Here is a 72,089-nt window from a genome sequence, read left to right as displayed (position 1 = left end):
TTAGCTCTTTACACTATATGATTTATGTAAGTTATACTTAAAAATAACTTATAAACTGTTTTCAATTTTTTGAGTGTTTGGCTAGCCAACTTAAAGTCATTTTATGCTTAAAATAAGCCCCAAAAAATAATTGATCATGTTTGGTTTAGTTTATCTAAAACAGCTTATAAGTGGCGATTGAATAATTTTTGATAGAGTTAGAAGAGTTTAGGAAACCAGCCTATGACTTTTGAGTATTTTTAATTATTTAGATAAGTGGCAATTGAATAATTTTTATTAGTGTTTTTAATCTACTTGAAATTTTATGTAGGCTAAATTTATAAATTAAGATACAGCTAGCTTTTCAATTAATAGATATAATTCACACGGTGCCAAGCGTGGTTACATTCACTAGTTATATATATACTAGAGTACTCGAAAATTTCGTTAACTTCCCACATATTTTACATTTCTTATTGCATTAACTTTTATAATTTATATGTGACACATTCACATTTTAGTTCACGCTAGTTCAATAAACAAATACTTAATATGCATTTTTACATGCTTTATTTCGATTTTATCACCAAGCACAATAAACTATATATAGTTCAATATAAATATCGGATGTAATTATGTTTTTTCAGCTTTACCACTATTGCGTTTAGAATTTGATGGTATCATCGAACTTTTATTTGTTTTGCCAAAAATAACCCACCAATTAAATGAAGGTATTGAAAGTTAAAAACAGAATTCTTATAAATATGTGCAACAAATGGAAAATGTGCGAGAAATTAATTTCATTAATAATTTCATGGTGTTTAAATTTATGCCAGACTAAGTAGTTGAAGTAATTATGTTTCAATTCATGTGATATTTTTTGAATTTTGAGATTCAAATAATTTTTTTATTGTAATTTTTTCATATGTTGTTCAAATATTTTAAATTGTAAATTATTGTGATGTACTTTTTGCGTAATTTTTAAATATGTAAATTTTATTTTTAAAAAATTTAAAGATTTCATATTCAAATTTACGGTAAATTAAATATATTTAACTCTTAAAATGTGAACCGTTCCACGTAAATTGAAATATAAGGAGTAATTATTATTTTGTAACATATGAAGAGAAGTACGATAATACCGATGTAATTCTTAATGGGAGGACCAACATTAATGTTTAGTATTCAAAGAACCAACATATGCCTGAGAGATACACGTGTATGGTATGGTGAAAAGATAATTAGACAAACAAAGATTGACCGAATAAGAGGGAAAGAAAATGGGAAGACGAAATAACAATAATACATTGAGTAAAATTTCATAAGTGAGGTTCGAAAAAAATAAAATATACGCAGATCGATCTTATCAAAAAAATGAAAAGATGACGAACAAGATTTAAAACCATTGTTATTAACTCAAACAATATTGATGCATGCAAATTAACTCGAAAATGAAAAAACAAATCTTTCTTTCACGATTAAGATGCATGAAAATTAACTCAAACACCAAAATTATTATTTTGAAAAAGAAAAGAGACGCCTAACTCAAATGGATGGACACAAATTGTATACACACACATTATATGTGTGTTGAGTATGATAAAAGAAGTATATCTTCCTCTTACTTTTTTAAAGTCGAGGGTATAATGTTTGGTGCACACATTCTCATATAACTATGCCTCAAATCAGTTATATGAATTTTCACGCTCCATGCATGTTTATTCAATTAAATTCATTTTAGGTTAATATTATGCAAAGCAAAATAAAAAGAGCTATAAAAAGTACTAGATTTTCTCGATATTTAAAATGGACATTAGTGAACTCGTCATCAAAATTAACTTAATCCGTAACTCATAGTTGGGTGAAATTTGTGTAAAATTGCATGCTTTAACAGTTTAACCCAACTTTTTCCAACAAAAAAAAATGGATTTTTTTAATGAAATGTTTGGTATATATATTGAGACCATGGTAAATCATGACTCGTACCATACCAAGTCCATTAATGAAAAAAAGTGCTTTCATTTCCTTCAAAACTAGTATGATTGTATCACTCGACAAGTTTAAATGTGTGAAGTTGTTATAATTCAACCCATGCAACAAGAAATCACAGATCAATTGATTGTATTCACAATTAGTTTTTTAAATTCTTTTCAGTATATTTTCTAGATCTGTTTTACATTCGAGTAGAGTACATTTTCAGTTATCATTTCATAGTGTTTGCCTCAAAGAAGGATTATTAATTATATAAAAATGCAAGATGCTCAAATCTTTCAATTGAAATTACATACAAGATTAATATTATATATATATATATAATTGATGTATTTTTTCATTTTATAAACCCACAGTAAAATCCTTAATCCATCACTAATTGCGATGCATGATTAATGCTGAAAAACTTTTACTTAGTAAACTAGTACATCAATAAATGTGCACGCCAGTCTCAAATCATCATGAATCTTGCAATTTTGACCAAAAAATTCAATGATCCATAATGCAAGTTAGTTGTCATCTAATTTAATATTCTTTTAAGTAATCTTTTTCTTACTTAAGACTAAGAGATGATGCATTCATTCTTTTGTTAAATAATTGAAAGAAGGGAAATATAGTTCTATTTTAGACTGGTTATGAGTTCAAACGCAGAGGTAAGTTAATTATGAGTTCATCAAACTTCATAATTTAAATTCAAATTATGTATATACTTAAGAAATTCATCAAACAAATATAAATAATTGATTTCAAACTCATTAAATCAAGTGAATCAGGATTAAAATCAAGCTCAACTAAAAAAAATTTCAAATTATGAATTCATCTTTAAATTTACTTTTCTCTCATCAAAATAAAATAGTAGTACATTAATTACTTGCTTTGTTCTGATTTATGTAACGAGTTTTGGGAGTATAAAAAACAAAAATGAATTATTTAGAGAGAAATTATGAAAATTAATTGTGAACAAGCTTAAATTGATTTTAAATTTCTTAACCATGAATTAATTTATTACGATTATTGGATCAAAATTGTCTTTCTATTACGAGACAATTATTATTGCAGTCTATCCGCATTAACCAAACTTCTAAAAGATGTTGTGCATTTTGAGTGTATTCGATAGGAAGAAAATTATATATTGATTCAATCCGATTTTTTGAAATTGGAATAAATTTGATAGTTGATTGTGAATTTTTGGTGATTTCTCTATTTAATGAATGGAGAGTCCGTTGTAAAATAGTCCGTCTTGCACCCACCTTTGAGTATATACTTTAACATGAATTACACAAATGATAGATTATAAACCTCTAGTGTAATGTCCATTCATAACCCAACAAATAAAGTACATTACATAGTTCAAGAATTGACGACTTATCCATTCAATGACTTTGACAGCGAACGTTCCCAAAATGAGGACTATCAGATAAATTCAAATATAATAGACACATGTTGACATTTCAACCTTCCTACTCTTTTCAAGGCCTATCTATGAGAGAATCCAATTATACTTCTTGGTCATAAATATCTGATCAACTGGTTGTTTGATGTTCAAGAATTCTTGTTTAGCTAGTTCAAATCATCCATACATAGTGTTTTGATCTAAGATTTCAATTCTTCTATATTTCAGCAGTAACATATTTTTCTGTGGAGCTAAGACTCAAAATATGAAAATTATTTTTCAGAAAAATAAGTAGGCTTCTTACTCTTTTTTTTTGCGCCCTATAAGTAAGCAATGACTATAAAGATGGGATAAAAATAAGGTGTGTTGGAGGGTAGAAATAATTCTTGTGAAACTTTTATCATTATGAACACACCCTCTATCGTGCAGAATTTTAGTGAAGCCACACTCATGCATAAGTAGTAGTAGCTATGTGACGTATTAAGAACTTGAGGGAAGGTATTCGTCACAAACTAAAAGCTCTCAAAAATAATAAAAAAAAACATTTTACAAAAAAAAAAAATACTCTATAAATAAATAAATAAAATTCTTAAACCCTCAAAACCTCGAAGCCAAACACTGAACAACCGAAAAGCTATCCATCCACTCGAAGCAGAAAGTGCAGTTAACAATGGCTTCAAACGCCTCAATTCTCACCCGCAATTCTCTGTTATCATTACGGTTCGTGGGGTTTCCCCGATTACCCATTTCACAAATCCATACCCGGACCCGAATTCACCCAAACCCATCTCATACAACCCGACCCGGACTGTCTTCTTCTTCTTCTTCTTCTACTACTACTACTACTACTATCAGTTCTTCAACTCATGGATTGAAAAGTTTGTATCTTTCTGATATTGGGCCTAAACGGTTAGTTTCTAGCAGTAATTTTCAGTTGTCAGCGGTTTCAGGCGACGGAAGTGGTGGTTATGGAGGTTCTGGTGATGGAAATTCAAGTGGTGGTGACAATGGCAGTACCAGTGGTGGTGGTGGTGAGGGTGGGAAGAACTGGTCATTGCTTGCCTGGTAATTTTGTTTTAGATGAAATATTTGGAACCAATTAAGTTTTTTTTCCTGCTAGTTTCTAGTTTTAATAATCTTGGCATGTTGAGTCTTTTTGCCCTTATAAAATCTTTTCTTTCCGGTGTTTGGTTGGCTAGGAAATAAATTTGTTCAGTTAAGACAAATGCTTTTAACAGTAGTAAGTACTACTTGCATTTTTGATGCACTGGATTGTTTGAAGGGTATTTATTTTACTGAAAACTAAAAAATTGATAAAACCGTTTATAGTTTGAAGGAAAGTATTAATATTGCATATGAAGCTATCAGTACCGGGACATATTGTACATGATTCCATTCTATTCATCCAACTGGTTGCTCGGAAACATTATCTAGCATAAACTTTGTGATGGAACTCATTTCATTAACAAAATAGGGACTAAATTTGTAATGGAACTCAATTCACGCAGCGAGAGTGTGTGTGCTAATGTTGGTTTTGGCATTTCAAAATGCCATGGAAGATATCTTCTTCAGTGTTGGCACTTCAGGACGTCATTTTGCTACAGAGATTAAATCATTTCTCATAGAGATTGTTTGTTCTGGAATTTTATCATGCCAAAGCAATTGAAAATAATAAAATAAGTTCCTTTTTACATCAAAGCAAAATTGTGTTATGTCAAAGAAGTTGTGATGTCGAAAGATTTGAAGAAGAGAATCCTCTGTGCTGCATCAAATATCAAAGAGTATCTTTTACTGTTATGGTTTTCATAATGTGTATTCTCTTTTTCTCAGATTGGTATAATTTTCAGTTTCGTAGGACTCTACTCTAAAATTGACATCCCACGGGAGCCCCACATAAATGAGTCAATGTCTTATGCTTTAAATGTCTTATGTTTTCCCAACGGATGGAGTTACAAAATTCAATATATATTGGAGGTGATAGAGGTCCTTCCCTGTAGTTGAATCTTTCCACCCCCACCTCATAATACTTTCATGTGGTCGGCTTACAAAAGGAAACAGGTCCTAAGAAATCACCCATTGGCAAATGGTTCCATGGAATAATGAATAAATATATCTTCTCTCTAACAAGTTAAGATTAAGATGTGGTGATATTCGGCAATCCAACAGATGTTGTTAGTAAATTTTAGCTTTCCAGCATACTATGGAGTCCATGGATTGATATCAGTAAAACATGAACATGTTCACCAAAGAAGTGCATCTCCTCATGAATTGAAGCAACTTATGTTTGCGTCTGCTTAATTTCTAAAACAAGATCATCCTTTCAGCAAAATATGTATAGACCCTAACTTAGAGTTGTCAAGTATTGGCTGTATTTATTCACTCTTTTCTCCTTGTTCCTGTTGGAATGCATGTACCCATTATCCGCCTTTCGTGCGGTCACATGGAATGCATGCATGCCATGTGACCAAGAGGTCACGGGTTCAAGCCTTGGAAACAGCCTCTGGCAGAAATGTAAGGTAAGGCTGCGTACAATAGATCCTTCCTCGGACCCTGCGCATAGCGGGAGCTTAAGTGCACCGGGCTGCCCTTTTTTATCTGCTTGACTTCTTTAGTCGGTGGCTATTCTCTCTTTCCTTTTTCTTTTTCTTAAAAGGCTTGCTATGTCTCTCTCACCATTTCTATTCCTTTAAGAATAGTAGATACTCTACAATAACAACAATTACACCTCAGTTCCAAATAAGTCGGTGTCGGCTATATGAATCTCCGCATGTGCGAACTTGCTCATATTGCTGGTCCAAACCTGGATAAAGGAGGGGAATTGCGGTACATTGCCAGCCAACATAAAACCAACCAATTTATGCTGAATCCTCACAGTAAAGAATAATATATACTCTTTAGCTTATTGAAAAAGAAGGATTAATATATTCATATGATAAAAATAGGAATAATATATACAGTACTATAAAGCTTCATTTTTTTTGTAAGTCATATCTTGACAACGTTGGTAATTGTATCAACGTGGCTCAAGAATAATTGTTACTTTTGCTGTAGGTACTTATCTCTTCTGGAGAAATATCCAGTATGGACAAAAGCAGTTACATCTGCATTGTTGACACTTTTTGGAGATCTAATCTGTCAGGTAAACAAAGTAAAATGAAATTCAAGCTTCTAGAACCGATAGAGACTGTCGAAGATGCACTCTTTCTTTATACTGTAGTTTTCATTTGTCAATGCTAGTGCATGTGTTCTCTGTTGATGCTACGGGTACAACGTTCTGTAAATCAGAGATTCTTGTTTGTTTAACTTGGTAATAGTTGTTAATTCTTACACCTGTTGAAGTAAATCTTATAATGAACTCTATTTCCTTTACTCATCAAACTATATCCATTGGTATATGGGTTTGGATTAACGATGTAAATGTTTATTCTGCTTTATGGTTAACATTGTCATAACTTGTACATGTAGTTATGGTATTTCTATTATGATAAGGATTTTGGTAGTGGAGATGGTAATTCCTAAATTGATGCTAATCAGATATTTTTTGGATTGAAAGAAAAGGAGAGAGAAGCAAGTTACCAGTTTGCAAAAAAAGAAAAAGAAAAGGAGAGAGAAGCAAGTTACCAGTTTCAGGAAATAAAGGAGAGAGAAGCAGAGGACGTGGGCAAGCATAATTTTTTTTCCCGAAACGATTTTAGGGAGAGAAAGGGAAGGAAAGGAAAAGGAGATAAAAGAATGGATAGGATTATAAAGAAAACATAAAGTTTCTTTTCTGTCCAAATGTGTAAGATCTTTTGGATGGAAAGAAAGGGTGGAAAGGAGAGGAGCAGGATGACTGCATTTTTAAAAATTGATTATAGGGAGAGAAAGGGAAAAGGAGATAAAAGAATGGATTGTGTCACGAACAAGACATCAAGTTCCTTTTCTGTACAAATGTGCTGTGAAGGGAAAACCTTATTCGATGAAAATTTGTAATGTTATAAAAGACAGTAGGCATTATGAACCATATAATATTTATATTAATTTTATTCAGTGTCTAATCACACTCCTTCCTTTCCTTTCTCTCTCCATCAATTCGGAAAACAAATTCCTTCTTTTCACTTCCCTTCTGAATGTGCAATGTGTCAGCAACTCAGTATCCCTGCTTGCAAACTTGATCACTGCTTTAAAGTAGTTTCTTAATCTTGTCCCTTATTGAAATATATTCTCTTCGCGATGAATTCAAGCTATTTTTCTATGTCTTTCACCTTCTCATTGCTGACTATGTGTCACAGCTATGGATTGACCAAGTAGCATCTGTGGATGTAAAGAGGACGTTTCTATTCACATTCTTGGGGTTTGTTTTGGTTGGTCCAACTTTGCACTTTTGGTAATATCTTCACAGCCCTTCACTATTCCCTCTCTATACGACTCTGAAGATGTGTGTACTACTTGTGCCTTTTCCATTTGAAAGCCTGTCACGTACACATGTTATTCTGGTCTGTGTATCCCAACTTTCTTCCGAAGCTGGTGTTATTATGTTATTTACTGCATACCAAATTGCCTAATCTGCTGGACTCGTCTTTCTAACCCAGCACTTAAGCTGGGAATATAAAAGTAGAAGATGCTCCTTCTTTGCATGTCACCTGTTGATCTTCTATTTTTACTTTTGAGGGAGTGAAGACACAAATTCATGAGTGCAGTAGTATTTTTATATAATTATTTTCATGTGCTTGCTTTATCTATTTACTTGACAATATATAAAGTTATTTCATCTGACTTTCATATGTAGGTTTGAATGATACTGCAGTCCTATCTATTTTATAAGTGCAATTACAATCTGGTTTCTATTGGTCATTAATGAGCTACTTCAAAACTTCTGTAGGATTATTTACTAATGTTTTAATATCATTTAGCTCCTTGCCTTGCTAAAAATATATGTATCTACCAAATATGGGTGCATATCTTGTTTGCTTGGTGAATGTGTAGGGATAATTTGGTCCTAATGGCATTGTCTAATAGCTCCTTGTTTTCTGACTCTGATATATTTAGGTACCTCTACCTGAGTAGATTGGTCACAACTCCAGGGGTCGCTGGTACTCTCATGCGTCTTGTACTAGATCAGGTTTTCCTATTTTTTTTGTCTTCTTTTTTCCATTATGTGATAATATCTTATTTGCTGGTGTATTACTGCCTTTGTGATATCGCCATTGAATTTGAGCTGCTTTGGTACAGTTCCTTTTTGCTCCAATTTTTGTTGGAGTTTTCTTATCCTCTTTGGTAACACTTGAGGGAAGGTCATCACAATTGATTCCAAAGCTTCAACAGGTATTCTAAATGGCCTCTGTTCATACTTCTTACTATAATGGACCATCGAATAGATGCATACTGATAATTACTCTTCCTGAGTTTTGATTCACATTTACATTTTTTAAATAAAGGAGTGGGTCTCATCTGTCCTTGCAAATTGGCAACTCTGGATACCTTTTCAGTTTTTCAACTTCCGGTTTGTGCCTCAGCAATTTCAGGTTCGTGAAAGTCAATTTCATCATTTTGTTTGGTCATGAGCATGGCTTTCAAAAAGTTGATCGGTTAATATGAATTGGCAAAAAGGTCCAATCATTCATTTAAAAAGTTTAGCCAAATTAATTAACATAAAGCCGGAGTAGCAGTTTCAACCTATACTAGAAGTGTTTTGGGGTGTGCAGACTCCACTAACCCACAGATTCAGAGATTCCGGATTCGGTTGGTTGTTTTAGCGATATGCAAAGAACTTGACTCCTGAACTTCTTCGATCAGTCTGATTATTGTGAATGCATTCACATGCTAAGGTTACATATAAGTTGTAGTCATGTACTCATGTGTTGACATCCGTTGATATTCTAATTGTAACAAGATGTCTGTTTAGAATTAGTATTTGTAGTTTATTTGCTGCGTTCAGATTCTTTCACATGATAATACTACAGTAACCAACTTGATTGTTCTCAATTCTTTCTCCTTTGATTGCAGGTCCTTGCGGCTAATTTCATTGCTTTAGTGTGGAATGTCATACTGTCATATAAAGCCCACAAAGAAGTTATTGTAAAATAGTTATATCAATGTTTCTTTTAAACTAGTGTCATTTTTGACTTCCATTACATGGGATAAATGATTTACTTACTGAAGAAAAAGTAAAATGAAATTGTTTCTTATCAGAAGAAGTAAGTTATCTCTTGGACGTACTTCATTGTAGGAGTGTACAATTGATCAATGGCTTCAAGTGTCAGAGAAGTATGAGTTTTTCCATAACAAGAAAGAATGCTATTGCTTTCCATAAGCATCCAGGAAGTGCAAATATTATGAGGAGAGTTAAAAATCTGAGTGTTATCGGTGAAATATTTGACAGATAAGCATGCATTAAAGAATAGGCAACATAATGTAACATTTTGTGGCTTAACTAGATTGGAATATTATACCTGGTGCTAGCAGAAACTGCTATGGGGATTATGCCACAGTATCCTGGAGAATCTAGTATTTCTGCTAGTTCTAGTGGTAGGGTGACTTGGTCATTCAAAGTTGGTGCACTGAATTGTAGAACAAGGGTTTTATGGCATTTTTTCAGTTTTCTTTTCTCAATGTCTTGGCGGTCATGAGAAATGTTTCTTGAGATATGTGACATTACTTTAGTTTTGTCTTCTCACTAAACACCTTTTAGGTAAAGCATCACATATCCATGATCACATCTCTTGATATACAATAACATATCCAGTGTGATTCCATAAGTAGGGTCTTGAGAGGGTAGGGTGTATGGAGACCCTTTCTGTTCCCTCAAACTGGAGAAATTGGGGGGTTGATGGTGGTGAGGATCCTAACTGGATACAGAATCAGTATACTATTATTTTTTCCCACTCCCTCGAATTTAGAGTACAAAATTTATATGTGCTCTGATGCTATAACACCATAAATTTTTTGAATCCTTTGTAGTGCAGACTTCAGGTTCTTGCTCCGCTGCCTACTGATGCCGAGAATTCGAAATAGGCATGTGATTTATGCTGCGCAAGTATTTTCTTTTTGTATATTGGTATTGATCTAGGTTGAGAATGTTTTTGGTTGTTTACTGATCCAGGCCAATATAAAATATTGTTTAGTGGTAATATTTTGCTTATGTAAAGTCGAATTTCTCATTTACGTTCTCTCTCTTTGACTCCTGAATTTGCTTTTCCTCAAGCACTTTGCTTCCTTTCCTTATTTCATGTACAACTTTACAGAAAATTTTCTTATGCAGACACTATCAGAACAAACGATGCATGTTAAACATAAACATACAAAACTTTTCCTACCTTTCACAAAATAATTAGTATTTAGTGTGTATCGGAAATAGGGTCTATTAGAAACCACTTTTTTACCCTCATCTTGTGAGATAAGGTTGTATGCGCCTCTTCCCTTCTAGACTTTACTTGTGGAATTATATTGGCTATATTGATACTCTATGAGAACTCAAGTTTTAAATTTTACGATGTGAACTTCACGACTAGGAAAATAGGTGCGTTAGATTTTTTTATACGAGTATTTAAAGATAAAAATGCCCTTAAAAGTTGGTAGTCATTACATATTCTTATAGTATTGTTATATTCATAGTGTAACAGTCCGTGTATTCATTCATTGTATAATGCCTGCTTAATATATAGAAGATGATTAAAGAATTTAGTGTTACGGATAAGAAATAAACGTATCAAATTACAAATTAAAAAAAAAAAAGAAGGTACTTAAAATTCTAAAATTTGTTAATTATTTGTAATTTAAACTAGAAGGGAAAAATTAAATATCACCGAATAAAAAGAAATATAAAATTGTTCTGAGAAGAAATAATAAAAAAGCTATTATATAAAACTCAACCGGTTGCGACTTTTCGTTATTAATAAAAATAGTGGAATATCAGAATAACTGCTGTAACCGACTTTTGGATTTTAAAGGTTTCAATGTGCAATGGGAGAAAAGAAGAAAAAGAAACCAGACGAAGTAAACTCAAAAATATAATTCCTCTTCTTTATTTTTTGTTATATTAACTTTTATCTTTTTCTCGATATAGAATTTTGATTGATTTATATATATAGGTTGTGGAAGCAGAATTTAAAATTTCAATGTATTGCCAAGGATGCGAAAAACAAATTGCCAAAATCATATCCAAAATCAAAGGTAACTCTCTCTTCCCTCTTTAACTAATTTGAACTATTTTTGTATCAAACTTTGATTTTCAAGCTATATTTCTCAGATTCTTCAAAAATACTGATGGATATGTGTACTTGTGTAGGATAGTGCATTTTTTAGAATCTGACACAAACGCGACAATATTTTTTCTGTTTGTTCTTTTTAGGGGTTGAAGAATTCATGACGGATATGAATAAACACAGAGTGGTTGTAAAGGGTCGAATCAATGCAGATAAAGTGTTGAAGAAACTTAAGAAGAAGACAGGGAAGAAAGTGGAAATGGTGACTAAAAAAGAAGACAATAAGAAAAAGAGTGAAGAAAAAGAAGGGGATTTACAATTAAAACAGAATCCGAGAGAAATTGCTGATGCTTTAATTATTGGATATTGTGGAGATAGCATGTTATATACAATGTTTAGTGATGAGAATGCAAATGCATGTTCAATTATGTAAATCTTTTTTTTTTTTTTTTTGGACATGAACTATTTTTCCTCAGAGCATTATTTTAATTTTGTGGAGATAGCATTTTATATACTATGTTCAGTCATTTTTTGTGACATCATTCTACAACACAACTCTATGCAACTTTAACAAAATTGTTAAAAATCCCAAAGGGTGGGTTTGTTCTCTAGTTATACTTATGCAAATATTAGTAATGAAGGAGATTAGTTATCCAAGGTTTAATTATTCATGTATTAGTTATTTTATTTTTTGTCTTGCATAAAATAATACATAAACTGATTCGTAGTTGATACAACACCAACAATATCATATTCAGTGAAATCTCACAAAATGAGATTTGGGGAGGGTAGAGTGTACGCTTACCATTACCTCGTGGAAGTAGAGATGCTATTTCCGAAAGACTCTCGGTTCAAGTGTACTATAAAACCCAAGTATAAGAAGAAGAAAATAATGAAGAAAACATATCATTTAAAAAGAAAATCAGTGTACAGTCAACAAGAGAGAAACAATAACAACAAAAAATTGATATGATAATCAAAATACAATAAACAACCATATGGCAAGAACTAGTCCTATGAAAAGCACTAAACCTTCGCAAAGCAAGACAACACTTTACTCCTACTAGCGTTCAAATTGTAAACTAGTAACCAAACACCATACTTGGTGTACTCAATTTTGTTACAACTAAACTGCTACTAAATGTGTAACTAGTTATAATAGTTTTAAATTCATAAATAATTCACTTCCTAACTAAGAATCGAGAAAAGGAAAAGAAAAATAATAGAATATGTTTCAAATCATCATGGATCTTACAATTTTGACCAAAATGTTTCAATGATCCAATAATCCAAGTAGAAATTGTATACTATATATATATATATATATATATATATATATATATATAGTAGTTGAGAAGAACACAAATTAAACACGTGATCAAGAAGAAACTAGAGAGACCGATTTCTTTGGAATTTCTTGGTGAACCTTCAAAGAAAAACGCCTCTTGGAAGATATATATATATATATGTTTTAATAAATGGATCGAATTAGTCTTTTCTAATTTGTAATATTCTTTTAGTCTCTTGCTTACCTAAGAGATGATGCATTCTTTTTTGTTAAATAAATTGAAAGAGGAAAAAAGGAGCTCCATTCTAGACTGGTGCTGACGTAGATGATAAGTTGTAAGTTCATTCAAACTCGATATTTATGGCTTAAAAAAATCCCATAACATAAATATAAATAATTAATCCATTAAATCAAATGAATTATGATAATTTTCAAAGTCGGCCTTAAAAATTCAAATTTGTGATTTTTTTTCTGGTCGACGAAATATAATACTTCCTCCGTTTCAATTTGATCATTTGTTTGAATCGTCAAAACTTAAAAAAGTAAAAAAGACTTTTAAATCTTGTGGTTTTAAACTAAAGTTATATAGAATGTACTAAAATATTATTTAATCTTATAGTTTTAAATATATTATATGAAAAATTAAAATTAAAGAATCGCCAAAAAAGAAAAAATGTATACTTTTTTAAACGAACTAAAAAGAAAGGTAAGACAAATAAACTAAAACGGAGAGAGTATTAATACGTTAAGTACTCGATGTCTTGATTTATGTGTTGGTTATAAGAGTCAAAAACACTTTAATTTTGACTATACTCTTTAAAGATTTTAAAACAGAAGTTACATATTTAATAACGAGTCAAAAAATACTACAAGTCTTTTTTTTTAATTAAATGTTGAGGCCCGTAGACCTCATTTATTAAAACAAAAAAAATACTACAAGTCAACATAGCTAATAATTCAAAATATTTTTAAAAGTTGAAAAAATTATAGTAAAAAGAATCATTTGATTTCTTAATAATAGTAATACTTTCATATAAAATCTCAGTTCAATTTTCTTCTTTGGTAAAGATTTAATAACACTATCAATTAACATTTTACTCATGTTGGATCTCACTTATTTGGCAAAGGATCCGTAAAAATACACTCTTCTATTTAAAATTTTAAGAATAACTATAAAACTTTTCTCAGTCTTTTCGTAATTTTAAATTCTATACCTAACCAGTTAAACTATATCACATAATTGAGACAGCAACTTGTAGGGCACATCCTGGACCATCTTTGCATGGGTCTGGAAAAGACAACGAAGTGTCACACTCTTAAGACTCAACTAATTAGATGGCCAAACACTTCGTATGAAATTACTTGAAGAAGTTTCGAGATTGGTATTCTTGTTGTGCAATCCACCCTCAAACCAAATGAATAACAGCTCGAAGAATAATAAACTAATAATTAGTGAAAACACAAAAGACTTAATTTATATTCTTATTCATATTTTATTAAATGAAAATATGTCGGATCTAACTTAATTTCTCTTGGTAATTTGGAGCTTGTTCAATCTTCAAAAGATTTTCTTGTTTACTAATTAATCAATGAATGGAATGACCAGTATCTCTAATCCAACCATAGGAAAATCTAAAATTTTAAATTATGAATGTTGAGGAGTTGCCAAAGAGGGAAAATAGTGCGATCAGCATGTCGAGCCATACAAGAACAAAAGGAACATATCTAGGGATTTTTAATAGCATATATAATAATGCTAAATTGGAAAAATAGACAAGTCAACTATGTGGTCTTTCTAGAATTTTACTAATGCATTTTTAATTAAGATTTTCTACAATTCTATTATTTTCCAAGGTGGTGGCTTTTCTGCGTTGTATTACAATCAACTATATTTTGTTAATTTCCTTGGATGTGACACATGTATTTTCTGTTATATTGATAGTGTAGTTAGTTCTTTTTTTCTCTCTTTTGTTATATACTATCACTTTGTTTTTTCGTTTGATTATCTTTTCGCCCACCTTTTCTTTGAAAAAATATGATCTTTTTATGTCGGGTGTACATGGATTGGGTTGGTTCAAATTTTTTATAAATCAAACTAAATTATTTGTATCAGGTTATTAAATTTATAAACCAAATCAAATTAATAAAAGTCGAATTTTTCGATATCAATTTTTCTCGGGTTTTTCAGATTTTTTCGGGTTTTTCGGTTTTTTCGGGTTTCTCGGATTTTTCATAGTATCTAATAAAAAGCACAGAGCAGTACTTCTTAAAAAGAGTTCTAGTACAAAATATCAACATATAAGATGGAGGCAGAACACTGTTTGAAGTTTTAACTTTATAATATAACTTTATAAGATGACTTTTTTTGTATATTATTTAGATGGGCTTCTCAAGTCCAAATCTAAATGTAAGAAAGAAAATAAAAATTATGAATTTTTTTTTAAAAATATTTATAAATTACATTTTAATAAATATTTTTATGTATAAAATAATTTAAAAGTAGTATATTTATAATCGGATCGGTTTGAGTTCGGTTTGACTTTTTTTAGTTAAAACCAAACCAACCCTATAATGGTCGGGTTTTTTTCCAAACACCAAACCAAGTCAAACCAAACCACTAGTCGGATTTTTTTTCCGATTTGGTTCGATTTGTCGATTTGGTGCGATTTATCGGTTTGCCCTGTACAACCCTAGTCACTCACATGTAGTACTGTTTATTAATTATAAGTAATTGTATGAAGTATGTATGTGTGTGTGTGTTGTTTTATGTTTTCCCAAAGACGCAATCATTGTTTCATTTCAAGTCTCGTAAGGAATCAGGAGGAAATTGAAAAGAAAAGAAATTAACATCAATGACATACGTGGTCTAGTCGTTAAAAATAATTTGAAAAAAATACTAACAAGTATCTAGTCCAGTGAAACACTCAAAGCGGCGTAAATAAGAGTCCACATCAAGAGATTATTTTTCACCGGTAAATTTAATTTTGAAGTTACGAATTTGAAAGAAAATATATAACTTTGGCCAAATTTTTGTGTTAACAAAGTCTCGGTTAGTATTGTTGGGTTTTAAAGGTGTGAATGGAAAATGAAAGGTCGTGACTTTTTAAAAAGTTGCGACTTTTTTGAAAGGTTGTGACTTTTGTTAAAGAATTTGACTTTTCCAATAAGCCACAATAAACAACTGTTCACACTACCCTTTGTTGTCTATAAATAGAGGATTTTCCTCTTATTTTTAATTCATTGAATTCTCCCTCTTCTGCATATATTTTCTTACAAACAAAGTTGAGTCTTTGTGTGATTTTGTTGCTGACTTTTGAGTTCACTGAAATTATTAAAGTTTGAGGTACCGCTACTTCTTTAATAGTTTATCCGTTTTATCTTGGGAGGAAATAATCCTTAACCTCGGGTACAGTGAGGGGATTAAATTTTTTAAGGACACAGTAAATTCTGTGGACTCGGATACTATTTTTTTATTTTCATATTTATTGTTTCTGATTTGCTAACCTTAATACAGGAGAGATAACAATCTTAAGGAATTTAATATTTCTTTTCGGTATCTAAGATTTTTGGATAGGGGCACAAAAGATCTTAGAAGCCATTGCCATGGTATTTATATGATTCTTCTATGTCTAAGTAAGTATATTGTGAAGGAATCTTAGACTTGATACTACGAAGTAGTATTTTTTTTCTTTACCATAACCTTGGTCAAATTAAAGATGATTAAGTTAAATAATGTATTTGTCTTAATAGTTTTCACAAGCTATTTTCAAAAGTTTATTATCTGTTGTGATAAAATTGAGAAATACTTTAATGTGTATTACATCCAATATTGAAGGCATATTTCAAGGATCTTAATCCAAGAACGTAGATAACAAGACATTTTTTTTTTCAAAAAAGAAGAAAAGAAATGTTTAATATTCGATTTGAAGAATATAAAAACTTCATCAAATATTAAATTTGTTTCAGAAAAGAAACATTATCTGGTCTAACTATGTGGAAGCTCCATAGAATTTATCATTCTTACTTGCTTTAGTCAAATTGTTTATGACATGAACGTTTGAAAAATGTCAATTACAAAACCTTGTGAGAACTAATCAACTTAGAAGTTTTACCTAATTTTGAGTGCAATAAATCAAAATGTCAAGTTTGTGTTGAATCTAAGTATACTAAGCATCCTTGTAAATCTATTGAAAGGAATGATCCCTTAGAATTGATTCACACTAAAATTTGTGATATGAAGTCAACACCATCTCGTGGTGGAAAAAAGTATTTCATAACTTTTATTGACAATTGCACTATTGTTATGTCTATTTGTTGAGTGGTAATGATGAAGCAATAGAAGTATTTAGGTAATACAAAACTGAAGTTAAAAATCAGTTAGGTAAAAAGATAAAAAGGATAAGAAGTGTAAAGGTGGAGAGTATGAATCTCCTTTTGCAGAAATATGTTTGGAAAATGAAATCATCGATCAAACTAAGGACCCTTACTCACCTCAATCAAATGGAATTGAAGAAAGGAAAAATCGAACTTTAAAGGAAATGATAAATGCCTTACTTATAAGTTCGGTTTACCACAAAATTTGTGGGGGGAAGCCATCTTAACAACAATTCGAATACTCAATAGAGTTTTCCATAGCAAAACACAGTTTATTTCATATGTGAAATGAAAATAAAGAAAATCAAACTTGAAATATTTCAAGGTGTGGGGTGTTTAGCCAAAGTCCAAGTTCCTAAACCTAAGAGGGTCACAATATGACTTAAGACTGTGGGCTATGTTTTCATTGGATACGCTACAAATAGTAAAGCATATCGATTTTTGGTTTATAAATCCGAACATTCGAATATTCATGACAATACGATAATAGAATTAGATAATGCTGAATTTTTTGAACATATCTATCCATATAAAACTAGATTTGAAGTATCTAGTGAAGGGTCTAAACGACCTCGAGAAGAAACAAAGGAGAATGTACCTAATAAAGAGAATCCAAGGTGCAGTAAACACCAAAGGACATCTATTTCATTTGGATCTGATTTTATAACATTTCTTCTTGAAAATGAGCCTCAAACATTCAAAGAAGCTATGTCCATTGCGAACTCATCTTTTTGGAAAGAGGCTGTCAATAGTGAGATTGATTCAATATTGAGCATCCATACTTGGAAATTGGTTGATCTTCCTCCAGGAAACAAACCTTTGGGTTCAAAATGGATTTTCAAAAGAAAAATGAAAGCTGATGGAACTATTGACAAATATAAGGCAAGACTTGTCGTCAAAGGATTTAGATAGAAAGAAGGCTTTGATTATTTTGATACATACTCACATGTAACTAGGATTACATTCATTCGGATGTTAATTGCAATAGCTGCAATATATGACCTTGAAATCCATCAAATGGATGTAAAAATAGCTTTTTAAAGGGAAAATTGGAGGAAGAAATTTACATGGAACAACTCAAGGGCTTTGTGGTTCCTAGTAAATAAAATAAACTTTGCAAACTTGTTAAGTCACTTTATGGACTAAAACAAGCACCCAAACAATGGCACATGAAGTTTGACCAAACCATGTTGACAAATGAATTTAAGATTAATAAGTGTGATAAATGTATTTACATTAAACACACTCCAAATAAAGTTGTTATTGTTTGCTTATATGTGGATGATATGCTAATAATGAGTAACGACATTGCAAACATAAATGCTACTAAGCATATGCTTTCTAGTAAATTTGATATGAAAGTTGTAGGAATTGTCGATTTGATATTGGGAATTAAAATTCACAAAACTCCTCAAGGTCTAGCATTGTATCAAACTCATTATATCCAAAAGATACTTGAAAAATACAAGTACTTGAATTTCAAAAGTGCAAAAACACCAATTGATTTGAACCTTGATCTTGCTAAAATTAAAGGTGAAAGTCAAGCTCGGTTGGATTATGCAAGAGTATTGGGAAGTTTGATGTACATTATGAACTGTACACAGCCAGACATAGCTTGTGCTATAAGTAAATTGAATCGATACACGAGTAATCCCAACCAAAATCATTGGATGGCAATGAAACGAGTTTTGGGATATTCAGAACATACTTAAAACTTTGCTTTACATTATAATAAGTATGCAGCAGTTGTTGAAGGATATAGTGATGTAAATTGGATTACTGGGTCAACTGAAACTAAGTCCACAAGTGGATACGTTTTCACCATTGGTGGAGGAGCGGTATCTTGGAAATCTTCCAAACAAACATGTATAGCTCGCTCTACAATGGAGTCTGAGTTTATAGCCTTAGACAAGGCCGGTGAAGAAGCAGAATAGCTCTGGAATTTCTTAGAAGATATTCGATTTTGGCCCAAACCAATGGCTCCTACATGCATACATTGTGATAGTCAAGCTGCAATAGGAAGACTATGTAAAGTCAAAGAATAACGTGTCAGATCCACTTACATAAGGCCTAACTAGAGAGGGAGTTGAGCGATCATCAAAGGGAATGAGACTTTGGCTGAGGACAAATCATCGTGGTGGTAACTTTACCTAGAAGACTGAAGATCCCAAGATCTATGTTCAAAGAGATCAAACAAAGTCATTGATGACGGTTCAACATTGTGAAAATAATTTTTATGATCCATTCTCATGATGCGACAATGTTCATTAACAAGGATAGGGCATTAGGACCTTTTAATGATATCTAAGTTTGATACAGGGAATATCAAATGGTGTTTCTATGGGATAATACATTTAGATATCACCTATGTAAGTGTGAAGTGTAAGTCGCTTCAAGGAGAATCCTGTAAGGCCAGTTCTCTACGCACTTATGAACCAAGAAGTGTTTATGGCTGAAATGAACAAAAACAATGAGAACAAAAAACAATTAAAGGGTTGATTGTGTGACTTATGTTGTCTAGGTATACACCAAAGCTCGATGGTTCAAAGATATCAAATCTACCGATTGACTGAGTATATCCGATATATGTTCACTACGGAAAGTTCAAAGAAAAACCTATTTATCCAGATGCAATTAATTTTTACTTACAAATCACACAGTTTTTTATGCATATATTTTAACAATAATCATTTCTCCATTCATGTGGGGGATTGTTGGATTTTAAAGGTGTGAATGGAAAATGAAGGGTTGTCACCTTTTCGAAAGGTTGTGACTTTTCTAAAAAATTGTGACTTTTTAAAAGAGTTGCGATTTTTGTGAAAGATTGTGACTTTTGTGAAGGATTGTGACTTTTTTGATAAGCCACAATAAACACTTGTTCACACTACCCTTTGTTGTCTATAAATAGAGGATTTTTCTCTTATTTTTAATTCATTGAATTCTCCCTCTTTTGCATATATTTTCTTACAAACAAAGTTGAGTCTTTGTGTGATTTTGTTGCTGACTTTTGAGTTCGCTGAAATTATTGAAGTTTGAGGTACCTCTACTTCTTTAATAGTTTATCCGTTTTATCTTGGGAGGAAATAATCCTTAACCTCGGGTACAGTGAGGGGATTAAATTTTTTAAGGACACACAGTGAATTCTGTGGACTCGAATATTTTTTTTTATTTTCATATTTATTATTTCTGATTTGCTAACCTTAATACAGGAGGGATAACAATTATCAAGGCCTAGAATGCAGTATGAGATATGAAAGAATTAGGGGCAGTGTAATGGACAGTTATAAATTGTAGCATACACTGCAGGCCTGTTTTGGAAAAAAATGCTCTAAAATGGTTGCAAAAGCTAAGGCAATACAAATTGAATTGCAATGGTTCTTTTCTATCATTGGAACTTGCCCAATATTTTGGCAAGTCAAATCTATCATAAGCAAACATTATGCTTTGCAAAGACAAAGGAGATTTTACGAAAATAATACAACAACATTATAAAATAATACGTAATAACCATTCAAATAGTGTGTTAAAATCATAATATACGCCTCAGCTAGTATACTGCTAGTCTAATTTCCAGAAGACTTCGTGTTTTCTGGAAAAAGTATAGAGTAAACAAAAAGAATCTTCCAAAAATTAGAGTTAATTTTAGTCTCCATATAGTATAGTATTATTGTAGTCCAAGTTGAGGTAAAGAGTGGGAGCAGTTTAGAATGTTATCTACTGGAATAGTGTGTTGCTGACTAGTCCTTTAAATATGCTCATTCCTTCCACTTTCCTCATATACTTTCACACGCATAAATACTTGCACGTTATATTCTTTGGATAAACAAATTAAAAATAGTCGATAATATTCAACTCTAACAATGAACAAACATCACAATTTTCAGGAAGATTATCAGCTAAATTCTTCTGGCAGTTCTTTAGCCATGAACTCCTCTTTTGGGACAACACCAGAAAGGCATTCTTCTTTTTCTCAAGATTCTGAATCTGCTGCCAGCGCTCTTCATAGCCCATCTTCTTCAGATTACTCACCAAGAATTACTCCAAGTATGTTCAAATTTCCTACCTCTCGCATTCATGATTTTGAATTTGTTGAATCGAAAAGATAATTGTTAAGCCCGAGATCTATTTCTTTAGTAGAATTCACATTAATTAATTTTAATTTTCTGCTCAGATCCAGTAGCACAAATACAAAATCAAATTCTCTAAACTCTTCTATTTATACATTAATAATTGCAGGTCAGGATGATTCATCTGTAATTATTCAAAAGAGGAAATTGGGGAAGAAGGCAAAAAGTTATGCATATAGAATTCGTGAGCATGGTACGTACATCTAATTCTATCGGTATATAATTTTAGTTTGACATCACAAGAGATTCAAAAGTATTCTTAATTTTTAAACTTGTGTCAAATCAAAGCCAAAAAAATAAATTAAAACAGGGAAGTTTCATTTTCTTAATTTTCCTTCTCTGCTTCTTTACACAAAACAATTCCTTTTTTTGTTGTTGTTGATGTGTTGCAGTGAAGTTGGGTCCGAACTTTTCAGAAACGGTGAAGGGGAAATTGAAGATAGTGAAAGAAGGAGGGAGAAGAAATATATTCAGGCATATGTTTAATGTGAATGAAGGAGAGAAACTGCTCAAGGCATCGCAGTGCTATTTGTACACAACAGCAGGTCCAATTGCTGGGATTTTATTCATATCAACAGACAAAATTGCTTTCTGCAGTGAAAGACCCATCGCTGTTCCTTTTCCCTCTGGGGGAATTCTTAGAACACCTTACAAGGTTAGTTACATTGAATTTTATTCCGTCATATTAAGAGTATTTTTAGACTAAATTATTAATGACAAAAAATATTTTTGAATTAAATTATTAATTTATAATATTTTTATTCAATTTCAGTTCAAAGTTTAAGAACATTTTAATGGAATATTTAATACGAAGATTTGTTCGCACGCGGCTTTCAATTATTCATTCAAAATCACACACTTTTTCAATTCATTATTATTAAACATGTACTATTGTTATTGTCTAGCTGTCATGGGGTGGATGATTTAGTTAGCCAAGGGAATCTTTTTAAATTAAAATTAATAAAAATATTTTTACTTATCATTTTCATCTACACAAAATCAATTGTATAAAGCACAAAAGAAAAGGTTAATTAGTCAATTTTTCTGTTCATGAACATTTCTCATTTTGGAAATTTAATTTATACAGGTGGTTATTCCAGTGAAGAAAATTAAAAGAGCTCATCCGAGTGTGAACGAGAACAAACCATCTCAAAAGTACATTGAGATAGTAACTGAAGATAATTTTGAATTTTGGTTTATGGGTTTTGTACGTTATGAAAAAGCTTTCTTGAATTTACAAAAAGCTATTTCAATGTCGAATTAAATGTTTTAGACATTAGAATCTTTAGTACTCTATAGATTTTTTTTTCTTTTTTAATTTTTGTTGAATTGGTGGCATTTTATTAGGACTGTTTATCCATCGTTTACCTTTCTGTCAACGACTATAGTTTCAAATTTCAACTATTTTAGCTATAGGGATATGAATTTTATGTTCAGGTGTAGTTATCTATGGTCATTTGGAGTACTTTTGGACTCCCTGTTTGACTTGAAAAGTATGAAAGCTCCTAATAATTAAGTTCTACCAATTGATTAAAATATTACTCTATTACTTTACGTGTCCCAAATGTAAGCCTCTACTTCATTTTATACAATATCAAATCAAATAGATCTATTGAACGAGAAAAAGGGCCAATCACCTACTATCTACAATTTCATACACGACAGTGTTTATAAGTGACAAAAATTAAAGCCATGTAGTATGAATTCGTATAAACAATTTTTTTTTCCTCTGAACTAAAATTTAAGTGACCAAGTTGATTGATGAGTCAAAAATAAATTGATCAAGTAACGAAATTGAATAAGCTATAAGAATATTTATAAAATAAAATGAATAAAGATTATGTCAAATAAAAATAAGGTCTCTTTTAGTTTTAACTTTAGACCACCTTTATTTATGTTATTACAATATATAACTTGACAAATCATTAATGGGGGACATAGCAAGTAGAGTATAATAATTAACCTTTTGACATAAGCAGTGGTACAAAGTAAGAACGTCGAACTACAGAGCGATGGTTTATCGAAAATCAAGCGATATATAATTTAACAATGGATTTCGTATATAATTTCTAGCATAGGTTTTATAGTGCTTGTATTATATATTATATAGTGGCGGAGCCAAAATTTCAACTAAGGTGTGTTAAAATATAAAGAAGTTTAAATCGCGAAGAAGTTAAAGAGTGTCAATATGTAATGTATATACTTAAAAGATATTTTTATTTAACTGTGTAATTTTTCGACGAAAGGGTGTGGGTCGATACCCAAGTGTACGTGGCTGGATAAAATCATAACAATCTTTATTATTTCATTACATTATCAACAGTCAACACTACTACCAGAAGACTACTCTTCTTTATTTCTTCACTGATGCATATTATATAAACAGTGAAATCACACACATATATATACTTAGTACCATAGTATAATATTAGTAATCCTAGAGCTTACGAAATGTAACTTTGAGAGGTGGATCGCTACCAACAAACAAAAGCCTTTTACCATTTTCCACAAGTATACCAATTTCTCCACAAAATGGTCTGCAAATGTTGCAAACTCCAGGACAATACACAAGTTTGTACGCATCCTCGTACTTGTCAATATTGAACCAATTGCCCAAAGTTTCACGCCCAGGATTTCCTTCAACTCCGCCAACCGTAACCAAATAACGTTCTGGAATTAATTCGTTGTTAATTTTCCATACTGTGGAAGAATCAGATATTTCCATAGACGTAAATTTTACGTTCATATCAGTTGATAATCTGACGGTGTTTTCTTTAGGGTCCACTGGTGAAAATTGAACGGTAACGCCGATTATAGATTCATCGGCGTTTTGGCTTACGACTAGCGGGTTGGTCCGGTTCCTAATGGATGCAACCTGAAGTCCACCACCGTTGCCCCGACCCGCTGGAAGGATGTAATAATTCACTCCTGTACGAACAGCGTTACCGGAAACGTCGAGCACCGGTTCAGCGACATCTTGAGCCTTTACGAGAAAAAAGGAAAAGGAGGTTGTTGACAATAATGCAACAAGAAGAAAAGGTACCATGAATAGTCTAACGTTAATAACTTTCATTGTTGTGTAATCAATAAATTTTGTGAATGGATAAAATAAAGTTAACGAAGCAGAGGTATTTATAGAACTTAGATGAAGGTTTGAATATTTCCTATATTAGTTTGAAAATTAGAATATGGACTTTTCAATCAACTTCTGCAACGCCGTAGTCATAAATAATGTACGGTTTGACATTTCTCTGTGTAACCTATGTATGCCTTACAATTTACACATTAAACAGTGGGAAAACAATTACAGTATCCACCTATAATATTTGAGCTACTTGTACATATTTGAATAATAATTGTCTTAAGCATTTTCAAACTATATTTATATACTATATATTTACGAATGGACAAAGTACTTGGGACAAGATGATCTCTTATAATACGCAACTTTTATTTGATCTGCGATTAATAGAAATATCAATAACAAGTTAACATAGTAGCATTTTGACGTGTACAATAGTATGTAAAATTAAATAATCGTAATAAATTCTATCTTGAAAAATTCAAAATGAACACGCTAAAAGATATCATAGGAATTAGCTAGGTATAGATATATAAATCCCGATTTAGTCAAGCTTATAATTTGAGTAGTTCATAATAAAGTTAAAATGAACACACTAAAAGATAATGTAAGAGTTAGGTATATATAGATCTCTATTTAGCCAAACTTATGAATTGTGTGATATTTGTGAAATCTATAGTTAGTCAGATGACTATCGGTAAAATTAATCGTAAGATTGAAATTTTTTATTTTGGGTTTCATACTACTAGCAAAAGTTGCGTGAGACCCTTTCCATCATGCATGTGGATTAAGGTTTACATGTAAAAAAAACAAATGTTTACTTAAAAATTCAATTACAACGAAACCAAACTTCACCTGAAAGCCATAGTTTTATGTTGAAGCAAAAGAAATAGGAATAATAAAAGTCCGTTTTTCGTCAAATTAGCACCATCTTTAATTTTTACCGAATTTCCAACCTTCCTTTAGATTGTTTGATCAATCTCTTTTGCTGGTAGAGGCAAGCTTTATGTCCCTCTCTATTTTTTGGTAAGTATTTCTACTTATATGTCATCATATGGTAGCCGGTAGGGGTCTAGCAAACCCCCCACAATCCCCTAGGCTCACAATTTATTGGTGATAGCTTTTGATTTTTTTATTATCAAAATAATTAGAGAGAAGAAAAATCATAAAGTTTGAAATAGGGGTGTTAAATCAAAATAAATAGATAGAAGAACTTTATTACTCTCTCATTAAATCTTGGTGCCTGTTGGGGTTGGTGTATTTTGTTTTTTATTCGTGAAATAATTTTGATCCCTACTTCATATATTGTTTAAGGTTACAAAGAAGAAGGAAACATATATAAACCTGACCCTCCAATGCACAATCGAGACGTCCTCTCCGGTGTTTATAATTATAATCTCAACAGTCTTCTGTTTGAGCTTCCAGTCAACATCACCAACTTGATGCATTGCACTTACATCTCTCATAACTCTTATTTGAAAGAAACAACCACTTGGAATCCAAGTCCAACTAGTTTACTGACTACCAAATCAGTATATCATCTCCTTAATAACAACTCTTCCAATAGTAACACCCTCAATCATGATTATAAATGGATATGACGCCTACAATATCCTAACAAAATCAAATTCTTTCTCTGATTATGTCAACACAATAGGCTACCCACAAGAAACTACTTAAACTCTATAGGAATAGAGATATAAATAACAGCAACCTGAAACCATAAAACATATCTTCATAGAATGCGAAAATGTGAGGTAGATGTGGAAGGACCTGGGAGTGATATATAATATTATACTTTGTTAATAATGGGGTACATACTGGTTGAGGTTCTGAAGGCATTTAAACTAAGCATGTTAAATGGGTTGGGTCGGACTGCCCACTAGTATAAGTGTCCACCAAGCTACCGAACTGGGCTGGGCCGGTCCGGTCTAATCTCAACAGTAAAAAAAACTTGGACGGCCCAGTTCATGACCCATTAGGGGTATAGTGTCGAGCCTATCGGTCCGAGCCAGGTTTTGGCCCATTGGGCTTAATGGGCCGATTTTTAATTTTTTTTTATCGACGTTTATGTATTTAAAAGCTTGAGTCAATCATCAATATAGTGTATCGTTATCTATTTACTTTAGAAGTAATTATAACTATTTATAATAGTAGAATACTTACATTATATTATTTATATAATTAAAATATATAATAATATACATACATTATATTACATATATAGTTACAATGTATACCAAATATACTCACAATATATTATATATTGTAATAATATACTTACATTATATTATATATACCTCACAATATACTATCTACTATATTAATATACTTACATTATATTATATATATACTCACAATATACTGCCGATTATAATAATGTACTTACATTATATTATAAATATTTACAATGTATACCAAATATACTCACAATATACTATCTATAATAATAATAATAATATACTTATATTATACATACTTACAGGTGTCAGAAGGCTAAAAGTGTCCCAATGGTGTATATTAGGGTGATAAAGGGCATGTATGCTGGAGCCAAGACTCGGGTTAGGACGGTGGGAGGTGACTCAGAGCATTTTCCTGTTGAGGTGGGACTACATCAGGGATCGGTGCTGAGCCCTTTTCTTTTTGCCTTGGTGATGGATGATCTGACACTGTCTATTCAGGAGGAGGTTCCATGGTGTATGCTATTTGCGGATGATATAGTTTTGATTGATGAGATTCGGGATGGAGTTAATGATAGGTTGGAGGTTTGGAGACAAATGCTGGAGTCCAAAGGGTTCAGATTAAGCAGGACCAAACCAGAATACTTAGAGTGCAAATTTAGTGTTGCGATGGATGAAGAGGGTAGGGAAGTGAGGCTTGCCACCCAACCTATCCCCAAGACAGAAAACTTTAAATATTTTGAATCCATCTTCTAGAGTAGTGGGGACATCGATGATGATGTCACACACCGCATTGGGAAATCATGGTTGAAATGGAGGCTAGCCTCTGAAGTCCTGTGTGATAAGAAGGTACCGCCTAAACTTAAAGGTAAGTTCAATCCCAACCCATTCAGGCATGAACTTATTTTAAAAAAAGGAAATTTTAAAAACAACAATATTTTAGTATTAATAGGATTCTCTGATAATATATTAATATTTATTGAAAATGACAATATTTTGACTTGCTATTTCGCCCTCCTTTGTATTTCTTTTACTTAATAGAATACAAGTAATAAAAAACACATTGAAGAAAATTATGCGAGAGTTTCTTTCAAATATGGTAATACTCCCTACGTTACGTACTAGGAAATCCAAATAGGTGACTTGAATTATTAGTTTTCTCTCTTCCTCCATTAACGAGCTTCAATCTTCTTCCTCATCCTCTTGTAACCCTCTTTGAATCAGACTTTAAAGTGATTTTTTTTCTTATCAAAATTTCAAACTGAAATAGATGAATTTGGTGCTTTTCCTTAACCATATAAAATAGAAAAATTGATAAATAAATAGAAAATTCGAATATGAACTATAATATAAACTAAGAAATACAAAAAAATTATAAAAAATATAAGTCAATAAAAATCTACCATGATATATGATGAATATTTTGTTAGCTGAATCAATGAGATTCTTTTGGGGTGAATTTTTTGGAATTTTGAAAAACAAATAGAGAAGAAGGAAGATAGATAAGCGGGAGTTGAAAAAAATGTAGAGAGAAAAGAGGGAATGGGGAAAGAAATGTGGGTCACTTACTTTTCGATTAGTTTTATTTTTATTTCTTTAAAAATGTGTGCATAACAAGTTGAGAAAAATTAGAAAGTAAATCGGGATACTTTTAATTTGCTATATTACTAAAATATAACTATTATTGATAAATTTTTTAAATTGTAGTCGTTTTCACTAAATAAATTGAGAATTTAGGGCTCTTTATTTGCATTGGTATAATATATCCTCTCAGATTAATGTATGAATTACTATCTATTTTATATCTTTTAGGATTAATTAATCAATTTATAAATTTTTATTTTTATTTTTCTTGAGTTGAAATTCAATTTGTGGTTATAAAAGAAAAATAATAACATATTAAAATTATTGAGATTAAGTAGGTCAAATTGGGAGGGTCATGACTCAACCCGAATTTTAGCCCAAAGTAAATTTGGACGGATTGGGTTATGATCCAATCCAATTTTTATTTATTCCATTTTAATATTCTCAATTTTAACCCAATCCGCACATTTGAAACCCCTAGCCCAGCCCCACCCCAACCCCGAAAAATAATTTCAAAAAATCTTTAATTTTTTTTTAAAAAAATTATCCACCTTAACTCCACTCACTTAAAAAAAATATGAGTGATACACTTAATTTAATATGGGCTAAATGAACTCATTTCACTTATATAGGCGGAAATTGCCTCCCCTAAAGGCGCCGGTGGAGAAGGGCCGTTCATTGGCGATGTTGGTGGAGGATGCTCATTTTGTGGTGGCGGCGGTGGAAAAACGTCGTTATCTGGCGGCGCGTTATTCATGTGCCTAAAACGTCAAGATTCATTTTAAAATGTCAAGATCTCGTCATCAAACGTCAATCGACTACATTAATTAAACGCATAAACATTTAATCGATTATTTAATTAGAACAATTACAAAAACTCGTACCCTTGTAAAATTACATTAAGGTGTTGCCCTTGTTTTTCCAATTATTGAATTCTATGAGCAACACCACCATTTTGCATAAGTGCCTCCATGATCATGGCATCGAGGGTCGGATCTAGATAGCGGGAGGGGTTGCAAAAATTAACACTATAGATATATAGTATAGATTTTTTGTATTTATGTATATATATTAATTTTGAACCTCTTAAATAATAAATAAAATGTGGCTTAGTGGTAAAACACCCTTTCTATTGCATGCTTGTGTTCAAGGTTCAAATTCCACCAACTACATAACTTTTTACATTAAGAAAATGTTGAAATAGTGAATTAGGTACTTTTAATCCCGAAAATCAAAATCTTTGTACCTATTAAAATATATACTACTACCTCCTTTAAAATTGTGTTTTGTTGGGTTATTCACGTATTTATACTTTCATTTTTCGAACCCGAGAATTTATTTTGGACCCACCACTGACATCAAGCCACTCAGAATTCAAGGGTACAAAGAATTACAAAAAAGCAATTCAAGACAACTAAAAATCTTTCAAATTCAAGACAACTAATTTTTTTCCTGAGAAAACTATGTATAAGAATCATTATGGAACATCAAGCAATTCAGAATCCAAAAAATTATAAAAGGAAAAATTCAAAGGCTATAGAGACTACTAAAATGTGTAGATTCGAGGTATATTCAAACGGGTCTCAATTTTATTTTTAGAAATTCTATGAATTTGGGCATTGAAGTGTTGGGGGAGGTTATGTGGCGGCGCTGGTAGAGGAGGCCCGTTCATTGGAGAGGACGATTGTAAAGGGACGTACTTTTGCGGCGTCGGTAGAGGAGGCCCGTTCATTTGCGGCACCGATGGAGGACCATTCATTTGAGGGGGTAATGGCGGAGGGACGTCTTGTTGGGTCGCCAATGGAAGAGGCCCGTTCATTGGCGGCGTTGGTGGAGGAGACCCATTCATTGGCGGTGTCGGTGGAAGAAGCGGTGGCGGAGGGACGTATTGTTGGGGTGCCAGTGGAGGAGGCTCGTTCATTGGCGGTGCTGGTGGTGGAGGGACGTCCTATTGTAGATCCGATGGAGAAGGACCGTTCTTTTGTGGCAACAGTGGAGGAGCGCCTTTCATTGACGACGTATAGGGGTGACAAATGGTTAGATTGAATTGGATTTGGATAAATTAAATATACATTGAGCTAAAATGGATGGATCACAATTCACTTATATAAAATATGGATAAATATAGATTTGGTCAAATAAGGTTTGGATAAAATGATTGTAACCCACTTTAATCTCCTAAAGCCAAAAAATATTAAATCAAAGCTAAATTGTTAATACTTCAACTCCTACCACTCACCCCTATAGTATTATTATTTTTTAAATAATTTTTAATACTAAAGAAGAGATTTAATTTTTCAATTTTTTTAATCAAAATTTTTTTTTGCCTACCCTACCCCCCAACCCCAACCCTTTACCCATAACCCCCCGCCAAAAAAAAATTCAACATAAAAATAATTTTTTTTTGAAAAAAGAAAAAACAATTTACCTATAATATGGGTGTTAAAATGAGCCCAAAAATAGGTAATCCACCCAACCTGCCTAAACTTTTATGGGTTGGGCTCAAAATAATTTGTATTGGGTCAATCTCAACCCATTCAGGCATGAATCTATTTTAAAAAGAGGAAATTTTGAAAACAATAATATTTTAGTATTAATAGGACTCTCTGGTAAGATATTAATATTTATTGAAAAAGATAATATTTTGACTTGCTATTTCGCCTTCTTTTTGTATTTTTTTTATTTAATAGAATAATAAAAAAAAGGGCAGCCCGGTGCACTTAAGCTCCCGCTATGCGCAGGGTCCGGAGAAGGGCCCGACCACAAGGGTCTATTGTAATAGAATATAAGTAATAAAAACAGATTGGAAAAAATTATAGGAGAATTTCTTTCAAATATGGTAATGCTCCTTACGTTACGTACTAGGAAATCCAAATAGGCGACTTGAATTATAAAAACATGTAGAAGTTTATCAATGGTCAAATATCAGCCTAAAAAGTCGGAAATACAACATAATTAATTATTAAATTTTAAGGTTTATTACAAGAAAAATACTTCAATACCCCCAAGGATACAAGTCTAAACAGGTATAAGAGCTTCTAAAGATACAAAGTATAAATAAAAAGAAAACACAGCTCCCATCATAAGGAATGGAGAGTAGAAATTGTTGGGGACTCATCTTCGTTTTCACCTATGAAACATCATTGATCTTGCAACCAGACTATGCCAAGTGGCTGTCACGACCCAAGCCTAGGGCCTAGACGTGACACGGCGAATGAGATACCCGAAGGTACCTCACCCAAGCTTCTTAGCATTTATTAAGCATTTCATTGATAATGGTAAATAATAATAAGCAGAAATAAAAACATTTCATCCATTTATCTCCAAACATACCTCTACTAATAAACTTGGCGGGGGCTAAGACATGTCCCTAACTCACCCTCAATATAAGTGCCACAAAAAGTTTTAATAAAAGTCTTACTATTCTACATAACAAAAGCTTAGAATAAAAAGGATGTTGTTCCCGAAATATGGGAACTCACCACAAGCAAATCTTCAAACTAATACGAGTTAGCCATGTGGAGGAGATCGAGGAGCGACGTCGGTTCCTACATGGTGATATCATGTAGGCAAAAGTATGCATTAATACTTTGAATGTACTAAGTATGTGAGTATGCTATGAAATGAAGAACATAAGAGGGACATGAGAAATCAATATTCATAAGTGAATGAATGCGTTAGACATCATCATATGAAACCTTAAAATATTTATTTTTGTGGGGAAATGACCATAACCGATATTTAAGACTATGCGAGCTATTACATGAAATCCAACATAACCCCCTACGTTGGCACGGGGAGACTACTTGCCGGGTAGAACTCCATTCAATTTACATTCATTCATTTAACATTTGGTGGCTACAAGGGACTAGCCGACAAGGGCTCCTATGGTGGTACATAGTTAATGCAATATGAGACTTTACTTAAGGACCCCTTAGGTCGAGTCCCCATCTACATGCTACATTCGGTGCTAGGTCAAATCCCACAGAATAATATTTATATATCATAATAACATAAGCATTGTATAACTTTAGACATTAAATCATCATCGGTGGAATAGCTCATTAAAACCTTTGGTTTATAATATCATCGTGACTACCATGCCCTATTTACCGTTCTACTAATGAACCTTGATTTATAAGAAAATTAGGTCTACAATCAGTGATGGCATTCCGGGTACCATGCTAATCGGACCTTCCATTTTGGGAAAATGTTCAAAAGTATTGACGGCCTATAGGGAGGTCAAACATGTCATATCATAACCTTAAACATTTCATTTGATTCAATGTGAGAATTATCCTTTCACATTGAAACCTCACTTTGGCTAAGAAGCCCTTTCATCGATCAAACATTCAATCATTTCACAAGACTCCCTTAAATATAGGCATTTGCTTCATAGACTTTCATTTAGAGTCAAACTTTCAATCCAACTTCATTTCAACATAAGAAGACTAGGTGGGTTCATTTCATATAACTTTCAAATACATTTAAAAGAATACATGTATGCATGAGAGTGATATGAATGCATCAAATCAAACATCTTAAAAATAACCCACCATATGCACTTTAAAACTACTTTCAAGCCTTCATATAAGAGCCCGTTTGGATTGGCTTTAAGTTGGTCAAAACCAACTTAAAGCCCCTTTTCAGCTTTTGGACGTGTTTGCCTAATGCTGACTTTAAGTCAGAAAGTTCTTAAAGTCAATCAAAAATGAAAAGTTAGGATTTCTAACTTTTTTTTTTCTAAGTGCTTAAAGTCATTTTCTTTGACCATGGAAATTACTTTTATATCCCTTATATTTTAACTAAATTCCCAAACTACCCTTTTTATTCTTTTAACCCTAAAATTCACATAATTTTCCTCATTTAAGCACTTTTATCCAAACACTCAACTGCTTATTTATAAAAATAACTTTCAGCACTTTAAAGTTCTAAAAGCACTTCATACATAAAAGTCACTTTTTTTAAGCCCATCCAAACGGGCTCTAAGTACCTTGATAAACCATCCATTTCATGTAAATAAGAATCAACATAAGTCAACATAGGTAATAAACTTCAAATATTCAAGAATCTATACATTTAGAATCATGGTATGAAAATTCCTAAAATTTCTCCTCACTTGAAATTAAGAGTCAATACACATATATATACCAATAGGAGTAAATAAACTTAAATATACCATAATCTATGCATTTGGAACCATTATGTAAAATAACATAAGATTTCATCATTAAATTTGATATACAAAGTTGAGAAAATATTTGGGCTCCATGGGTGAACGAACCCATTGATGAAAACCCACATACCTTAGGGAGGAACTTGAAGAAGATTTGGAGAATTCTTGGTCTTCAATGAGGAGCCTTGAATCCTTGAGTTTGATAGAAAAATTGGAGGGGATTATTTGAGAGAGGAGAGGATGAAGTTTAGGGTTCTTTAGAGAGGTAAAAGGCTGAAAAATGACTCCCAAACATGCCCAAGTTCGTGTATATACATTTAGGGAAAATGCCCAAGTTGCCCTTCATCAAAAAATCTAGAAAATAGGCAAAAAGACTGCTGGCGCTATAGCTGGCGCGACGCGCCAGCACCCAAACTACTGAGGCTAGTTTGCCTGAAATTCTGCAGAGATAATTTGTGGTAAAATGGTCATAACTTTTGACTTCGAACTCCAAAAATTTCAATCTTGGTGGCGTTGGAAAGAAGACTCGAAGAACTTTAATTTGGTAGGTCGTGGGACACCCAGTTCGTTATATTCCAAAAGATATGGTCATTAGAAGTTGACCCTTATACGAACTCATTCGGAAACTTGGTCGAGACTAATTCTTTGGACTCGACTTGGTTTTAGGGATCCCTTATGACCCTAAACCACATATAATACCCTTAAATTTCTTAGAAATTGATCCTAACTCATGAATGCACTTCAAAGTCGTAGAGTACGATCCTATACGTACATGAAAAATGCTATGAGTCTTGGCGTAGAAATTTTTGGGGTGTTACAGTGGCATACCAAGAGTATTATCAGCACAAATAACAAGTACTGGAAGGCATCATCGGTCAACTCGATATCCACCGCATAATATAAAAAATCAAAAAGAAAAATCATGCTCTTAAGGAATTACACTTGATAATCTTTATGCATAAACTATCATCTTTCCCATTAACCTCATTAAAGTCATTTAAGCCTAACTCTTACCCTTCTAGTTGGTCTGTTGCCAACTCTAATACAGATCAATGCATAGCCCTTCTATCACATAGAGGAGTTTCTAAACTAACTAGGGCCACTACTAACTCTGTCTAACCTATCTACTATCTTTAGTTTTCACCCCAACACCTAGCCCTAGAATAATTAGCATCTCACTCTAAAGAGGGAAACATTTAGGTGGGCTAAGGCTCATGTTCTAACTACACTAGCCCGCTGTGGCGGGATTTATCCTGCTCTGGTGGCCTCGCCACAGCAGGATTCCTCCCACCATAGCGGCTAGCCTAGAGGCAGAAACTCCGAATTCTTTTCAAATCCTCCCTTTAACATATGTGCCATTAGGACATCAATAATATCTGACTTTAAGTGACTAATTTCACTTAATAATGCATCGATTGTTCTCCAATAATTTACCCATGACCTCATGCCTACGATGTGGACAAGTTTAGTAACCAAATCATAATCCAAACGGGTATATACATGAACACATTATCAATTTACTATTTTAGAGCAATATACTATTTCACAATGTAAATCTCAGATACTACAGGCAACATGGTAATACTTGAACCTTCGGTCCTTTCATATCAATTATTACACAAGATGGGCAAGCTCAATTATAATCGAGTCAGTTTCTCTATCATCACACATATAGTCAAGAACAATTCACAGATGATAGATACACAATAATTCTCTCTTAAAACCTATACTCAAATTACTAGTGTGTTGGCATGACACCCGATCCAAGAGTTAGTATGTGTCGAAATATGACACTCGATCCAATATATGTGTCGGAACACGACACCCGATTCAATATCAAAATCACAATGCATAATCATAGTCCACAACAAATAGTTCACATAGTTGCAAAATTAAGTAATCAGGCTCATTGCATATAATTATCCACAAATAGTCATTTTATTAGTTTATTTCATCAAGCCTTCTTTATTTAATACATCACTTTTGGGTAGAACAAGTTCAAGATTAAGGATTTCACAATCTTGGGATTGTAGACCCATCACAATAACATATCAATCATCCAACCATAATAATTAAATGCATGGTAAACATGACAACATTACTTAGTCACTATTAAGGGTCTCTTTATGATAAAGGTTAAACTATATCCTACAACCATTTATAGGTAATCAAATAGGTTCATGACATGAGACCTATCAATACTAAGTCATTTACATTCATCCTTCTATTTCATATTCACATTACTCAAGTAATTCTCAAGGAATAATCAACATAAATACACACAATTATCGATATAATCACATCCCTTTATATACATCAATAATTCATAACCCACGGGTTTTAAGATCTATTAACAACCCAGCAATAATCTACATTTAATCCTGCAAGAGTCATTGGCCTTCTAAATAGTTTTCACCAAGGTTAACATTCAAAGATTGGATCTTTATCACTAGTCACATAATTATCATGATTCACAACATACATTCCCACTCTAAACATCAATTGACAATCATTTAATTATTCAGACTCCATATCTGAAGGCCTAGGCATGAAATCTCCTGTCAATTTATATTATATTAAGCGATATGAACAAATTTATAACCACTCAATTGAGAAACCTAACCTACCTGGGTGACAAGCAGTTATAGAAGGATTAAAGAACGATCCTTAGCTTCTGAAGGGAAAAACTATGCAGACGAGCCTGAAATCTGTGGGTTGTAGCCTTCCTTGCACTAAAAATCCCTTCTTCCCTTCTCTCCAACCCTAGAGTAGCCTTTTGTTTTTTTTAGGGCAACCTTCATCTATTTTGGCACTTAAGGGAAGATGAAGATAATAAAAATATGCCCTTATTTAATTGTGGCCAGTCGAATCCCACCCTGGCGGCGTAGATCCTGCTCTAGCAGCTTAGCACAAACAATGCTCAGTAAAATAGGCATAACTTTTTACTCGAATTCTGAATGAGGCAACTTTGAATTGGAAAGAAGACTGATAGACCTTTAATTTGATAGATCATGGGACATATAATTAATTATAGGCTGAGAGATATGGTCATTTAAAATTGACCTTAGTTTAAACTCAAGTCCAAAACTAAATCGGAAAGACACTTTCGATTCAACTTTGAGATAAGAGCATAGTACGACCTTAATTTACAACTAATGTACTTCCATATCAAGGAATTGATCCTAGTTTTATGATAAAAGAGATTTGTATACCTTTAGCGCAAATATTTTTAGTAACGATGGGGTAGGTCATTACATCCCACCAACTACATTACTTTTTACATTAAGAAAGGCTGGAATAGTGAATTAGGGACTTTTAATCCCCTAAATAAAACTTTTTGTTCCAATAAACTATATACTACTGCCTCCCTTAGAATTGTGTTTTGTTGGCTTATTCACATGTTTATACTTAATTTCATTTTTTAAACCTCTTAGAGAAAATTTTGAATCCATCACTGGTTTTAAATAAGCCTTGACTATAAGGAAGCTATAAATTTTACAATCTTAAATCAGCCGCTTACATTAATATTATTACTGATTGCAGGGAGCTATCTACCTTCTAGTGAACCCCTTATACTCTGTAACTTTAGGGAGAAAAATCAAATGGCAGATGTTTTAGCTAAGAAGGGGGCTAAAATGGAGTATTACAATACGTGCAGATACCAGGAACTTTTGCCTTTATTTGTTTCAAATATAGGAGAGGCAGACAAAGTAAACTCTTTTTGTAAGACGTACGAGTCATATGTCTGCTACAAATGGTTGTAATAGTATTAGTACTATATCCCCACCCTCAAACACCGTCCAAGCCGCGCTACCACTACTATATAATTATGCATATTAAGTAGTATTATAATATATTATCCTTGTTTATAAAAAACAAACAAACAAATTACTTAAGGAAATGTTCAATGTAATATAATATACATCGATACTTGTTTTTCCATTTAGGTTGATCTAATCAAACTTGCTTTTGAATTTTGTAAATAATCTAAATTTATCCTTGTAAACTTACACATTAAGAACACAATCCATGAAATTTACACCTTCTTGGAAGAGTATGTGAAGAACTTCATGTAGAGAAGAGAGGGAGAAGATATTATTTCATTGAAAACATGAATACAACTGAGGAGAATCATCTCCTTTTATAGACTATATGGTGTGAACCATGTGATCATTTCTCACTAACTGAATGACAGTTGTAAGTAGTTAGTTACAAATTCTTAACTAACTATAGCTAATCATGTGATCCTGCTGACTGCACTACTAACTATACTACAACTTTCTTCCTTATACTCATACTTAGATACTTCTTAATATTCCCCTCAAGATTTAGGCTGAGTATATGTTGAATACTCCAAGCTTGGCTAATAACATATGATGAGGTGCTGCACCTAGGCCCTTTGTTAGTAGATCATCAGCCTGTTGTTTAGTGTTCACATAAGTAGGCAATATCAGTCCACTTTTGATCCTTTCCCTCACAAAATGACAGTCAATTTCTATATGTTTAGTCCTCTCATGAAATAGAAGATTATTGGCAATTTGTATTACTGCTTTACTGTAACAATGCAGCTTTACAAGTGTTTTGATCAACACATTCAGCTTCTTCAACACTTCGAGTATCCAGATTACCTCAGCAACAACAACCACCATGCTTCTTTATTTAGTTTCTGTAGAGCTTCTAACCACTGTTTGTTGCTTTTTGGATTTCCAAGATACAAGAGAATCTCCAAGTTTGATCAAGTATCCAAATACAGACCTTCTAGTATTAGGACATGATGCCCAATTCGAGTGACACAATGCTTCAATTTCTAGACTTATTGTGCTACTTAACAACAGATCTTGTCCAGGGCAACTTTTGATCTATCTAACTAACCTCAAGGCTGCTTCCTAGTGTGATAATTTGGGTTGTTGAATGAACTGTGAAAGTACTTGGACGTCAAAACTTATATTAGGTCTAGTTATAATTAGATATAGCAATCTTCCAATCAATCTTCGGTAGCTTGTAATGTCTTTAAGTATAGGATCATTAGTAACTCCAGTTAGCTCATCATGTTCTACTGTGGTGAGCTTAATATTTGCTTCTAAAGGTGTGTTCACTGACTTTGCACTACTCAAACCAATGTATGAGATAAACTCCAGAGCATATTTTCTCTGGTTGAGTAGTATACTAGTCTTGGACCTCATGTTCTCAATGCTTAGGAAGTATTTGAGGTCACCAAGATCCTTCATTTTGAACTTACTAAGCAGAGAGTCTTTTAATTCTTGTATCAATTTGTCACTGTTGCCTGTCAGGAGTAAATCATCCACATCGATAAGGATTACAATTATGGCTTCACCATCCTTTTTGTGAATAGGAAATGCTCATATGGACTTTATGAGTAACCAGTAGATAATAACACCTCAGCCAACTTTAGATTTTACACCTTAGAGTCCTGTTTTAGACCATAAATAGATTTTATCAGCTTACATACCTTGTTCCCCCTGCCTCTGAAAAACCTAAGGCATATCCATATAGACTTCTTTAATGAGATCACCTTGTAAGAAAGCATTATGGAAATCCATTTGTTGAAAAGGCCAGTTGTGTGAGGCTGCTACACTGATAAAAGTCTTGACTGTGACCATTTTAGCCACAAGAGAAAAAGTCTCATGATAGTCTAGACCCTCCTGTTGACTATATTTCTTGGAAACTAACCTGACTTTGTGTATTTCAATTGCACCATTAGCTTGAAGTTTAACTTTGTACACCCATTTGGAATCAATAGGCTTCTTACCAGGTGGAAGATCAACTACTGTCCAAGTCTTGTTGAGTTCTAGAGCCTCTATTTCTTCCAGCATAGCTGCCACCCACTCTTTACACTTAGATGCTTCTTTGAAACAAGACTTATTAGAACTACTTGTCTTGGAATAATCAATATAATTTCCTATGGGATAAAGATAGGCATGAGCTTGTTTTGGAGGATAAGGGATAATGTAGTCCTTATGCCAAATAGGAGGTCTACTAGATCTACTTGGCCTTGTAGTAGTGAACTCAGATGTAGGTGGAATAATAGTAGTATCTGCAGCTGTTGTATCAGGAATACCAAGGCCTGCATCATGTTCTAATGATGTACCTGCAACTGTTGTATCAAGAATATCAAGGCCTGCATCATGTTCTAATGATATATCCTCAATTCATTGTGTGGTACCATTCTCTACCACTGTTGGAACTGGCACATATGTAGATATATCTTGTAATGCCTCAGGGTGAAGGTCAACACAAGTTCAGTAACTACTTTAGTAACTGCATCAGGGCAAGTATTGGTGTCACAGTCAACTAATTCTTGTGAGACAAGAGTGAATAGATCATCTGAGATGGTGGAGGCTGAGGAAAATTCATGTTCTAAGAACCTTATATCTATACTAACATGAAAAGAGTGAGATTCCAAATCAAAAATTTTGTATCCCTTTTGAGTTTCAACATATCCTATAAACACTCTCTTCTTTGTTGTAGGAGCAAATTTATTAGACCTGGACAATGTAGAGGTAAAACATAAACAACTAAACACCTTTAAACGATCCAGTAGGGATCCTATGAATGAGATAGACTACTACTTTTACACAATAACCCCAATATATGATTGGAATAAAAGCTTGAAATCTTAAGGCTCTAGTAACATTTAATATATATATCTATGCTTTCTTTCAACCACCCCATTTTGTTGAGGTGTGTATGGAGAAGAAGTCTAATGAACAATGCCAAGAAAGGCAAATAAATCTTTGCATTTTGAATTCATAAACTCTGTTCCATTGTCAGATCTCAACTCTTTCACCTTGATACCAAATTGAGTATTCACCATTAACAAGTAGTCTTTCAATACAGAATAAACTTCAGTTTTGGACTGAATCAAACATGCCCATGAATATCTGTTGTAATCATCTACTAGAGTAACAAAATACTGCTTTATATCATAAGTTGAAGTTCTATAGGAACCCCATACATCTACATGAATGAGCTGAAATATAGCACTAGACTTGTGAGAATTACCAGGAAAACTAAGCCTACTTCATTTTGTCTGAGGACATATATGACAACACATGTGTTTAGACAAACTAAGACTCAAAGATGATATATGCTGTATAGTTGTATATGATGGATGTCCAAGTCTCAAGTGCCAAGAGTAGTTAAACTGTCATATTTTATTGCAGCACGTGTTACTACTTTTATTGAATCCTTCAAAAAGTAAAGACCTTCAGATTCTCTATCAATCCCAATAACCTTGCCACTATAGAGGGCCTGTAGTACACAAAAATTAGGAAAGAAACTAACACTACATAACAGATCTTTAATTAGCTTGGCAACTAGTAACAAGTTAAATTTAAAGCCGGGTACATGCAATACATCTTTGACTGTGTAACTTTCCAGAATAGTAGAATGACCTGTTCCTGTTATTTTGCTTTATTTTCTATTGGAAGATGAACTGTGCTTGAACCTTTACCACCTAGGCAACTCAATTCAGCTAACAAATCCTTGCAGGAGATGTAATATGGTGAGTAGCACCAGAATCAATGATCCAGTCTTGTGCAGAAGTGCTAGGTATTAGTAATGCATTACCTAGTAAATTTGCTCTGCATTCATCAACATTTCCTCCTGTATTGTCCCTGAGATTTTGCATATGATTGTACTCTTTTTTAGTGAGTGTGAGTCCATGGCCTTGTTCCTCATTATTGGTATAATTGGCATGAGGCTTGAAACCTCCAGATTGGCTATTGTTAGTTGATTTGTATCCACTGGTGACACCTTGAGAGACTCCTATACCTTGATTTCTTTACTCATAAAATCTGCAGGATATCCTATCACTTTATAACAATACTTGCTCAAGTGATTCTTATAACCATAGTGCTCACATGCAACATCCAGTAGCTTTTTATCTTTAATGTTCTGCTTTCTAATTGTTAACATGGTAAGTGATTCCTTGTGAATGTCTATAACTCAAGTAACCTCTAACGTTCCTCTTGAATCACTATAGCATATGCCTGATTTACACTAGGCACAACAATTTTAAGTAGTATATCACTTCTAACATGGCTGTAAGACTCATTTAGGCCCATTAAGAACATCAATAATCTTTGTTGACTAAGGTGTTCAATGTAAGGTTTTGCCTCATCACAATTACACAATGGTGCTGGCACTAACACATCTAATTTATTCCATAGATCTCTTAATTTGGAATAGTAAGAAGTCACATAATCAGTACCTTGCCTTAAAGTAGATACATCTGACCAAAGTTGTTAAACTCTAGTAAGATTAGATTTATCGAACCTCTCCTTGAAATCATTCCACACTCATTTTGCATTCGATGTATAGACAATTGTGGTAACTAGTTCTGTAGCCACTGTGCTACTGATCCACGAAAGAACCACAACATTACATCTTTCTCATTGAGCTACTAACTCTACTTTATATGAACTTTTCATACAAGATCCATCAACAAATCCAAGCTTGTTCTTTGCCAATAATGCAAGTCGAAATGATCTACTCCATAGTCCATAATTCTCAGGACATGTAGGTTTTGTCGCAATTAGAGATTCACCTGGTGTATCTGAAGATTGAAGATGAAGTGGATGATTATGTCCTAAAGTTGCTACTATTAATGCTGCTTCTGTTGCGTCTCCTATGGTAGAATTTCAATCAGTGAAATGAACTAAAAACTTTGTACGCAACTAGTGATTCCAGTCTCACCGCTTTGATACCATGTAAACTTACATATTAAGAACTGAATCCATGGAAGTTACACCTCCATGGAAGAGTATGTGACGAACTCCATAAAGAGAAGAGAGGGAGAAGATATTATTTCATTAAAAACTTGAATACAATTGAGGAGATTCATCTCCTTTTATAGACTATGTGGTGTGAACCATATGATCATTTCTCACTAACTGAATGACACCTGTAAATATTTAGTTATATAACAAATTCCTAACTAACGATAGCTAACCATGTGATCCTGCTGGCTGTACTATTAACTGCACTACAACTTCCTTCCTTATACTCATACTTAGCTACTTCTTAATAATCCTATTATTGTTAGTCCATTAGGACTAAATCAGGCTATTTAGATATGGAAAAGAATTGGAACGAGACCTTTTAACGGAAGTACTCTAATACGAACTTTGCCATATAAAATGAAATGAAGAGATCGAAGAAACAAATAAAAAAAATGAGAGAGGGAATATACACATATCCATAAATGTACCAATATATTACAGAGGAAATAAATAGTCTTATACATCCATTATTTAGACAACACAAACAGGTACATTACGTTATTCATATATTTTCGTCCAAACAAATCTATCACACAATCGATTTTATTCCGTAACGATTATCCTTAACGAACACAACTGGGAACCTATAGCCAATATTTAGAGCCAAACGCCTTTGTCCATCGACATAATCGATGGTGATTTCACTGCAGTTCTCTTCATAATTATTAGGACAAAACATCAACATGTACATAGAATTAATAATATGATCATCATCGACATTTAATTTCTTAATCTGAAACCAAGTGGTTACTTTCGAAGGATTTCCTGTCTCTCCACCATTAGTTGACAAGAAAGCTGGGCTCAATGCAGTTCCTGGGAAATTACCTTCCACTTCCCACACTGTGTTGTTACAAATCCCAGTTGGATTGTCAAGATAGAACTTAATGTTAAGATCAGTGGATTCAGTGATTTCTATTTGCTTTCGTGCCTTAGGTGTGAAAAACACTGCCATTCCTTGGTCCAAATTTACCGGGGTCTGCACCACCTGTAATTAACCAAAATGATCAACGTGTTGAAATATTATATAATCAAGTATCTTATTTTTATGCGTAGGTATTTGATTGAATACATAACTGTACAAGCTAAGCATATACAATAAATGACGTCTTATGTCCAAATATATTTGTACTATCAGTTTAGATATTCACTATAAAAATGGATTGACAATTTTTACTTTATGAATTGGTTTTTTATTGGACTAGGATTAATTTCTTATTATGATATCGGAGATTCAGAGTCTAGGTTCATTTCAATTTATTGGTTCACTTGATGTTTGGACTCATGTTATATTATTCACATTTTATACGTTCAATTCAGAACGTACAAAGGTGTTAGATCCCATATATAAATGACAGTCTGGTGCACTAAAGCTCACGCTATGTGCGGGGTCCGGAGAAGATCCTGACTATAATGGTCTATTGTACGCAGCCTTACCTTGCATCTCTGCTAGAGGCCATATATGTTGGCAATTAATTTAAAATCGAATCTTCTTATAAGTTTTTGGAGCTAGCTTTTGGAGTTGAGTTACTTAAATTCGAGATCCTTTCTTATCAAGATGATCCATACAAATCATGTCATTAAAAGTAAATTGAAAACCAGATTTCGACTTACATATAACTAGAGAAAGACATGTACAATACCAATCTTTGGTACCAACTATATATATAAAAAAGGAACGTATATACGTCATATAAAATAAAAATATACATATTTTCTTTGACAGTTTAATCTGTTAAATTAGATGATTTTAACAAACCTGAAATGGACAGACGAAGTTAGCATCAGCAGCTCCATCTTTAGCTTCGAATATCGGTCCTCTCGTAACTCCGCCTCCTCCTCCGACTAATATTGGTGGCATGACCACAAAGTACCTGGAGTCTGATCTGAGAATTTCACCATTAGTGTCACGTACCACCTGCAACACTTGATTAGGAGTTGTTGTAGCACATGAAGAGGAAAATGCAAGAACAAGTGAAATAAGCAAAACAACTCTCTTCATTTTGTTAAAATTAATTAATTAATTGATAGAGGAGCTCTAAATGTAGCTCTAATTTATAGATAACAAGAACCCAAAATGATACGTTCACGCTTATAATTGAAAAAAAAAACATGTTTATTATGAAAATCTACAAAAGATATTATATAAAAGCTTACTGTTAAAAGTTTATTGAAGAAAAAAATTCTTTACAGCTAACATATATAAAATATTTGTTTAGAACAGACACCAAAACAAGGACAATGCTTTTCATTTTTATCGGTATTTGTTATATTTTACTACTCTATATAAGGGAGAATAGAAAATTTTTGTAGTTTTCACAAGGATAATATAATATTTTAAAGAATTTTAGTTTTTTTTTTGTCATTTTGGGTCTAGTTGATCTATGAGAGTATGATTTTTTTGGATCACTTTTATACCTTATCTGATTATATTATAGATTATTTATCCTTATGCATTATGAAAAATCTAAGCAACTTTAGAGTCAATTTTTTCCCCCAAATTGGAGCTTTTATTAGATCTCACCATACCTTCAAAGATTTCCAAATAGCCCAACTTGATTTAAATATTAATGACTTCAAAGTTCCTTTATCCAACTTATTAATCTAGATAAGGTTGTTTGCGTGTCTATAAATTCTTCAATAAAATCAACTTAAATTAAATTATTTAAAAAGAAATTGCCATGTCTTCATTTATACTTCATCTGTCTCAAATTTTCTGAGATTTCTAAATATAATTATCTCAATTATTTGTCACTTTGAAACTTCAAAACAATTAATTTTCCCTCATTTTTTCCTTAGTAGTGATTGTTATCAAAACTACAAACACATTAATAAAGTAAATATTTAGTGAAGAAAAATGATATCTTAAGACATAAATAATGATAAAATAATAAAAAATCAATCTAATTAATAACCTTTTCAAAAGAGCGTGTAAATTGAAACATAATTTGAAAAGGATGGAGTCCATATATATATATATATATATATATATATATAAAATGTAGAAGGGACACAAATGAAATTTTCTGGAATATGTTTGCTTTAAAAGATTTAGTAGTTTATTATAATATTAAGTCACTTGTGTATTTTTTATATTTGCAAATTTTCTGCAAAACTTTCTTCATAAATAACTTCTTTCTTTAAATAGGAAAAGCAATCTTCTAGTGTGGTCTTTTCCGATATGAATACTTATTAATAAAGTATAATTAACATGTCATTATACTAAATTAATTATGGAGTAGAAGAAATAATATGAAACAAATTATTCTTTCTTAATTGCATTTCTTATTTTTATATTTTAAGTTTGGAGGACCTCCTCTAAATATTAGAGATAGTAAAGTTTGTTTGAATTCAAAAATCGGGTATTGCTTTTAACCATAATATTTTTTAAGGGGTTTGTTTTAGTTAATTAGATGTTCATCTTTTAGAGGCGATATTAAAATAAAATCTGAAAAAAATAAGCACCTTATATCTAAATAAGATCATATATTATTAAATATAGAAATATTTTATTTTTATTTACCAAACATCACCAATTTTATAAACTAAAGTAGATTTTTCCATTCTCCAATTCAATTTTTATTTCCATTTTTGTGGCTTAAAATTAGGGGACGCTTAATGCATGAATTGTTCAGTTTTACCAATTTCAGTATTTCACAACGTCTCCTTTATGTCGTTCTTCCCCCGTCCTCCCACATTGTCCATCATCCTCCAACTACGTACACATCAAATAAGAATTTAAATGCTACGTCTAATGAATTTTTAATCTAAAATTTGTAGTTATTTAGATAAAACTTGAGCTAGTTTTGGACTGAAATTCAATCCTAGTTCATTGAAGTTTAAAGTTACTACAGAATTTGAATAAATGTATTAAAGTTGTTTTATAATTGTATGTTGAGATTTTAAGAAAATTGTTTTTAAAATTTAAGTAAGCATGTATGTTAACATAGTTGTATGAATATTGTATAGAAGTTATATAGTTATTATACACGAAATTGTGAATGAAATTCTAATCCTTGAGCGAGACATACATATTTTATACCAATTTTATAAAAAATTACACACGCAAAACATAAGCAAAATTTTAGGTCTTGAGCGAGATATACATATTTGGTAGTGAACCCTGGTTAATAGGTGGATGAAGCACTATAAAGGTGAGAGTAAGGGGTTACTTGTATGTTATTGTGGGCAGGGACATAAACTCTTATTGCTTATGATCTTCTTTTATTTTCCTTTATATTATGCGGTGGGTATTAAATTGACCAATAATGTCTATCAGTTTGTGTTGTTTGTATTGATACTATTCTTGCAATACCACTTGGCATAGTCTGATTGCAGGGTCAGTGAATTTTCTTAAGTGAAGGTGAAGACGATCCTCTGTCAGCTTTTACTTTTTCCCCCATTGTGGTTGGAGTTGTGTCTTTTCATTTTATCTTATACCCTGTTTCTTTAGAGCTCTTGTACCTGTTTTAGACTAGTATCTTTGAGGGTGGGTTTAGACATTATCTTGTATAAAACTTGAGTTCTTGAATTATTACAGGCTTAATGAAACTTCTTGACTTACTATTTAAATTTTTCCGTAATTTTTGCAATATTTACAACAACAACAACAACTCAGTGAAATTCCACAACATGGGGTCTGGAGAGAGTAGAGTGTACGCAGACCTTACTTCTACCAAGGTAGGACGACTATTTTCTAGAGACCTTCGGCTCAATAAAATTATAAAAAGATGTCAGATAAGGTGAAGAAATTAAAAGCGTTATGGGAAAAATAAAAAACAAATAACGAAAGCATCACAGATAAAATAAAGTATTCAAAGTATAGAAAATAATAAATAATAACAGAAATAACAAAAATAACAGAAATACAGAAATCGGAGCACACAAAGTTGTAACTCGCTAATGCGCCTATGAATAGGGAAGAATACGAGACTATGTACTAGCCTTCTACCCTAATGTAGGTCCTTCACACCCTCCTATCTAAGGTCATGTCCTCGGTAAGCTGTAACTGTGCCATGTCCTGTCTAATGACCTCTCCCCAATACTTCTTCGACCTACCCCTACCTCTTCTGTAACCATCCATGGCCAGCCTCTCACACCTCCGCACTGGAGCATCTATTTCTTTCCTCTTTACATGCCCAAACCATCTCAGTCGCATTTTCTGCATCTTGTCTTCCACCGAGGCCACTCCCACCTTGTCCCTAATAGCCTCATTTCTAATCCTTTCATTCTTGGTGAGCCCATACATCCATCTCAACATTCTCATCTCGGCAACTTTCATCTTTTGAACGTGGGAAGTCTTAACTGGCCAACACTCCGCCCCATACAACATAACCGGTCTAACCACCACTTTGTAGAACTTGCCCTTAAGTTTTGGTGGCACCTTCTTGTCACATAGCACTCCGTAAGCGAGCCTCCATTTCATCCACCCTACCCCAATATGATGTGTGACATCATCGTCAATCTCTCCGCTGCCTTGCATGATAGACCCAAGATACTTGCAACTATTTCTCTTTTGGATGGACTGGGCACCAAGCCTACCTTCCACGCCAACCTCCTGAGGTATGTTACTGAACTTGCACTCTAAGTACTCTGTCTTGGTCCTACTCAGCTTAAACCCTTTAGACTCCAAGGTATGTCTCCAATCCTCCAGCTTAGCTTTAACTCCGCTATGAGTCTCACTAATCAGGACTATGTCATCCGCGAAAAGCATACACCATGGCACCTCACCTTGAATTTATCGCGTCAATCCATCCATCACCAAGGCAAATAAAAATGGACTAAGAGCTGATCCTTGATGCAACCCCATCACCACTGGAAAGTGCTCTGAGTCCTCTCTTACTGTCCTTATCCTGGTTTTGGCTCCCTCGTACATGTCCTTGATCACCCTAATGTATGCCACAGGTACACCTTTAGCCTCCAAACATGTCCATAGCATTTCTCTTGGAACTTTATCGTAAGCCTTTTCTAGGTCGATGAATACCATATGCAAGTCCCTCTTCCTCTCCGTATGCTTCTCCACCAGTCTCCTCATAAGATGGATGGCTTCTGTAGTTGAGCATCCCGGCATAAATCCAAACTGGTTCTTTGAAATAGACACGTCTCTCCTCACCCTCATCTCCACCACTCTTTCCCACACTTTCATAGTATGGCTTAGTAGTTTGATACCTCTATAGTTGTTGCAACTTTGGATATCCCCTTTGTTTTTGTATGAAGAGATCATTACGCTCGATCTCCATTCTTCGGGCATCGTTGCCGTTTTAAAAATGACATAATTTCTGCAATATTTATTTCATATAAAAAGTTAAAAATTCTTCTACTTAAGTTTTAAAGTCAACCTATTAGAACTGTGGGCCTCACCCGTCTACTACTCGACCTTAAGGTGCTCGCTCTACCAATAAATTACATCGTGACAATTATAAACAACACCATGGTTATCTAAAAGTAGAATATATTGCAATATCATATGCTCCACTAACATTGTCACGTTTTATTATAACATTATTTGACTTCAACTAGAGTAGTTGATAAGAATGGAAAACTTGTCTGCTGCTGCTTTCGTTTCTTTCTTCTTTAATATCACTATTTTATGTCAATCCATATTCCCTTTAATGCTCGACTAATAAAATTTCTTAATTTTTAAACGGAAAAGAAAGGGCCAAAAATATCTCCATCACTCTTCAATAAAGGAACAAGGGAGAGGAGATTCAAACTTTTGATAAAAGTGTTATAGTCCGTTTGGATTGGCTTATAAATTATTTATATTTGATTTAATTTATTTTTTTGGTTTATAAGCTGAAAACAACTTATAAACTACTTAAAATATGTTAAGCCAAACAAGCACTTCATTTTATTTTGATGGGGTTTGGGTCGGATTAAATGAGGAAAGGGGGTAATTTAATTGAAATCGGTTATTTTTGGTGGATTTGATAGATTCTGTCCAATTAAAAGGTAATTTCGTTAAGTTTCATAATAATAGGAGTATTATCAGCCAAATTGTATAACAAGTGACAAACTTAGCTAATCATAATGAAAGTATGTGAATAAGTTTTTGAGTGATGAATTGTCAAAAACACACCTAATTAATTATTTTTTTTTTTAAAGTTTCATATTTAAACTATTGGAAGTATGATTTTAATACCTAAATTATCATTCATTAGTTTGAGACATATACCTCAACTAATATGTGATGATGTGTAATACACTCTCTTTTATTTTTTAAAATTTTTCTTGCCACATGACATTCTATATGGACAAAAACTTCCACCTTGACGATGTTACCTAACAGCTCTCACGTAAGTGTGTGGATGTTGCCTAACAAATATTCGAACCAGGAAATTAAAATCTTGGATGAGCAAAATTAATAAATCTAACCATGTTCTATTACTATTATTATTTGACAAGAGGGAGTTGCTTGAATGGTAAGCATCCATCACTTTCAATTCAAAGATTCTAAATTTGAATCACCAAGAAAGAAAAAAAGGTAAAAACTCCTACGAAGAAGAGGTAAAAAAATAAAAATAAAAATAAAAATACTACTACAATACTTTTGGTACCAATCGAGAATATTTTTAGTGCTTAAAGAACTCTTAAAACTTGACATCAGGTGGACCAACCAGTCAAGAGATTAGTGCACTAATAAAATTAAGTTGCAAAACCTAATTTTACTTACCATAAGCTTGCACATATTTATTGTTCATCATTAATCATCGAAGAACTTGAAAAAATATTAAGCATCAATTATTTTTTTCTTATCATCAACAATATATATTTTGCTTCTTTCGTTGAGAGAGAAAAAAAGGTTTCTATTTTCATGTAGTATAGGTTAGAAATGAATATTAATGTCCCGGCACTGCATGGGATTATCCCCCAAGTAAAATATGTCGATGACAAATTAGCTGTCATGCAAGCTCATTAATTACTTTGTCTTTTATATGGCTTATTTTCTTTTTTAAAATTTATCTAAAAAAATTATCTTTATATTTAAATATAATTTCACTTAATAATTTTTATTTATTCTTAATAAGATGATTTATAGACTATAGTCACATAAATATCTGAATGAATTTTGGACGATAAATTTTTATAGTATTTATTTTATTAAATTTTTATACACAGTTAGATAATGTTACATAAATTGAGAGTAGGTTTTTTAAATCAACCATCAATGGACCTTATGCATTGGTGTCTAACAACACCACTTATTGAAATTTGGACGTTTACATATTTGTCTATGTAAATAGTACTTCATTTACCCTAATATACTTTTTTTTTTAATCTTCTCTTAAGCTTTCTGCATAGAGCCAATAGAAGAGTTATTGCAGCCAAGTTTTCCACTCTTATCATCAACTTTACTAACAGACCAATACTACTGAATCGTTTCTCTATGATATATAAATCTTATATTTTAAATTTAAGCTTATTTGAATCATATTTATGTATTGAATCGTGTGTTTGGAAATAGAGGTTAATAAATTCTGAACCTAGCTTTTCTATTCATAAGCATTAATATTACATAGAGTGAAATACCAGCGATAGAATGCTGATCCACATTATTTAGAAAGCCGGCTAGGTTAAACATAGGGAATTATTAACAATGCATCATTCTTCTTTAGTTTGTAGAATCCAAACGGATAAGGACTGTTATTGAGAGACAAACAGTTGTATCCACTATTAGTGGTCAAGCCGATATCTGCACAATTAAAGTTGTAGTCTGGACATATATATTTACTAAGACAATACCTTAACTTGTAAGAATTAGGTCTCCCCATCTCATATTTCTCAATCTTGAACCAATTCTTTAAGTTATTAGGTCCTGGAAATCCTAAGGTACCACCAGTTACCACGAATCTAGGTGGTTGATTTGGCGCTATGACGTAATCACCAACTTTCCAAATATTTTCGTTAACACACAGCTTTGAAGTTTTAGTTAAGAATATTATACCAACGTCCAGGTTTTCATGCACCAAATGATCACCTCCAATTTTCATAGTAAAGAATTTCACGGGCGTGCCTGGTAAAGGGATACGCGAACTGTCCTGCACGACACCATTTGGGCATTTGGAGTTTCCAAGATCAGCTAAGTATACTCTTCCCCCACCGAGGGGACTACTGAGAATCTTGTACTCCTCGCCAATCTTGAGTGGTTCGCCGTCTAGGTCAAGCACTGGAGTGGATTCATCATTATTTATAAATTGCAGTATTATCATAGTAGTAATAGTTACTGTAGTGGGACTCTAATTATAGTTAGCTTAGGACTCTACAATTCATTTCTATATAAGGAGCATGTACTCTATAGTTTTAAGTATCAATATAGACTTGATTTCTCTCATTCTTTTGTTGAGAATTCTACAGTTATCAACTTCAGTTCTTGAGTAAGATTCTATGGTTCTTACTCTTATTTTTATTTAAAGTTTGCCAACTTATTACTTATAGAATTATGTTAACAATTCATATATTACGGACTCCCTCATGTAATTTGATTCTTGCAAAAATCAATTTATTTTCATTTAATTTTTAGTTCTATTTATTCTAAATTAACAATTAATCAATTCAATCCACGTGCAAAAAGATAAAAGTCGTTTTTCAACCAGGGAGAATTTTGGATATTGAAGTGGATCATCAAAATATAGTGCAGATTGTTTGTGGATGTATTAATACTATGATACAGATCGCCAGAAGTTTGATCGTAACCTTGAGAAGTTATTGGAATTTGTTACTTCCTTCGTTTAATTTGTCTGATTTCTTTTGACTTGACATGAAATTTAAAAAATAATATTTTTTTGAATCTTGTGATCTAAAAAAATTAACCAATACGTTTTTGTTTCAAAATTGGTCCAAATCAAGTTCATATTACTCCAAATTGATAAACAATCTTTTCATATAAATCACAATAATTTTTCAATTATTAGATTCAGCGTAAACCTTCAAAAATAAATAGATCTCTTTGATCTTCAGTAATGTTTTTATAGCTCAATAAAATCCAACAATGTCGCTCGTCAATTTTTGAACCAAATGAAACCAAATCATTAAGGATAACAATATAAATTCTATGGAACATTACATATATAATTCCAATTATCACAAATTAATAAGCAACGAGAAGGAGGAGAAGAAGATGAAAGAGGAGTTTCCTGTCCAAAAATGGCAGGTGTCCTTCCGAAGGAAACTCAACACAAATTCATGAAGTTTGGGTGGGTTAATGTTTTATTTATTTATTAAGTCTGTCTAGTTAATTCACTTAATTTAGTCTATCTAAAAGTTGGACTAATTTGAGCTAAATATGTAATCTAGATTTACTCACAATAAAGTTTGTGAAGATATTTCTTTTCCCTTTAAAATATGATATATATAGTCATAACAAAGAAAAATAAAATTTTGTTAGTTTTACTTGGTATTTCAATTCATTATAAGAAATAAATAAAAAATACAAAATTTGATAAGAGTTGGATGGGCAGATGATTCATGACTCAATGTTTAGCTATCTGAACCTAGGTTGTTTTAGGCCAAGAAATATTTGGGCGGATCATTGATCTATTCATTTATCATCTCATTAGAATTCGACCCAGTCTTAATTCAATTAAGCAGCTTGCCCATATTTGACACCCTTAGTTATATGCTTAAGCTTGAAATAATCTATTGTCAAGAATTTCCTTTCCTAACTTAATCAATGCATGGATCACTCATACAAACACAATGGGGGTGTGTAAAAATGTTGTACGTACGTAATCCTTTCCTTTTTGTTTGCAAATTAATTAAATCTATGGGATATAATAATAATAATAATAATAATAATAATAATAATAATAATAATAATAATAATAATAATAATAATAATAATAATAATAATAATAATAATAATAATAACAAAGTAGGTATTTGAATATTGTTTGTAAGCGGGGATAATTAATAAATGAAGAACGCAACGTAGCTAGCTTCTTTATTCATGAGTAATATTACATGGAGCGATAGAACGATCCACTTTATTTAGCTAGCAAGTTTAGAGGAAATCAACTATGTCTTCATGAAGACAAACTGCTGAAAGCCGTTATTGCCAGCCACCAGACGAGGATAATTTTCATGAGAGGCCACGGTCACATCTTTACACATAAGTTGAGGGGGACAATACAATAACTTGTATTCATATTTCGATCTTACTGTCCCCTCCGTTTCATATTTCATAATCTTGAAGAAGGTGTTTTCATTTCCTAGGGTACCACCAGTTACCACGAACTCTTTATCATCAACTTTCCAAACAGTTTCGTTACCACATGGTTTTGATGTATCATTTGAGAACTTGATATTAATGGCAACCATTTCACGAATCACATCATCATTTGCCTTAAGAACGAATTTCACGGGCATCCCATCTCCAATGTTATCGATGCTCGAAGTGTGCTGCGACACGACGTTTGGGCATTTATGGTTTCCAATATTTTTCCAGTATACGGCTCCGCCTCCAATGAGAGGATTGTTAATAATGTAGTCCTCGCCAATCTTGAGTGGTACGCCGTCCACATCGAGCACTGCAGGGTCTATAAGATTATGAGTAGTTGTGGGGAGGACAATGGGATTGTCGGAAGTGAAAGATCGAGAAAAGGCAACAAAGGGAACCAAAGAGAGGGTAGTTGAAAGCAAGAGGAAGCACAAAATATTAATGGACTTCATATTTAATTTGAGAGTATTGTATAGTTTGCTTGCTATAATTAAGTCTATCTCCAATTTATAGACCATCACATTGCTACCCTAGACCCTAGTTGCATGGCTTCATGTTTGCACGTTTTAGATGTGAATAATATCTATTTTGTCCTTGAATATGTGATGGATATAAACTCTCTATTTTTCTTAACAAATAAAAGGCAACGTTCGCAGAGTTAATTTCACGCGCGGTCATCAAATTTTATGTTAATTCATTAACCAAAATGATCTCTTAAATGTGTTTTTGAGTAGTTTTAGTTTTTTAAGTTTGTCAAAAAATAAGCATATTCCTTCTCCATCAAACACAACTCTAATTATACTTTAAAATTTTTAAATAAAATAAAAAATAATTAATTTTCATGGCCAAATGTGAAAATTAAATACTTTTCATATTTATTAAAATTTTTGAAGTTGGAGTTAGGCCAATATACCCCACATGGTGGGATTACACTGGGTTTGTTGTTGTTGTTGGAGTTAGGCCAATATATTTAGATTTTAGGGGACATTTGACCAATATTGATTTCCTATTTAGATATTTTGCATTCGAGACGTCAGCAAAACACTGTCGTCTGTTCCAAAACCAAAAACAGTTCGAGGAGTTGGCCAGATACGGGTCGAAGTCCTGCCTCAAAAAAGTCAGGAAGTTTGGAATTAAAAAAAGAAAAGAAAAAGTAAGATATGGTTTATCAAGCCTAATTTCAGATAATTTTATCGAAGTTGTGAATTTGATAAGACCAAACTTCGAATATGTTTACTAAACTTTTATGTGAAGACTAACTTCATACAATTTTTACCAAAGTTGTGAATTTAATAAAATCAGACTTCGAACATTATTTTTACTACCTTACTTGCCAAGAAAAATTTCAAACATTTTTGACTAAGGTTATTAAAACCAAAACGAAATGACTAAAGTGAAAAAATAAAAGGGGTATTATTATACTTTTAGGGGGTCGGATCAAGTGGTTGGTCGTTAAATGATTTATAATGGATATTTAATTAAAAAAAAGGGCAGCCCGGTGCACTTAAGTAAGCATGCATATTCCAAAACAGGTCGAGAGACTTTGTAAGTAAGCATGCATATTCCATAGTTGAGTACCTTTATGAGAAAACATTACACAGTTGAATGAATTTTAAGTTAAAAATCAAAGTTAAGTGACTTTTTGAGAAATTTTTTTTATAATTAAGTGACTTTTGAATTAGAAATCAAAGTTGAGTGACTTTCTAATAAAATAGTCCATAATTAAGTGACAATATGAGATATTATCTCAAAAATGTCTGAAGTTGGTCTTGGTAAGCCATCCCAAACTTCAATAAAAATGTATGATTTTAGCCTTTACAAAGCCACGGTTCTGACAAAAATATTTATTTAATCAAATAAGAAGAATAGTATTACTAATTTATCTTTAACAATTTTTTTTAAAATTTTACAAATTTGTTCATGCTCTCAAAAAAGAATTAATTGTAAGATTAAATAAAAAAACTAATTAATTCTTTCTTAAATTATAAATTGACACATAATTTAGGAGAATATATGAATAACTAATATTAAACTGAAGGAGTAAAATTTAGTTGTAACACCTAATTAATTTTACTTATCATACGTCCGTATATAATTATATATAGTTTATCATTAGTCATCAAAGAATTAACGAAGAATGGAGTAGCTGAATTCTGCATTCTTATCATCAACTCTAGGGGACCGTTTATAGATTATCCATAACTAAAACGTGTCAATGAAATACGATGGTAGTTGAGCATATAATATATAGCAGTAGTTTTTTCTTCTTCTTTTTTTAACTCCAACCACCCAAGATACGAGCTTTCGAAGTCGTAGGGGGTTTGGCATAGACCCTTACTTGTATATTAATAAGTAATGAATATATTCGAGGGGGATATAGCAGTAGGGTTAACACATGATAAAAAAAAAATTATTAGATATTTTCAATCTAAACTTAGAGAAACTCTAATTTTATGCGTGTTTTCAATTAGTGCTCATTAAGTAGATAAGTTAATAACTAAACGTATATCATTTTTTTTTAATTATATGCATTAACTTTAATAAGCTGTAAAACCTCAAATTTGATCCAATTAAAACTAAAAAAAATAACATATTTTATGTGGTTAATTTAAAATAAGTGGACGGAAAGTGCTATATTAATGTGGCACTGGAAACTAATGGAAAGGAAGGATGAAATCAAGAACTCTAATAAGCAAATTTTTCAATTTAATTTGCATGCCGTACGCAAAGTTTCCAAAATACATAAAAATGTTACTATTAATTTAAACACTCTGAAGACTGTTTTTAATTAATTAAATCTAAGTTACACATTCTAGAAAAGTGAAAACTTTATGAATATGAAATAGAGAGTAGGTGGATTCAAAAGAGATAACCTAAACTCCCGATTTAGAACTTGAAATTTAAAATTTTGAAATTTTAAAGTTGTAATTTTTGAAATTTAAAATTATATTGGAACATGCATTTATAAAGTTTAGTGAGTAAGTTCTAAGAACCCAAAACCGATCTGGATTAATTTTTAGAACTTGAAAATTTTGTGAAGATAGATTGTCAAAATTTACGACCAAACTCTAGCTAAATAGTAAATACTTTTTTTATTTATTTTTATTTGTCATATTTGAATTTGGGACACCCATTAAGAAAATAATTATCAACATGACTATTTTACCACACTACCTGGCCTTATTGATTGTGTTTAGAATTATGTCTTGAAAAATGATTTAGTGAATAAATAATTAATTTTAAGAATAAAACATGAAAAAATCAATAGTCTTTTCTCAGTGTATTAAAAAAGATAAATAAAAATAAAAATTATTTTAAGAATAGTAAATAATAAATAAAAATGAACGAAGGAATAAGTGATTAAACGGAAAAGGCAAGTCCCTTTCTTATCATTGATTAATTAACTCCACGTTGCAATAATTATGTATAATTTTTGTTTTATTTTAAGGGGGAAATGATGAAAATTGAATTTTGATCTGAAAATAATTCAAATTAAATCACCTTCAAGTGATCCCAAACCTTAAATAGAAATTGTTTGAAGTGATTTTTGAAAAATCCAAACAATGCTATCTCAAATATAACATCAATTTTCAAATAAAAGAAATTAAAATTTTAGATTTTTCTTATTTCCCGTGACTTATGCTAATGATATTGATTATAGAAGGCAATAATGCTAAGAAAAGTCTTTATCATGTCATCAATCAACCAGGTTCTTTTTTATTTTTTTTATTTTAATATATATATAAACATTTTGTCTTATTTTGCTTCCATGTGTTTATGGTGAGAAATGGAGAGCGTAGGGACCCCCTCGTGTAAAATGATTCTTGCAAAAAAACAATTATTTTCATGTAATTTATGGTTATATTTATTCTACTAATAAAAAAAGGCTAATCAATTCAATCTACCTGCAAAAAGATCAAAGGGAGATGTTTGGATACTGTAGTACTGGAACATCAAAATACAGTGCAAATTATTTTTGTGGATATATGTACTAAAACTATGATACAAATCGTCAAAATTTGATCATAATCCCGATAATTCATAAGAATTTGTTATATAATTTTGATGAATTGTTATAATTTATTATGTAAAAATTTCATCGATTCAATTTTATTTTAAAATTGATCCAGTTATTAGATTCAACATAAACCTTTAAAAATAAATACATTCACTTTATCTTCGATCCTTAAACATTTTCAACCTCAATAAAATTAATCAACGTTGCTCTTCAATTTTTTCAACCAAATGAAACCAAAGTATAACAATAAAAGTTCAATGGAACATTTTATATATATAATTCCAATCACAAATTAATAAGCAACAAGAAGGTGGAGAAGAAGAAGATGGAGAAGGAATTTACTGGCTGGAATCTAAAATTGTTAAGGTTGTTTTAATAAGGTCAAAAATGGAAGATGTCCTTCTGTAGGAAACCCAACGCAACTTCGTGAAGTTTGGGCGGGTTAATGTTGTTCCATTTATTTATTAAGTCAGTCTATCGTATAATTTAGTCCATCTATAAGTTGGATTGATTCCAGATAAATAGGTAATCGATCAAGATTGACTCACGACATGGCTGACTCTTGCTTAAAACAATTAAGGCATATGTGTTACGCCCTCAATTTTGAGGGACCTCATATTTTAATCAAGAACAAATTATATGTAAATTTTTTCATGGTAGAAAAACATTAATTATTCATGATAAAAGTACATTTCTTTTTATAAAAAATAATAGAGTAATATTCTAAAAATATATGAACTGATAGTTGACAAGTGTTGAATAAATTATACTGTATTTTTTTTATTTTCTTCTTAAATTTTCAAGCATTACAACACCAATATTAAAGTAGGTTATAACGTGTTATTGTTAAAAATAAGGGATCAGCTGAAGATATATATATGGAATAGGTTATACAACCTGGTCCAATCAACATACAACTGAAGTTTGAGTCACAATAGGACTAGACTGCTATATCAACTAGGCTACTACTTTCTGTACTAGCTAAAGTCGACTATGATTAGATTATTTATAAATTGCAGTATTATCATATTAGTAATAGTTATTGTAGTCGGACTCTATTTATAGCTAGCTTAGGACTCTACAATTCACTCCTATATAAGGAGCATGTACTCTATAGTTTTAATTATCAATACAATCTTAATTTCTCTCATTCTTTTGTCGAGAATTCTACATGGCATCAGATCATTAAAGTTCTCCCCCTATCTTTGAGTATTGATTAAAAAAATGAAGAAGAAGGAACCAGACGTTCAAACTGCAATGACCACCTCCACTAACACTCTATCAATCTCCTCCACTAACACTCTATCCATCTCCTCACTTCACCAACTCATTGCCTCTTGCTCCATTAAACATAAATCATCAAACTATCTCATATGGATGATGCAGTTGATTCATGTGATGAGACTTATAACTTGTCTCATTACAGAGAATGTGTGACACCCCGGAATTGTTTTTTCCACAAAGACTCGAACATTTCTTCATGTGTGGGTAGACTCGGACCGGAGGAATTGTAATTCTACACATGACTGAGGATTAATTCCTAAGTATTTGAAGTGTGCGAGATGTGTTTAGGGGTCATGAGGGATCTCTAACACAAAGTCGAGTCCAAAGAACTCCAATCGATTAAGTTTTCGGACGAGTTAGTTTAAGGGTAAACTTCAAACAACTATATATCATAGGATATAAAGAACTGGGTGGACCACGACCTACCAAATTAATGGTATTTGAGTCTTCTTTCCAACGCCACCAAGATTGCAATTTTTGGAGTTCGGAGTCAAAAGTTATGACCATGTTACTACAGACTATACTGCAGGAATTTCAAGCCTGGGTGAAATTTAGGCTTGGCGCTCTAGTGGCGCCCCACGCCACTATAGCGCCAGAAAATAGCCTCACTAGTTTGGGGCTTGGCGCGATGCGCCACTAAAAGTTGTGCAGGGTTTTAAGCCTATTTTGGCTTGGCACTGCAGTGGAGCGACACACCACTATAGCGCCAGCAAGGTTTTTGCCCAATTTTTCAGATTTTTGAAAAGGGGCAATTTGGACTTTTTTCTAATTATATATACTCTATCCTTGAATGTTTTGGGATAAGTTTTCAGCCCCCACTCTCTCTCTAAAAGCCCTAGGAGCTTCTCTCTCTCTCTCTTCTTCTTCTTCTCCATTTCCAACAAGAAGGGTCCAAGAGCTTCAAGATTTGAGTTCTCCATTGAAGACCCAACACAAGGCTTTCTTCAAAGTCTTCAAACAAGGTATGTAAGGCTAACCTAAAATATGGATTGGGTTCTTCCATATGTCCATAGATGTGTTGGTTAGGAGTTGTGAAAGAGTTGCACCTTCTAAAAAGGTTTTCTTGAAAGTTTTCCTAAACTATAGAATGTTTTTAAGTACTATTAGTTGATTGATGTTTTTAATGACTTGAGTTACTAAATAGTTATTTTTCATATTATTAACTACTAATGTATCTTTGTATATAGATTTATAGGTATTGACGATATTCTTGAGTTGAGTTTTGTTGAGAGTATGGGTTCATGTTTCATTCACATGAAACCAAGATGAGATTTCTTGTCATAAATGTCTTGAGGTTGAGATGGATAGTTATGTGTATGTATGTATTGATTGGAATTAAAAGAATGAATTGGATAGTTAAGAATGCCCTTTGTCTTCTATAAAATAAACATAGGACTAAAATAAGGATTTCGGAGTGTATGTTTGATGATTGATGTGATGACGATATTTGATGATGATGTGATGATAATGTTTGATGATGATGTGAATGATGATATATGATGATGATGTTTGATGACGATGTGAATGATAATATTTGACGATGATGTAAATGAAGAGGTCTTGTTGATGAGGGTCTTATGTGATGAAGTGGATTGGAGTCTAATGTGATTATGTGATATGCGATCTACCTAATTTGATGTGGTTGGAGTCTTATGAGCATTTTGAAAATAAATTATTTATGAACCTTTTTGCATAAACTATTTATACACTACTTTGAGTCTAAAGAATTATTAGTTTCATCTTTGATTTAGGAAGGAGTTTAAGTATGAATTGAGTATGATGAGCCTTTAAATGAGTTGAGTATTTTTACATTAAAGTATCTATTTTGAGTTTGATTTGAGGAGTTGAAATTATATTTTAATGTACAAAATATTTTCTGCATTCATTGAGTTGAGATTGTATAAATTTTTAAAGAGAAGAGTTTGATGATTTGAGATGAGTCGATTTGAAAGAAGGTCTAATGAGACTTGTCATTATGAGTTAATTGAGTTGAAATGAGAACAGAGTTGATGAAGTGGCAATGTTCCACATGAAACTAGCCGTGAGGGCTTGTTTGAGATGATTGGAGCAGTTTTATGAGCATGGAGTCATGAGAGGAGTATCGAGCACCGAATTGGGCAAGAGTATAGTCCATACTCGAACCCAATACCTATGTTTCCAAATGTAGGGGGGATTGAACCATTAAGTAGGATGCTTCCCCGAGAGATTTGTCCTGACATTATAGGAATTGGTTGGATTGGATCTATGAGTGTTTGATTCGTTCATACCCCGGCAAAGTATGAATGGGCGCAGCAACAACGTCGTTTTTTTGTACTATCACTGGCTTATAAGTGATGGTTGTCGGATAAGAGAAACCCCCATTTAGGTCTTGATAGTGCTCTGAGTCAATTGAGTTGAGTGAGTTGCTATATGCTTATGAGTTAGTCCTGTCTAAACTATTTCTTGTTAGACTTAGGACACTTGAGTGAGTTGTTACATATTTATTGAGTTGAGTCCTTTGAGTTAAATTATAAAACGTTGCATAATTTAATTTGTATATTTGCTCAGTTGAGTCCTTTGAGCTGATTGTTGAGTTGAATGTTGAATAGATTGTATATGGTCGGATTAGAATAGATGAATTATGATTGCATTGAATAGAATGGTATGTGATTAGATTGGATTTGATTATTGAGTTGATTATTGAGTTGAGTGTATATGATCGGATTGTACATGATTGAAAGGGATCGAATTGTAAATGATTTGGTTGAACTGTATTATACATTATTGGATTGGATTGTATGGTATATGATTGGTCTCTGTCTAAACTGTATCCTTACTTTAGATTTACGACGTTTTATTTGAGTCCCTCTTATCTTACTGAGTTGAGATATTTGAACCAGCATTACTCTTCCTTGAGGTATGTTTCATTCTGCCATTTTACATACCAGTACATTCCACATACTGACGCCATTTGGCCTGCATCATTTCATGATGCAGAGATAGGTTTATGAGATCATCAATAGGAGTATCATTGGGGATCTATTTGCACTCAGCGTATTGGTGAGTCCTCCCCTACATTCGGAGGACACCGTTTGTGTATTCTTACATCGAGTTAGCCCTTTTTATTTTTATTTGAGGTAGCCATGAATATGTCATTGGCACCAATTAGATAGTAGTGATAGAGGCTTCATAGACTAGACAGTGATGCGTCGATTGGGTATTTCTTTCCTTAAATTATTCTTATCAAACTATTTATAATAACAAATATTAGAGTTGATTTGTTGGCCCATGGCCTTTATTCTTTGAGTTAGACTGATGTTTGAGTTGCCCACCGAATATTTTCTTTATTCTTTTGTTTTCCGCTGATTGAATGCATGAACGGATGTGTGATCAGGCTATGTGGTTCGCTTGGGAGCCAGAAATGGTTTCTGAGTGCCGGTTACGTCTAGGGTACCCTCCCGGGGCGTGACAGAATGAACTAACTAAAAGTAGTTGTTCCACTGAAAAAGCTGTTGAGAAAGTTGTCTTAGGAGGAGAAAAATGTCTTGCTAAGCCGTAGGATCTCAGGCACCTTAACAGAAGAAAGCATGTACCTGATTATGGGAAGCTTAACTGCCAAGGAGATGTGGAAATTGTTGGAAGATATTTATCTTCAAGCAATAAAAGATAAAGAGTTTTAGTTCAAACACCATCATCAAAGTGTTAAGCAACGAACCAAAAAAATTGATGAATATATTAAGAAATTCAAAAGCATATGTGATGTCCTTGCAGCCATACACAAACCATTAGATAAAGATAATAAAGTAATCAATTTTACTCGAGGTTTAGGTCTCAAATACAAGACCTTCATGATAGTCATGCTAGGTAAAGCATCATATCCCACTCTTAATAATTTTTTTAATAATCTAATGGGTTTTGATACAAGGGAAGATGAAGAAGAGGTGTCACAACAGAATCCTAACATGACATTCTCTGCCCAAAGAGGCAGGGGAAGAAAAAACAACAACTTCAACTCCAGAGGAAGAGATAATAGCACAAAGAAGAAACTACTAGAAAACTGGAGAGAAGCAAATTCAATGGCATTATTGAATGCCTCTGAAGATTATCTTCCTCAACAAGAACAACTATCACAAACGTGTTACACGGGTGAAGACAACAATAGTTGGTATATAACTTCTGGAGTGAACACTGAATTGGGTTGGTTTGTGCTTGCTCAAGTTCAACAATAACTCAGTTTCTATTCATACTAAAGCATCGAAAAAACCGGTCTTTGCTGGGTTTTGTTTTGGTCCATGGATCAGCTAGGTAGTTATTCATACTAAAGCATTGACAAAACAAGTTTTTGCTGGGTTTCAACGCAAACTAGGAGTAATCGTTCCTCCACTCTCTAGCTTGAGGGAAAGTGTTGAAGATAAGGGAAGTTGAAGATATATATGAAACATGTTATACAACCTGGTCCAATCAACGTACAAACTGGAGTTCGAGTCACCCTAGGACTAGACTCCTATATCGACTAGGCTACTATTTTCTGTACTAACTGAAGTTGACTAAGATTAGATTATTTATAAATTGCAGTATTATCATAGTACTAATAGTTATTTTAGTGGGACTCTAATTATAGCTAGCTTAGGACTCTACAATTCAATTTTTATATAAGGAGCATGTACTATATAGTTTTAAGTATCAATATAACCTTGATTTCTCTCATTCTTTTGTTGAGAATTATACAGTTATCAACTTCAGTTCTTGAGTCAGATTCTATGGTTCTTACTCTTATTTTTATTTAAAGTTTGCCAACTTATTACTTTTAGAATTATGTTAACAATTCATATATTACGGACTCCCTCATGTAATTTGATTCTTGCAAAAATCAAATTATTTTCATTTAATTTTTAGTTCTATTTATTCTAAATTAACAATTAATCAATTCAATCCATGTACAAAAAGAGAAAAGTCGTTTTTCAACCAGGGAGAATTTTGGATATTGAAGTGGATCATCAAAATATAGTGCAGATTATTTGTGGATGTATTAATACTATGATACAAATCGCTAGAAGTTTGATCATAACCTTGAGAAGTTATTGGAATTTGTTACTTCCTTCGTTTAATTTGTCTGGCTTCTTTTGACTTGACATGAAATTTAAAAAATAATATTTTTTTGAATCTTGTGATCTAAAACATTTAACCAATACGTTTTTGTTTCAAAATTGGTCCAAATCAAGTTCAAATTACTCCAAATTGATAAACAATCTTTTCATATAAATCACAATAATTTTTCAATTATTAGATTCAGCGTAAACCTTCAAAAATAAATAGATCTCTTTGATCTTCAGTAATGTTTTTATAGCTCAATAAAATCCAACAATGTCGCTCGTCAATTTTTGAACCAAATGAAACCAAATCATTAAGGATAACAATATAAATTCTATGGAACATTACATATATAATTCCAATTATCACAAATTAATAAGCAACGAGAAGGAGGAGAAGAAGATGAAAGAGGAGTTTCCTGTCCAAAAATGGCAGGTGTCCTTCCGAAGGAAACTCAACACAAATTCATGAAGTTTGGGTGGGTTAATGTTTTATTTATTTATTAAGTCTGTCTAGTTAATTCACTTAATTTAGTCTATCTAAAAGTTGGACTAATTTGAGCTAAATATGTAATCTAGATTTACTCACAATAAAGTTTGTGAAGATATTTCTTTTCCCTTTGAAATATGATATATATAGTCATAACAAAGAAAAATAAAATTTTGTTAGTTTTACTTGGTATTTCAATTCATTATAAGAAATAAATAAAAAATACAAAATTTGATAAGAGTTGGATGGGCAGATGATTCATGACTCAATGTTTAGCTATCTGAACCTAGGTTGTTTTAGGCCAAGAAATATTTGGGCGGATCATTGATCTATTCATTTATCATCTCATTAGAATTCGACCCAGTCTTAATTCAATTAAGCAGCTTGCCCATATTTGACACCCTTAGTTATATGCTTAAGCTTGAAATAATCTATTGTCAAGAATTTCCTTTCCTAACTTAATCAATGCATGGATCACTCATACAAACACAATGGGGGTGTGTAAAAATGTTGTACGTACGTAATCCTTTCCTTTTTGTTTGCAAATTAATTAAATCTATGGGATATAATAATAATAATAATAATAAAAAAGTAGGTATTTGAATATTGTTTGTAAGCGGGGATAATTAATAAATGAAGAACGCAACGTAGCTAGCTTCTTTATTCATGAGTAATATTACATGGAGCGATAGAACGATCCACTTTATTTATTTTTTATTTTTTATTTTTTTTAAAGAAAAAGAAGGCGAAGCTCAGATATATATCGATCCACTTTATTTAGGTAGCAAGTTTAGAGGAAATCAACTATGCCTTCATGAAGACAAACGGAAGAGAGCCGTTATCGACAGCCACCAGACGAGTATAATTTTCATGAAAGATCAGGTCCACATCTTTACACATAAGTTGAGGGGGACAATACAATAACTTGTATACATTTTCCGATCCTATCGACTTCTTATCATATTTCATAATCTTGAAGAAGCTGTTTTCATTTCCTAGGGTACCACCAGTTACCAGGAACTCTTTATCATCAACTTTCCAAACAGTTTCGTTAGCACATGGATCTGATGTATCAGGTGAGAACATGATATTAATGGAAACCATTTCACGAATCACATCACCATATGCCTTATGAACGAATTTCACGGATGTCCCTTTTCCGAGAAAAGGGGGAATCGAAATGCGCTGCGACACAACGTTTGGGCATTTATGGCCTCCAATATTGGCCCAGAATACGGGTCCGACTCCTAAGTGAGCATTCCGAATAGTGTACTTCTCGCCAATCTTGAGTGGTACGCCTTTCACGTCGAGCACTGCAGGGTCTATAGGATTATGAGTAGATGTGGGGAGGACAATGGGATTGTCAGAAGTGAAAGATCGAGAAAAGGCAACAAAGGGAACCAAAGAGAGGGTAGTTGAAAGCAAGAGGAAGCACAAAATATTAATGGACTTCATATTTAATTTGAGAGTATTGTATAGTTTGCTTGCTATAATTAAGTCTATCTCCAATTTATCAGTACAAACAACATGTACTGGTAGGCATCATCGATCAACCCGATACCTACCGCATAATATAAAGAAATCAACGAGAAGACAACATGTTCTTAAGAAATACACCACCAAACCTTTATGCGTACCTCTTACTATTCTTGATAACTTCATTTAATTCGTTCAATCCTAACTCTCATCCCTTCTAGTTGGTCCGCTGCCAACTCTAATACAAATCAAGGCTAACCCTTCTATCACATAAAGGAGTTCCAATACTACGGGTCACTACTAACTCTATCTAACAAGTCTATTACCTTTAGCTTTCACACCAATACCTGACCCTAAAATTATTAACATCTAACTTGTAAACATTTAAGTGAACTAAGACTTACCTCATAACCGTACTAGCCTATTATTGTGGGATCTATCCTTCTCTGGCGGCCTCGCCACAATGGAATTCCTCCCGCCAGAGTGGCCTGGCCGTAGACAGTAACTTTGACTTCTCCCCCAATGTCCTTTTTTTCACATATACCAATAGGACACCATCAATATCTAACTCTATATCACTAATCTTATTAAAACCACACATCAACTGCTCTCCGCTTGTTTACCACGGCCTCACACCTACGATATGGATGCATCTAGCAACCATAACATAATCTGAACATGCATATATAGAGAAACACATTACCAATTTACCATTTTAAGAGCAACATACAGTTTCGTCGTGTAAATCTCAATTACAACTGTTAACATGGTAACACTTGGACCTTCGGTCCTTTCATATCAATTATAACACAGAATGAGCATTCTCAATTATCATCAAGTAAGTTTCTCTATCATCACACATATAGTCAAGATCAATTTACAGACGATAGTCACTCAATGGTTCTCTCATGGAACCCATACCCAAACTATTAGTGTGTCTGCATGACACCCAATCTAATATTTAGTATTTGTCGGAATGTGACACCCAATTCAATATATATGTCGAAACGTGACACCTGATCTAGTATCACAATCACAATGCATAATCATAGTCCATAACGAATAGTTCACATACTTGCACAAATAAATAATCAGGCTCATTGCATGTAATTGTTCAAAATTATTCATTTTATTAGTTTTATTTCATCTTATTGCATGAATGTGCATTACTCAACCATTTTATATGGAATTTTCACTATGGACCCCTTTGATTATCACAAGTCTCAGGATCTCACTCTAACCCAATAATTTCCTTATACATTAACTTTACAAGGACCATCAACCATATCAACAAGAAGTATTAAGTTTAACAATCAAGACTGTCATGCCCCGAGAGGGTACCCTAGGCGTGGCCGGCACTCAGAAACCATTTTTGGCTTCCGAGAGAACCACTTGGTCTCATTTCTTATTTATTCATCAGCGGAAGACTTAAGAATACTAATGTGGGCTTGTCATAATCAAAGGAAAAATAGATAATTCTTAGAAGAAGTAGTTTCTAAGAAGAACTACTCCGATTACATCATCAAACTCTGTTTATGAAGACTCTAATACTCTTAGATGGTGCCAATGACATGTCCATGGCTACCTTAAAAGAAAGATAATACTCAACAATAATTAAAGGATAAAGAGTTCCTCCGAATACAAGAAGAACTTACCAAATAGCTGAAAAATAATGATCTTCAACGAAACGCCTGTTGAAGATCTCTAACACCTGTATCTGCATCATAAAACGATGCAGGTCGAATGACGTCAGTACGTGGAATGTACGAGTATGTAAAATGGCAGAAAGGTAAGGACAAATATCAATAAACTCCTCTCAAGAAAACTCAGCTCAAAACTCTACATTATCTCAATATCAATATGTAATACAAGTTTAAAATATAATAATAAAAATAATATTAATAAGCAATGCTTACTCAGTTGGGAGTTTCTCTAATCGACAACTATCACTTATGAGCTAGCGATGATACAACGAAGCGATGTTGTTGCCACATCTATCCAATACCTTGCCAGGGTAAAGGACATCACCATCTTGGACCCATTCATCAAAGTCCTCTTTTTGGGACTTAAGAGGCATAGCCTCCATCCTACGCTGGCTACATAGTTCTGGGGTTTGAGTCAATTAATCTCTTACCCAACTCGGTGCTCAATACTACTCCCAAAATATGTGCTCATATTAAACTCATCATCTAGTCTCATTGGACTTTAATTTAAATCATCAAACTCATCTCATTTCATGTTCGTCAATCATTATACTTTCAAAAACATTATTTACATCTCATCAAAATATCTTGCTCAAAATATCATTTGCTCAAATTCATTCAAACTCAACTCTTTTGCTCTTTCAAAATTCAGTAAAATACATATATAGTATTAATTCATATAACTTTCTTTTTATCAATAAAAATAATAAAAAGCCAACATCTTTACTCAAAACATGTGTAAAAATATTTATGAACATCAAATCAATTAGGATTCATGGGAAAGTAGCCATGAACAATAATTCCAATAATATGACAGATAACAATAATAATAATATTAATGCATAAATATATCAAACTCAATAGAAGAAGAATTAATTTATTTAGAATTCAAGATTTGGATAAAACTCAACTATAACTCAATTATAATGAATTTAAATATTGGGCGCATGGACGAACTCAATCCAATGCTATGAAAGACTTACATACCTTAAATTCGAAGGTTTACTCCGAATTGGAACACTCTTGGACCCCTAGCCTTTTCTTCTCGTCGGAGCGTTTTGTGTACTACCCGAAGTATAACAATCACCGGAGTAGTATTTTTATACTACTAAAACTAAAACTATATTTGAGAAGAAGTATATAGAGAAAAGAAATGCTTAAGAAAGCTTGATGAATAAAATAAGGAAATAAGGTGGGTATTTATAGGTGGGAAAGAGGGACCTAACAATAAATAAAATAATTATAAAGAAAATCTGAAAATTTAATAGAATATATTGATGTCATGGATGATGTTAAATAGAGGAAAATTTATGTCATGAATGATGTCAAATGTATCTAGATATTTCCATGGTAGGTAAGATGAGTTCTTTTTAACAGAATACTCTTTTTCGAAGCTGCGTTTGAATAAGATAAATTTCTTATTAGGATTTAGTGTCTTCATAAGAATTGTAGATATGGAATTCTAATTTCATATCGTTCAAGAATTAACCAATTTGGAGCAACCTACAGTGAGATATGAATTTTCTTCTACAAATACTTCATTTCGTCACATCACACTGTCTTACAATAATTAATTTATTTGACCTACTTAATCTCCGAAACGTAAATTCTGGTCTTCATAAAAGTTATAGGTAATGATGTTTTGGTTACTCAAAAATTTGAATCACCTAATTTGGACCAACCTATGAAAGGTTATGCCCAAAATACAGAGGCTGTATTATTTTCATCAAGAATTGAAATACCGACATACAATATTTTAGGGGTGGTTACAAAGACCTAGACTATCGTCACCAGTCACAGCATACTCATAACCCACATAGTACATTCCTACCATAATCACCAATAACAACATATTCAGCCATTCAGACTCCGTGTCCGGATTCCTAAACATGAAATATCCTATCAATCTAAGATACATTATGCAATGGGAACAGAGTTATAACTACTCAATCGAGAAACCTAGCCTACCTGGACGCCAAGCAACTACTGCAGAATGCTGATGTAATGACCCTCAAGGTCATTTTTGGAATTTTTGTAAAATGACCATTTTACCCCTCCCTTTAGATGCCCCGAGTCATTTCTAATTGTTACCGGGTGTTAATTTTTAGAAAATCCTATGAGAAGTTAAGTGTTTGGAAATTATGAGTTTCATAAGTTTTAAGTGTTAAAAAGTGGTATTTGGGGTCAATTGAAGCTACGAGTCTCAGAATGGAATTCTGTCGATTCCAGCAGCTCCGAAATGTTGAAATAGTAGGGATTTTGGTTGGGTAGTTTAATTGTATATCTCAGGTGTTAGAAATCATGTTTTAGGCTTGTTATCGGGTTTTTCGGGTATTTAGAAGCAGATATATCTTGTCGTTATTTGTTAGTATTATAAGGAGAGTTGAATGAGCATGTTGTTGATACTGTGGAGTATGTTGGCCTTAGTATAGGTGTTAAAAATCATGCTTTAGGCTTGTTATCAGGTTTTTCAGGTATTTAGAAGCATGTGTATCTTATCGTTATTTGTTAGTATTATAAGGAGAGTTGAATGAGCATGTTGTTGATACTGTGGAGTATGTTGGCCTTAGTATAGGTGTTAGAAATCATGCTTTAGGCTTGTTATTAGTTTTTTTAGGTATTTAGAAGCATGTGTATCTTATCGTTATTTGTTAGTATTATAAGGAGAGTTGAATGAGCATGTTGTTGATACTGTGGAGTATGTTGGCCTTAGTATAGGTGTTAGAAATCATGCTTTAGGCTTGTTATTAGTTTTTTTAGGTATTTAGAAGCATGTGTATCTTATCGTTATTTATTAGTATTATAAGGAGAGTTGAATGAGCATGTTGTTGATACTGTGGAGTATGTTGGCCTTAGTATAGGATGTAAACTTGCTTTATATGCCCGGCGTCGCTCCGGTGGACTTAGATCCCTGTAGAATGGTGTAGCGGGCTAGTGCCTAGTAGTTGGCCTTAGCTAGGCGATACCCTTGCTTTTAATAACACTCTCACCCATAACTCGGTATAGTCATAACTTTTGAGATGCGTTGGCAATACTAGAATTCATGATCGTTTGGCTTCGGCTCCGGTTCAAGTTTTGGCGGCATATCAGTTGACACATTGTGGAGGAAATTCTTGGTACTGTTGTTGATTAGTTGGAAAGGATATATTCGAAACCATGAGATAAATTATCTGTGAGCATCCGGGTACCCAGTCCCGGCCTCCGTTCTGAATTATCGGGGAGCATCCGGGTACTCAGTCCCGGCCTCCGCCGACTTGCTAGTATGACGAGCATCCGGGTATCCAGTCCTGGCCTCGATCATACCGATGTATTACGGTGAGCATCCGGGTATACAGTCCCGGCCTCGACCGCACCGATGTATTACGGCGAGCATCCGGGTATCCAGTCCCGCACTTATGTATTATGGCAAGCATCCGGGTACCCAGTCCCGGCCTTGTCCACTTTGAATATTTGGGCGAGCATTTGGGTCCCAGTCCCGTCCTCGACCCCTAAGTCACCCCTAGATCGATTAACTCTTGGAGATTCTGGGTTTTGGAAATGATACAGTACTTCGGTTCCTGACATCGCATATTCTTGGTTCCTAGCCTTGGTAGTTGTAGCTATTCTGTGTACTCGGCGAACTTATGGGGGTTCGTTCGGGTTTTTATTTAACTTGCGTACGAGTGTCTCGGTTGGGCTTATGGGGGCCCAGTTGGGTATAGTTAGCTGTAGCTCTCGTAGATAGTACTCTTTTCACTTTAGATGCTTATGTTGATTCCTATTTAGGCTTATTCCTCTTTTTCATATTGTTTTCACCTTTTCTGCTCAGTCGGCCTATGATGCCTACTGGGTACCTGTTGTCTTGGTACTCATACTACACTCTGCATCTACTTTCGTGATGCAGGACCGAGCACCAGCTACTGTCACGAATAGATCGATCTTGGTGTAGTCAGATTCAGAGACTAGGGTGATAACTTGGCGTTTTTGGATCACTTCTGTCTCCTTCAGAATGGATGGCCCGTCTTTTGCCTTCTGAGACTAGCCAGTTGTTTTATATCTTTTTGGTCCACTTTCGGGACTTGTACTCATATTTTATTTTGTAGCAGCTCTGTACTTGTGACTTCCAGGTTCTGGGAGGGATCTTTAGTTATTTAAAACATGTTTTGGTTTACTTCCGCTTATTCATTCTGTTTACTTTTATAATTCAATGCTCTTATATAGATTTTGCCTTCAAACACATTACTTGAAGTTCTGGGTTGACGGGTTGGCTTACCTACTAGAGGGTTATAGTAGGTGCCATCATGACCTGATGAAAAGTGGGTCGTGACAAGTTGGTATCAGAGCCCCAGGTTCGTTGGTCTCACTTGTACAGAGCTAACGTCTAGTAGAGTCTCGCGGATGGGTGCGGAGACGTCCGTAACTTATCTTCGAGAGGCTACAGGATGTCATTAGGAATGATCTCTATGTTGCTTCACTTCGTGCATTATTGTGTCTTATTGGTTTCCTGAAATATCATTTGTTTCGCTCTTTCATCAAAATGGTTCGTACGCACGGTACTATTGGAGATGATGACCCACCAGTTCTGGGTAGGCCTTGAGGCCGGCCCCGTAGAGTAGGTAGGGGAGCAACACTAGCTCCCGACCCGGAGATAGAGCCGAAGCTAGTAGAGGAGCATCAGGACGCTTCTATTCCTACT

At 32.9% G+C, this 72,089-nt stretch overlaps 8 protein-coding genes across 8 annotated transcripts; 3 read left to right on the top strand and 5 right to left on the bottom strand.

The window, feature by feature from the left end:
* Positions 1–3,953: 3,953 nt before the first annotated feature.
* LOC129895675 (protein sym-1) lies at positions 3,954–9,610 on the top strand. Its single transcript, XM_055971410.1, has 7 exons — positions 3,954–4,429; positions 6,416–6,503; positions 7,636–7,730; positions 8,393–8,465; positions 8,576–8,668; positions 8,782–8,868; positions 9,350–9,610. The coding sequence occupies exons 1-7, from the start codon at positions 4,035–4,037 to the stop codon at positions 9,428–9,430; spliced, it is 912 nt and encodes a 303-aa protein (XP_055827385.1). The 5' UTR covers positions 3,954–4,034; the 3' UTR covers positions 9,431–9,610.
* A 1,632-nt stretch (positions 9,611–11,242) lies between these two features.
* On the top strand, positions 11,243–12,020 carry LOC129895677 (heavy metal-associated isoprenylated plant protein 19-like). The gene is made up of 3 exons (XM_055971412.1): positions 11,243–11,338; positions 11,434–11,515; positions 11,694–12,020. Exons 1-3 carry the CDS (start codon positions 11,306–11,308, stop codon positions 11,978–11,980), a joined length of 402 nt encoding a protein of 133 aa, XP_055827387.1. The 5' UTR covers positions 11,243–11,305; the 3' UTR covers positions 11,981–12,020.
* Positions 12,021–20,989: 8,969 nt separating this feature from the next.
* On the top strand, positions 20,990–22,872 carry LOC129895676 (GEM-like protein 4). Its single transcript, XM_055971411.1, has 4 exons — positions 20,990–21,253; positions 21,446–21,529; positions 21,729–21,991; positions 22,424–22,872. Exons 1-4 carry the CDS (start codon positions 21,070–21,072, stop codon positions 22,598–22,600), a joined length of 708 nt encoding a protein of 235 aa, XP_055827386.1. The 5' UTR covers positions 20,990–21,069; the 3' UTR covers positions 22,601–22,872.
* Positions 22,873–23,575: 703 nt separating this feature from the next.
* Positions 23,576–24,475, bottom strand: LOC129895791 (kunitz trypsin inhibitor 5-like). Its single transcript, XM_055971559.1, has one exon. It carries the CDS (start codon positions 24,407–24,409, stop codon positions 23,774–23,776), a length of 636 nt encoding a protein of 211 aa, XP_055827534.1. The 5' UTR covers positions 24,410–24,475; the 3' UTR covers positions 23,576–23,773.
* An 18,080-nt stretch (positions 24,476–42,555) lies between these two features.
* On the bottom strand, positions 42,556–44,191 carry LOC129895896 (miraculin-like). The gene is made up of 2 exons (XM_055971679.1): positions 43,919–44,191; positions 42,556–43,147 (listed from the first exon to the last, which is right to left on the bottom strand). The coding sequence occupies exons 1-2, from the start codon at positions 44,159–44,161 to the stop codon at positions 42,692–42,694; spliced, it is 699 nt and encodes a 232-aa protein (XP_055827654.1). The 5' UTR covers positions 44,162–44,191; the 3' UTR covers positions 42,556–42,691.
* Positions 44,192–50,732: 6,541 nt separating this feature from the next.
* Positions 50,733–51,368, bottom strand: LOC129894515 (cysteine protease inhibitor 7-like). Its single transcript, XM_055970226.1, has one exon. The coding sequence runs from the start codon at positions 51,366–51,368 to the stop codon at positions 50,733–50,735; it is 636 nt and encodes a 211-aa protein (XP_055826201.1).
* Positions 51,369–53,068: 1,700 nt separating this feature from the next.
* LOC129895177 (cysteine protease inhibitor 1-like) lies at positions 53,069–53,865 on the bottom strand. Its single transcript, XM_055970855.1, has one exon. It carries the CDS (start codon positions 53,824–53,826, stop codon positions 53,173–53,175), a length of 654 nt encoding a protein of 217 aa, XP_055826830.1. The 5' UTR covers positions 53,827–53,865; the 3' UTR covers positions 53,069–53,172.
* Positions 53,866–64,999: 11,134 nt separating this feature from the next.
* LOC129895762 (cysteine protease inhibitor 8-like) lies at positions 65,000–65,713 on the bottom strand. The gene has a single exon (XM_055971523.1). It carries the CDS (start codon positions 65,688–65,690, stop codon positions 65,040–65,042), a length of 651 nt encoding a protein of 216 aa, XP_055827498.1. The 5' UTR covers positions 65,691–65,713; the 3' UTR covers positions 65,000–65,039.
* Between the last annotated feature and the right edge of the window lie 6,376 nt (positions 65,714–72,089).

The sequence above is a fragment of the Solanum dulcamara genome, chromosome 7 (genome assembly GCF_947179165.1).
Source record: "Solanum dulcamara chromosome 7, daSolDulc1.2, whole genome shotgun sequence".
In the NCBI taxonomy this organism is placed as follows: Eukaryota; Viridiplantae; Streptophyta; class Magnoliopsida; order Solanales; family Solanaceae; genus Solanum; species Solanum dulcamara.
This window is presented reverse-complemented; position numbering and strand designations above follow the sequence as displayed.

Bases quoted from the DNA above. Each gene is read 5' to 3' on its own strand.
- LOC129895675 (XM_055971410.1), top strand. From the start codon at position 4,035: ATGGCTTCAAACGCCTCAATTCTCACCCGCAATTCTCTGTTATCATTA. The intron at 7,731-8,392 runs GTAATATCTTCA...TGATATATTTAG, and splicing joins GGTCCAACTTTGCACTTTTG to GTACCTCTACCTGAGTAGAT. The intron at 8,669-8,781 runs GTATTCTAAATG...TTTTAAATAAAG, and splicing joins TGATTCCAAAGCTTCAACAG to GAGTGGGTCTCATCTGTCCT.
- LOC129895677 (XM_055971412.1), top strand. From the start codon at position 11,306: ATGGGAGAAAAGAAGAAAAAGAAACCAGACGAA. The intron at 11,339-11,433 runs GTAAACTCAAAA...TTATATATATAG, and splicing joins AGAAAAAGAAACCAGACGAA to GTTGTGGAAGCAGAATTTAA. The intron at 11,516-11,693 runs GTAACTCTCTCT...TGTTCTTTTTAG, and splicing joins AATCATATCCAAAATCAAAG to GGGTTGAAGAATTCATGACG.
- LOC129895676 (XM_055971411.1), top strand. From the start codon at position 21,070: ATGAACAAACATCACAATTTTCAGGAAGATTATCAGCTAAATTCTTCT. The intron at 21,254-21,445 runs GTATGTTCAAAT...TAATAATTGCAG, and splicing joins CTCACCAAGAATTACTCCAA to GTCAGGATGATTCATCTGTA. The intron at 21,992-22,423 runs GTTAGTTACATT...TAATTTATACAG, and splicing joins TTCTTAGAACACCTTACAAG to GTGGTTATTCCAGTGAAGAA.
- LOC129895791 (XM_055971559.1), bottom strand. From the start codon at position 24,409: ATGAAAGTTATTAACGTTAGACTATTCATGGTACCTTTTCTTCTTGTT.
- LOC129895896 (XM_055971679.1), bottom strand. From the start codon at position 44,161: ATGAAGAGAGTTGTTTTGCTTATTTCACTTGTTCTTGCATTTTCCTCT. The intron at 43,148-43,918 runs GTTTGTTAAAAT...GGTTAATTACAG, and splicing joins ACTTCGTCTGTCCATTTCAG to GTGGTGCAGACCCCGGTAAA.
- LOC129894515 (XM_055970226.1), bottom strand. From the start codon at position 51,368: ATGATAATACTGCAATTTATAAATAATGATGAATCCACTCCAGTGCTT.
- LOC129895177 (XM_055970855.1), bottom strand. From the start codon at position 53,826: ATGAAGTCCATTAATATTTTGTGCTTCCTCTTGCTTTCAACTACCCTC.
- LOC129895762 (XM_055971523.1), bottom strand. From the start codon at position 65,690: ATGAAGTCCATTAATATTTTGTGCTTCCTCTTGCTTTCAACTACCCTC.